This window comes from Terrapene carolina, unplaced genomic scaffold (assembly GCF_002925995.2).
Source record: "Terrapene carolina triunguis isolate 2854851 unplaced genomic scaffold, T_m_triunguis-2.0 Scaffold38, whole genome shotgun sequence".
Classification (NCBI taxonomy): Eukaryota; Metazoa; Chordata; order Testudines; family Emydidae; genus Terrapene; species Terrapene triunguis.
Window position 1 is genome coordinate 13445016 of NW_020664389.1, and position 72089 is coordinate 13517104.

The following is a 72089-nucleotide window of genomic DNA, read 5'->3' on the forward strand; positions in this document are numbered from 1 at the left end:
AATGTCTGTATATGAACCAAACTGAATCAGAATAGTAGCATGTTATACCCTCTTTGTGCAGAGGTAAATCACTACACACAGTGCAAGGCAACAGAGAATCAGGCCTGCTACATTCTCGCGCTAAAATTGTGTATAGTGGGACTGGTTCCCCACTGCATATCAAGCAGAAGGATGGCAGGTTCTTATTTGCTAAAATTTTACACTTATTTTGTACATTAGTAAATGTCTGCTCAAAGGAGTCAGTCAGTGGAGACTTAGGCCTACCAGATTCAGGGCTAAATCCTGCTATTCTTATTTATGTAGGTAAATCCACTGAGGCCTCATGTGGCTAATGTGAACAGGATTTGAGCTCTAGCCTGTAATGATTTAAGTTTCTCAGTCTCCTCAAAGCAGCTGTTATCAGCGTCTTTCTGTTTGGTTCAACCTTCTCTGCCTTTTTGTCATTATTTTTCTTGTTTAACTCCAAAATGCAAGCTTGAAACAGAATGCAGAAAACCGCACAGCAATGGGATTCCTGATTTCCCCTGGTTCAAGCTCAGTGCAGCTCTTTTGACTTAAATGAAAAATAATACTTTTTATTAGTGGGCTATTTCTCAAATTGTTTTTAAGTTGAAGTGTTGCACAACACATTCAGTAACAATATAACACATTGTAATGCACAAACTGTTCATTGCAGGGGTCCAGATGACTTCATAACAGATAATAGTGCACAATTCATAGAATATCAGGGATGGAAGGGACCTCAGGAGATCATCTAGTCCAAACCCCAGCTATTTTAATTTTTTTTGCCCCAGATCCCTAAATGGCCCCCTCAAGGATTGAGTTCACAACCCTGGGCTTAGTAGGCCAATGCTCAAACCACTGAGCTATTCATGAGTACTAGAGTCTGCCCATTTTCTTTGATAGATGAGTTCAAGCACACCATGCTCTCACTATGAAGAGTCAAATGGATTAGCAAGAAAAACACAAAATGAATAGCAATAAACTTGATAACAATGGTGCTGGCAGACTAAAAGGATCTTTCTGACCACTTACACAACACAGTTTGTAATGTTTTCTTGGGATTATCAGTTCAGAGACTCATGAGCAGAAGGACAAAAACTTTAGTGCCAACTCTAACAAGCATCATGAGCAGCAGAAACTTAACCCTGAAGTTGTTAAAAATATTAAAATAAAAAATAAAAAAGAGAAGTGCTACATACCAGGAAAAAGAAGAGATGTCATTACAAGAATGCCCACATTGCAATTGAAAGAGAACATTAGAGATTTCTGTTTCCAAACGGAAAGGGGCTGACAACCTGCTACCAACAGCTAGACTAATATGCCTCAGGTCATATGTTATAACTATACCTGAGTATCAGTCTGACCTGAGAAACTGAGGATAATAGAGGAGGAGAAGACCCCCAAGACCAATTGGGATGCTGGCTCTGTGTTTCTCGAAGCTATCCAGAATGCTGCAGGCAGAAGTAAATACACCCAGCCAGGCACTGATAACAAAAACTACCGGAAACAGCCAATACAGGCTCCAGGTGGTAGATCTGCCCCTCCAACCAAATAAGTTTCTGCAGAAAGGACTGTTGAGAGCACATGAAGTGGTGGCATGATCAGGGAGAGAGATAGTTGTAATTGACGGAGGCAGAATAATCCTTATTTTGATCCATTAATGCTTATAGTGATTCAAACGGATGCATGCAATCAGGGTCTGGACTCAGTTGTACTCCAAGAGGGACACCTGGTTATATTTGCATCCTGTATACTCACCCCAATGGAAGCAAAGTTCTCCCAAGTTGCTCTAGAGTTCTTGAAGATGATTTTTGCTATTGTATGCTTCCAGAGATACATAGTGGGAAGACGTAGCGCCTTAGAGTCTAATCATTTGCCTATTCTAGGCCTCTCTATCATAAGGCTACTGTGTGAGGCTGCAACTGTGGATTAGTCAGTGGCAGCAGTATGACTTTGATTTGGTATATATCACAGGCAGATTTACTTGCTGATACTCTTTCAAGAAATTCTGGGTTGGCACCCTTATATGCAGAAATGGCAGCATCCGCAATATGCTTTTCACTGAAAGATATGGTAGTTGACACCACACCGTAAGATGCTGAACTGTGCCAAGTACTATGTCTTGTATAAGCGGGTTGGATGGCCACAGTCCTTAAGAAAATTTTGTCTACATTTCACAAAATTAGTTCTGAGCTCACACTGAAGATAGGTGCTACTCGACGTATCTTATGCAGAGAAGCCCAGGTGATTGTTCCAGCAGCATTGAGACAAGCACACTTCATGTGGGTCATGAATGACATTTTGGCGTTATGAAGCAGATTTAACTTCTGTGTAGCTATGCTTGGTGGCCAGAGCTGTGCTCAAACATTGAGTGTCATGTGAAGGCACGTTCCGTCTGCACAACGTCTAGAACTGCTGTTCCGCTGGCCCCTTTTGAAACAGGCAGTCGTAGACAGACCAGGCAGAAAATTGCAGTAGATATTATTGGGCCCTCAAATGCACTGCATGGTTACACACTGTTGACTGTTATAGACTATTACCCTCTTTGCATTCATAATTTCACAAAGCTCCTCAAAGGAGCTCATTTCTTGCCTAACCATTTTATTTGCTATGTTTGGCCTATTAGAAAGCCTTGTTTCAGATATTGGAACACCTTTTGTATCGAGAGAGTTGAAGGCTTTCTGACAAATATTGGCACAGTATTTTATAAATCTGTTGTTAACCATTCCCAAGGACATGGGATAGTGGAGAGACTGCATGGGGCTCTGAAGAAGTGTGTAGCTCTCACACTGGAGGAACAACAGATACACCTTTCCCTATTGCATTGTCATGCTTTATATGATATTGAGAGTACATTGCAAGAAAGTATTGGAGAAACCCTGTTCCATGGACTCTTCAACCAATTGATAGAGCAAGTTATCTATATTGACTGAAAAAGTTCATCCCATCCCTTTACTATCCTCGAAGCTGACTGATGTGACTAGGAAATATGCACATTTCAACAAACGTAGCCATACAAGATTCCAGGCATTCTAACCTGAACAAGCAGTGTATTTTAGGGGAAGGTCTGGAAGTGTTTTTGATACTTGTGACATGATTTTGTAGGCTGCAAGGTACGGAGCGTGGTGAGTGTGTTTACCACAGAGGGAACGTGTTGTTAGCCAATGCAATATACTGCCTACTGGAAGAGGAACAGATAGAGAAGAGGACAATTTTTCTGCATATGATGATGTCATCTGGCCAGTTGAGGAAGTTGTGAATGAGAGATATATCCTAAGGCCTCAGGATCACCTGCTGCCTCCAGCCAGATACTGCTAAACTTTTGGGGTGAAGGAAAGGAATTTGCCTTCTTGCTTCCTGCGCCCTGTTCCTGTTTTGTTTCATGGGTCCTGCTCCCTACACTCAGTGTTCCGCTTCCTATTTAAGGCTCTGTGTGTGTATGTGCACACACGCATGTGCATAGCATTGAGTGTGTGCAGCTACTCATGATCTGCTGCTACATATCTTCTGTTCAGACTGTTCTCATGTTTTGTTTAGACTGTTGCTGACCTAACCGGTTCATGGTCATTACAAGTTTTAATTGATAACCTACCTACATGTCTTGTTTTGTGGGTTATTTTTTGGTGGCTTGGGAGTGCAGTACTGGGGTGCATGAGAGTGTAAAATGGAATCAATGATTGGTGGCCCCTGCCCACCATGTGGTGTGAAACATACAAAACAATGCACTTCTTTTTCACCTCAGGCACTTAGAAAGGCTCCCACACTGACAGGGGTCTCATGTAGGCCCAGCAAAAGCAGAACAGATCTGTGAAGAATCCCCATTGGAAAGCCTCTGAGAATTACTCAGTAATAATTTTGTTCACCTCATTTAGCCCCAAATTTTCCAAGTAAGAGCTGGCTATAAGGAGTTCTGCTCCTGTTACACCCAGCCGGGACAGTGTGTCCTGTCTTTGTTTTCAGCCATCAGGCCTGTCTCAAACACACCCTGACAGCTGCAAAAGTTTTCAGTGAAAACAATAATTCTACTTTTCCTTTCCATCTGCCTGCAGATGGTTTAAATCTGACCCATCAAAAGGGGAGGGGGTGGGTGAAAAAAGATATTCCAGCTGAGAGGAAATTATAGTGATTGCTGATTTCATATAAAGAAAATGACAGGTTTGTGATTTGCAGAAGAGGACTTGTAATTATGGATTAAGTTGAGCATGGGGGAACTGGAGGTTTTGACACTGCATTGGGCTGGGCTGCCAATATTGCCTTTCAACCATCTTCAAACTGTCAGTCAGCTATCTACAAAGTAATCAGAAGTGTTTGGCTTGAACTGCTGTAGGAATGTCATGGATTATGGCTACTAACCTTCTTCTCCTTTCTCCTTTGCTAACAGTCACTGAAATACAGCCCGAACCGTAAGAATGGAGTAATTTATCAGCCATAAGGAAGGGTTTAGTTATTAGCTATATGGTACAACTACAGTATTCCTTTCAACTTTCCCACATTTTAGACATATTTATAGCTTCATCCTTCACAAACCTAGTGCTGTTTCCTGTTTATCATCAGTCATTTATGTTACAAATGCTAGTTTGCAAGGGGACACTTAGGGCTTATCAGGGCTGCCCAGAGGATTCAGGGGGCCTGGGGCAAAGCAATTTCATGGGGCCCCTTCCATAAAAAAAAGTTGCAATACTATAGTAACATGTATTTGGAAATGAAAAAATAACTAGTGAAATACATTCAAAAATTAATTTGTAATAATTTGAAAATACACTAAATACATTATTTAAAAACATTAAATGCTTTAATGGCATGTATACATTTGCAATTACATAATGGGCTGTTGCTGGGTGATGGTGATGGTTGGTGCCATGGGCTGTCGCTGCCTGGGGGTGGTGCTGCCGTTGCCCAGGACTGGGTGGTGAGCTGGGCTCTGGGTTGTGGGGTGCCCGGCTCACAGGGGCTGGGCTTGGAGCTGGGAGTCAGGGCTGTGGGGGAGATGGGGTCGGGGGGTGTCCGGCTCAGAGGGGCTGGGCTTGGAGCTGGGGGTCAGGGCTGTGGGGGGATGGGGTTGGGGGGTGCCCGGCTCAGACGGGCTGGGCTCGGAGCTGGGGGTCAGGGCTGTGGGGGGGATGGGGTGGGGGGGGTCCGGCTCAGAGGGGCTGGGCTTGGAGCTGGGGGTCAGGGCTCCCCCTGCCTCCGTCTTCCCCCATCCCCTGGCATCTCAGCTGGTAAGGGGGCGGGGCTGCGAGCTGCGGCCGATCGACGGGAGCTCAGGCCCCGCTGGAAACACCATACCGCTGCAGCGCTGGATGCAGCGCGCTGAGGCTCCGGGAGAGGGGGTAAGCGGCATGGTAAGGGGCTGGGCACCCCCCCCCCCGCCCCCACCCCCCCACAGCCCTGACCCCCAGCTCCGAGCCCAGCCCCTCTGAGCCGGACACTCCCCTGACCCCATCTCCCCACAGCCCTGAGTCCAGCCCCTGTGAGCCGGGCACCCCCCAACCCAGAGCCCAGCGCCCCACCCAGCCCTGGGCAACAGCAGCACCACCCCCAGGCAGCGACAGCCCATTGGTACCAACCATCACCATCACCATCACCCAGCAACAGCCCATTATGTAATTGCAAATGTATACATACCATTAAAGCATTTGTCTTTAAATAATGTATTTAGTGTATTTTCAAATTATTACAAATTAATTTTTGAATGTATTGCACTAGTTATTTTTTACATTTCCAAATACATGTTACTATAGTATTGCAACTTTTTATATGGAAGGAGCCCCACGAAATTGCTTTGCCCCAGCCCCCCTGAATCCTCTGGGCGGCCCTGATCTGGACCTAAGGTAAATGGCACCTTTGCTGCCAGTCTGTGATGAGAGGCCAAAGGTCAAATAGGAGTGAAGATGGAAGTACCCTCTCACCTCTAGATCTTGTCCCTCGAGCTCAGGGTGAAAGCACTTGCAGAGCAGTGTAGAGAAGCTTGGTCACCTAGGACTCATCCTCAAAGGTATTTAGGCACCTAACTTCCATTGACCCTAATACCAATGCCTAAATATCATTGAGGCCTGGGCCCTCCTGCCTGTGCCATATCTGTCCAATACACCTTTCATGCCCTCTTGAGGGCCCTCTGTCTCTAAAGGGCCCTCAAATAGGCTAGCATCTTTTGTAAGCACTAAATTCACACACAAAAAGAAACTATTTCCCTGGCACAGGTAAAGTAAAAAGTTCACCAAGCTGTGTGGGGGCATAACAGTGTCCAAATTCTTCCATAGACTTGGCAGTGGTGTGAAACACCCTTCTGAGATATCCAGCCTGGTTGTGGGTGGGGTATTTGTGACATGGGGGGGGGGGGCAAGGCCAGGGGGTGTTGTACCTACTTTTTCTTTTTAATTTTCAGAATATGGTTTTACACAATACTTAGATGTTAAGGCCCAGATCCTCAAAGGTATTTAGATGCCTAATTTCAATGTGATTTAGGTGTCTAAATTCCTGAGGATCTGGGCCTAAGGATCACAGAGTACCTTATTCCCATGGTGCAGCTATGTACATTAGGTCATGTGTAAGGACTTCAGACTGCCATAAGCCCTAGACATGGGAATCTCATATTTATTTATTTACTTATTTCAGATGTTGCTGATTGCAGCAGCTTCATGAGACGAACATGGTTTTCTTTTCTTTTCTTTTCTTTTCAGGAAGGACCCAAGGAGATAACAACCTTCAACAGACTTACACCAGCATCCTGCAGTGCCATACAAACAATGTGATGCAAGCCCCTCAGTCTAAGACAGCAGCCAATTAAACTCAGCTATCATCAATTCAGGGATCTGCCCTGCACTCACTGTGCTGGCTCTTGGGAGGCAAAATGGCCATACATCTCCTATAGCATGGCCAAGACTTTTCCTGACATGTAGATGGTGGAAGTGGGGTAATTTTACCTGCTCCATGAAATGGAGATGTAGAGCTGCTCTGGAAGTGGGGAAACGCCCTTCTCCCCAGCCCACCAGGAAGTGGGTAGAGAAGGAGGTGGAAGGGGACTGGGAGCAAGAAGAACCATGCCTCTACCCTCCCTAGCCCCATGTAGTGGCCTATGGAACTGACTGGGGTGGGGGGCAGCTGCACATTTTTTCAGGACAGCAGTAATTTACTTCCCGCACCAGAGCAAGAGTCAACTCTGTGAGTGAGTCATTTTGTCTCCCAGGGCCACCTCCTGGCTGGTGCACATTGCCACTTACTTAGGGCTTCTAATGCCCTTACTGCTTCTGAGCAGTACCAGATGGAGCGAATAGGGCCACTAAAAAATAACGTGCGTAAGGGTGGCTGACAGCCTGTGCTTGGTCTGCTCTCCTTAGCCCAGTGGTTACGGGGTGAAATCCTGATCTTATGGAAATCAATGGCAAAACTCCCATATCATTCATTGTCATCAGTGGGACTATTGAGTGTGGATAAATAAAGAGCTGCAGGCTGCAAGGGCATCAATCCATCCCCTTTCATTAACAGTGAATTCACTTTAGGAAATTAATTGCATACCAGTGGTTAATGCTTTGGTGTCACTTGTTAGTAGGAAACTGAAAACTGCTACAGAAAACATGTGATGTTCTGCCTTCTGTTACTGCTCTTGAAAGGCCAGATTCAATTAAAACCACACTCCTGCTACTTCCGGGGAAAAGTTTGTATTGAACATGGAATTCAAAGTGTCTGCGTGTTACGTGGAAAGGAAGTTTCACTACGACTTACAAGGCTCTTCACTGAAGCTAAGGCAGTCTGTAGAGCGTCACACACCATTGGACGAGCCCATCCGGCTGCCTCCCGCCTTTTCCATTGGGAATGGCAGCAAAGTGATTCTCTTGGAAAAAACACAGAGGCTCAAAAAAAAAAAAAAAAAATAGAGGCAATGGAAAAAACCCACCATTACACAAATCCTCCTCACGTGGCCAGAGAGTACACCCCACAGCTGTTAGCTTTGTTTTGCATATTTTACATATTTACAGATACAAAATATTTCCAAACATCCCTGTGTTTATTTTAAAATCCATCACTGAAATGTCTGGCAAAAGAGACCCAGTGGAAATATAGTCACTGGGCGACTTTTGCTCCAACTGTTTTTAATATACTCCCATTGCTCCCACTGAAATCAATAACAAAACTCCCACTGGCTTCTAGAGGAGATGGATCAGGCCCCCTATTATAGTGCCAACCTTCAGCCAACCAGCCTTAAAACAGATGAGGCCTGGATTTCACAAATAAGGACAGTCTCTGCATTTAAGGGAGGTATCTTTGTTTTCCTATAGCAAAATGCTAATACAAGAAATGGGGTGTATGTGTGGGTGGGGTGGAAGCAAATTGTCCAAAACAACCCCGCCAGAAATTGAATAGCCTTTCCCAGCTGATGCACCACCCAAATGGAGCAGAGATGGGCAGCCGTCTTAAGATCCAGGAGAGCGAAGGGCTTGGGATTTGCTTCCCATCTTAAAAGAACTTCATACTCAAACTAATCCGCCCCTCCCTGCCCATCATCCAGTCTGACCTCCTGTATAGCACAGGCTATACATTTCACCTAATACCTCTCTACTGAACCTGCTAACTTCAGTTAGGCTAAAGTATTTTAATACTAGCACTCAGAGACTCCTGTGTCCCAATCTAGTGCTTAGACCCTTTAACTAGGCCTCTGTTTCCACAGCCTTTACTCGCCCATTCGGGGAAAGCAAGATGCATGCTTACTCCTCTGCTTGGCACAGCTCAGGTTGTAATCCTGTCCATGGGAGGGAGAACTGGAGGAGCATGAGCAAGTGGCCAAGGGCGGGGGAGGGGAAGAAAGGGGCAGGGGCTGGAGGAACCCTGCTCCATACCCCCCAACCTACTAGAGTAACCGACCAGACCATGAAGAGGTAGGCAGGGAGTAAGCTGCTTAACAGAAAATTGTACAGTAACTTCCCCCAGCACAAGGTTGGGGTGCAGAGAAAACAAACGCAGCATCATGACTCTTTGTGTCTCCAGACAGAGACAGGTTTCTTCCTGGGGGTGGTGCAAGGTTGCTGTCAAAACGTCTGTAAGCTGATAACACGGCACTTTGTCCTCACTGAGCCAGCCAGACATGGAAGAGTTATTTGGCCTGGAAGCTTAGGGATACTTTGGGGGTGGAGAATCCATATGCAAGTCTTCAAATGTGTTTTTTACAGGAACAACAAGAAAATCAATACATTCAGGACCTGCCCATTTGAAAGAGATTAGGGAGCTTCCAATGGAAGGAGCTGGGTAGCATAAGACTGAATGTTTCTCTTTTCTTTCCAGCCACATGAAAAGAGCAGCATGTCATGCTTAAAGGGGAACAGCTTTTAAGTATTTGGCTAGATACAGAAACCTTTGTTGCTACATTTGGCTTCCAATGCAATGCTCTCTGCTGCCTGGTTGGCGGTGGGAAACTAGAGCTGGTGTTCTTCATTCTGTCTAAACTAAGTGGGCATGGAAAAAAACAAAACCCTGCTCTCTGAACTTTGATTCTACCATGGGCATTCACAAGACAAATCATTTTCAAAGCCAGAGATACCTCTGTTACATGCTATGTCTGGCATCAAAACTTTATTGCTCAATGTCTTTCTCCCCTGAGTAATAAACCAATTGCAGATGTACAGCTATTGTCAAAGCAAAGACCCTCTGAATTAGGGTTTTTACAATAGTTATCGATTGCTTTTGATGAGGTCAAAAATGATGTTTCAAAATGTAGGAATTTACTGGATGATTGCAGGTTCCAAAAAACTAAAAAATAAAAATAATTTCAGTGGTAGTTGGTGTCCCTATAGAACACACACTTCAGCTGTGAAGAATTCTCACCAGATGGCTTGGTCTCCACCCTGTCTGTTTTAGACACATACAGACAACCCAACCTTTTGAATTCAGAGGCTTCACAAAGAAGATGATCCCAATCTCAAACATAAGGGCCAATAAAGACCAGAGGTGCAGCTCAGGACATCTTCTGTTACAGGGAATGTGCCAGCCACTGAGAACTGCAGGACGGTGCAATGGCACCTTGCCTTGGTTGCTGCTCCCCTGTGCAGAACATTTTCTTTGGAATGTGTGGCATGTGTTGCCAGCCCAAATGCTGTGTGTAACATCAACAGATCCCCGGTTGTCAGCGAGTGGGATCAAATCTGGGACCTCTGGAGATAAATGCATGAGCCTCTACTGCGTGAGCTAAAAGCCACGTGGCTCTTAGCTAAGGCTGTAGAGCAGACTCATTAATCTCTCTCTAAGTGGTCTTGGTGCCACTAGAGAGGACAGAGTACCACACCCAGGAGGCATGTGGATTACATATGCACGATGGAAGTAATCTGGCTTGCACTTTGTATGGGGAGAAGCACCTCCCTATGTCCTTAAGCACCAGAATTCAGCCTTAAACTGGTACACATTTAAAATAAACATTTGGAGATTACACCAAGCTTCTCAAGTGGTGTAAAGTAACACTGAGCTCAGTGGAACTATACTGATTGATATCAGCTGAGGATCTGACCCAGTATGATTAAAATCAACCTATACACTGCTGTTTCTGTAACCCATGCCTGCTTGGTGTGTGCTCTGTGCTCCTCTAGTGGCACCTAGACCACTTACAGATTAGTGAGTCTGCTACAGCCTTACCTAAGAGCCACCTTACCTAAGAGCCATGCGTTTAGCTCCACAGGTCCCGGATTTGATCCCGCCTGCTGACGAACGGGATCTCTCAACATCACATTTCCTGAAGTTTATTTCCCGTACTGTCCTTTCTTGATAGTTACAATGGCACATCTATGGCAAGGTGAGATACCTGGGGTATGGGTCCTTGAAAGTTATCCCAGGCTGAGGCCTGGGATAACATAACTGAAGCCTTATTATGGAGAGAATAATAGAAATCAGAGGGAGAAGAAGTAGGAGATCAGTTTGATCCCTTTGATATTCCATGGCTGTCTCAGAGCAATGGAGTGTCCATTTGGGACTACTATGCGGTGTAACAGATCTTTGGAGAAGTATTTTCCTGTTATTCATTCTGAATTTTTCTTGACCCTGATTACTCCTAGCTTATAATAAATCCACTGAACAAGTTCTCTCACTTTTTGGTGTTAACCATCAACAAATATATGATCGGTGTGATCATATGCCTTCTGCCCCTTTTCATGGATTAGTCAAGCTATACCTATATATTATATTTCACCAATCCTAGTCCTTCCATGCTCCCTTGCACATTGGCTCCCAGTCCCCAGCCCGCCTCCTCTCAGTTTGCCTACTGCCATTTCCAGGCGTCTTATTCAGCTCGTCTCAGTATCCTGGCTCCCACTCTCATTCTTCTCTCCTAGGCTTCTTATCCTGTATCGCCTGCCCAGCTCTTGTGCTCCCTACATTTCAGGCAGGCTACTCCCTCCTCCTCCTCCTCCTCACTGCCTGGACACCAGCAGAAGAAACACTGAGAACGCAGGAGACAGTTCAGGGAAATTCTTTCCCAGTTCTTATAGCCTTGGGCGGTAGCATGCTCAGGGTAGACAGAATCTTTAGTTCAGTGGGTTTCAACCTTTTTTTCATTTGCGGAAACTTAAAAAAATTCAAATGGAGATGCAGACCCCTTTGGAAATCTTAGACATAGTCTGCAGACCCCCAGGGTTCCACAGACCACAGGTTGAAAATCCTGCTTTAGTTTATGTTGCTGCCAAACTCTAATACATCTCTACTGCAAACTGCATTTTTTCAGAGGCTCAAAACTTGACTACAGTGCAGTTTTGTTTTGTTTTCAAGAGAACAGCAAAACACATATCCATGCCACCAGGACATCCCCTCTCCACCCCGCCAAATGTCAAGTCTCCATTCCAAAACACAGAAGCACAAGAGTTTCTCATCAAAATGGTTGTACGTAATTTTTTAACATAGGCAAAACAACATTTTTTGCTAATCCCATTCTCAGAAATGGCTGAAACATTTTTACTGAAACTTTCTAGAAAAATGCAGTCTGACGCAGACACCTAACATGGGAAATTTCAGAGTGAACGATTATAGGTTTATAAGCAATTGAAAACAGGATCATCCAACTGGAAGATCAAGCAACCTTAAAAACAGATGGTGCTACCACCGTCATCTATAACAGGCATCCCCAATCTGGTGCCCATGGGTACTATGGTGCCCGCCAGGGTGTCTAAGTGCGCCCGCTTACTGGCCGGCGGACGAGCATCCGCCAAAATGCCGCCGACAAGCAGCGTCATCCAGAGGCGTCGCCGCCGAAATGCCACCAATTTTCAGCGGCATTTTGGCGGCGACGCCTCTGGAAGACACTGCTTGTCGGCGGCATTTCAGCGGTGACACCTCTGGATGACACTGCTTGTCGGCGGCATTTCGGTGGCGATGCCTATTGATGTTGCCGCTTGTCGGCGGCATTTCGGCGAATGCTCGTCCGCCGCCACAGTCCTCCATGGCTCGTCGTCTGGCTTCTGCCAGATGAAAAAGGTTGGGGACCACTGATCTATAATATAACCTCTAGCATGTATTAAAAGACTATACAGTAAAACAACCTTTTTGTAATGCACCTCTAATTACAGTGTTGCATCCTGGAAAGGAAAAAAGAAAATTGTTGAAGGCTCAATGTGTCCCAATGAAGTCAACAAAACATAAACAATTTAAAACAAATAATCCCAGTTGAGTCAGATGATAATGTATGGAATAAAGAGCAAGTACCTTCAGGGAAGAGTCTCATTTACAATTCCCAACACTTGTTTTGTTTTCTGATGAAAAACATGTTGTACATTCCTTTGCTCTAAAAATCAACCTTGTAGGGAAAAAAAATAAAAACCACAGAATGCTGTAATTTACAAAGATTTATGAATTCTTTAGTTGCATAAGAATAAAACATGAAAGCATTAGCTAATGGTCAAGAAATACAGACAAAACCAAAAATGCTACATAAAAATATAACAATAAAAAATTCACATTAAGTTATTTATTAAACAATGAAAAAACCCAACACTTTTCTTTACATCATGTCTCCCATCAATTTTGATGTGGGACACAAAAGAGTTAAATGGAGTTTTGAGGGCAGTAAGGATTGAAAGTGGATGGGAGGGGAGAGGCACCTGATTTGATTGATGGTTTTCAACAACAGCTACAAATCTTGGAAGGGAAAGAGGATTCATTCAGCTCAGCAACGCTTTGCAACTCTGCTAATAAAGCATGTAAACGTCAGTTACTATAAAAATTGCTGTTGCATAAATACTAATGGCCTGATCCAAAGCTCACTGAAATCAATGAAAAGCCTCCCACTGACTTCAGCAGACTATGGATCAGACACCAAGTCAATATTTTGTGCCCACCAACACTGTGGGATGGAGATCAGGCATTAGAAGCTGATCCTGCTGACACAGCTGTCATTGAAGTCTTTCCATTGACATCAGTGAAAGCTGGATCAGGTCTTTCATGAGCAGGGATCCTAGTTTTCCATGATAAATATAAACCAAAATTCTCCAATAAAAAAAAATCATAAAAATCTTCATTTTCCTGTAATTAAAATGAAATACTGAACATTAGTTTTCCTACCCACAATATAGACAGATATCAGGTGAACACAATGTTTTATTGATATATTTGCAATTTTTAAGATGACAACCCAAGCTCCACCACCCAGGGCTGACGACCTGAGCCCCACCCATTCTCCTCATTATCTGAATTTTTGGTTATCAGCTCGGACAATTAAGTTAGATCGGACAATTAAGGTTCCACTGTATATGTTTTTATTTTTTTTTCACAAAATATAAAAACTAAAGATCTGTGTAAAAACACAAACTCTGAATTTTTCAATAGCAAATGGGTTTCTAGGATCCCTGCTCAAAAAAATAAAACAAGGGCCTTTATTTAGCTATTCCCTTTCTAGGGCTCGATCTTGCACAGTGGTGGACATTAGGTGGCAGAGCCTGCACAATGCTGAATGTCTGCTATGACATTCTAAGCACCCCTCCTTTCCAACTAACTGCAATGGGAACTGAGGATGCTCAGCACTTCACAGGAAGCTCTAAGAACCTTACAAGATGCAGCCCCCAGAAGAGCTACTGCAGACTGCTCGGTTCAGCGCTCTTAACAGAAGAACCACTTTTTCTAGTCAGGGGAGGCCAAGAACCTCAGCGTGTGAATTAAGGGGTCAGCAACACTGAATTTCAGGAATATCTAGTCCCCGTTGGGTCGTGTTTGCCCGTGTAGAAAGGGGATTGGGTACAGTACTATGCAGGGGCTGCCCAAGCGTCCGCATGACATGCAAGAAGTACTCTTCTCTGCTCCGAGCACATCAGGATCAAGCTTTGTAAGAAAACTACCTTGGGCACTCCTGTCACTATTAAAGGGTTTGAGCTGGCTCAGGCAAAAGGCCCATTGACTTCAATGAGAGCTTTGCCTGAGTCACAACTGCAAGACTGCACCCACAGGACTAATACTAAAAGGCAATGTTTCCTGAAAAAACAAATAAAAAACAAAAAAATCCCTTCTTGCTGGACCTGGGAGTTCAGTTTAAAAGACATATATGTCAAGTGAACTTTTTTTCCTTTAAAGCCTCTAATATTAATAGCTCAAACACACTTTAGAAATCTCAAGAGGCTGGAATATTTTTAAAAAATCTAAAATCTTTACAAAAAGTATCTGTTTAACAGAAATGTAAATGAATGCTCTATGGCTAAGAAGAAAGAATTGTGCCTGAAATGAGCAGAATGATCCATCGTCAGCAGTTATCACTTGTCCACCACATGAAAACACATTGCACCTCTGTTTATATACACCTGCTGACTGCCTGGTCACATTTGTAGGTACAGCCAACCAGGGTTTATCAAGAGCATTTGAAAGCCTTTTGTACAGACAAAAAAAATTCACACAACCCCGAGGTCATGGAGAACATAATGAAATGCAAATACCTAAATATTCAGAGTCAGATGGGATTTACCATACAATTTCAATTAATTTCGAGAGGAAGTTAGGGGAGGGGAAGGGGAGAAAAAATCTTGTATAACAACTCCAAAAAATATGGGAAAAGATAGTGTTCTTTATAAAGCATGTTTTGAGGAAGAAACTATGTTTTTTTTTAAAAAGCGGGGGGAGAAAACATCCAAGAAGATTTCCATGCTATAAAACCCTCTCTCTCTTTCTGATTACCTTGCAGAATTATGTTTCTAGTACTGAAAAATCTGAAGAATCAGAACAAAAGTAGGTCTCCTACCAGGAGAAATGTATTCAAAATCTCCAACAACTGTGTCTGCTTTGTAACTAAGGGCTATATTGTACCATCAGTTTTTAAGCTGGAAACGCCCTTATTAAAACTATTGGGGAGTTCTGCTTCAAAACTAATGGACAAAACGGAGTCTCAGGAATGGTTCAATCTGGTTGACAGGTCCTGTTCCTACTTATAATCTGTGAGAGTGGTCCAGTTTACTTCGCAGGGGATAGGATCAAACCCCAGATAACTCAGTAGGTAGAAACCTCTACAAAAAGAGTTAAGTACTTTATAATAAAAATTTGATTGTTTGTATGGACACAAAAATCATTTCAGCATCTCCTCACAGAAATAGTAATAAAGTATATTATGTTATTACAGGCCCTCACAAAATAAATCTTCCATTTTCCCGGGAGGGCAGTAGAATTTAGCATATATGCAATGAGATGATTCCTTTTGCAGTGTATTAAGACTTGTGGACTGATTGAGCCCTGTTTTTACAGACCTTTTCTCTTATGCCCCGAAAGCAGTCAGTCAGAACCTTTCCCTTTTATTTTCACTGCCATCAGTATTCTCAAACTGAAATGTTGCGAGTACAGAATCTGTTCCTTCAGGAATGGATATCAACCCAACATCTGCTTCTCATAAGCCCTTTTTCTTTTCTTTTCTTTTTTTTTTTTTTTGGTGGAGTAAATCTGCTGACTTCAACTGTAAAGGTTTGTCATGTGGAAGATTTGTTCCTGTCCTTCAAGTTTTAGAATATACGAGCAACCACATTACTACAGCTTTGGTTTCATTTTTTTTTCAGCTAATTTCTTAGCAAAGGTCAGTTTAGTTGCTAGTGAAATCAAATTTAACAGGGAGAAAAATGTAATAAACCTTTAAGTCAATTGATCGGATGCATTAACTGTTACACCAGTAGCGCGTTTTTATTGGCACTCTGTCTACCTGACCCTGCAGAGCGGCAGAAGTACTTTAGACTTATTCTCAGGTTTAGCCAGTGGGAACAGCCCTTCTGGTGGAAGCAGGAGATGATAGGATGTTCACTCATTCACATCTCGTTTACCCGCTAACCCATAAAAACAACACTAATTGAGATCTGAGCAGAAACTTTGGACCTTGCCATACTGTCTTTTTAGTCATTGGGAGTTCAATGGGAACAGGAGCAGGTCCTTCCATGCTCTGTTGTTGCAAAGCAGAGAGCAATCAATTGGCCACTATTACTAGAAACAGGTGAGCCAATTCAGATACAATAAGAACCGACCAAAATTCAAAAAGGAACTTTTTTTTTGGTTTGTTTTTAGTTCAAAAGGTTTGGTTAGAACCTTTCCCTTGCAGGCCTAGCCAAATCTACGAAAAACTGTTTTTCACCATTTCCAGCAAAGCCAAACCCAGGACTTTCTGGCACTGTCACAAAGGAGTCTGATCTTGCAGTATTCCTTGAACTACAATTTTCCTATAAGTAGCCAAACTTTTAGAAGCTTATGCTAGCTTCCTATCCTTGAGGTTTTCCTGTTGCTAACTAACCCATTGAGCAACAAAGAAACCAGCTCCCCCAGGAGAGCAGCACTGCTATGAGAATATAGTGGGAGTGAAGTTCAGTATCAGGAAAAAAATGTTAATGATTAAGGGAGATAGGAGGAAGGAGTTAAGGATGTTGTAATTGGGGCTCAGATCTTTAGGCATTGCAATGCCTAACTACCATTAAAAAACTGGGCCTAATGCCCCAAATCAGCAAAACATGTGCTTTAGCATTAGGGCTTAATTCTGAGATTCTGAATGCCTCCATTTCCAGCTAGCTTCCATGGGAGTGGAAAATGCTCAGCACCAGGTCCTAAGAGCGTAGAGGAAGGTTATCTCATCAAGATATAGAACTGAACTTCAGGAGGTTGAGCACATACAGCTCCCATTCACTTCACTTGGAGTTGTGGGTCCTCTGCACTTGTAAACCCCACATTTAAGATGTTCACTGCCCTAAAGACAAGTCAGCCTCTATCTCAGTACTGATCACACATAGATTATTTTTGTTCATCTTTTGAATGTTTTGGCTGGGAAGGGTGGTAGCAAAAATAGAATACATGATAGGAATATTTTGAAAAATGAGAGAAAGCTTAAATATATATGGTAAAAACTGAATGGAGCAAAGAGGCAACATTTCCAAACAATTACTACATTACCAACTTCAGCCCTCATCCTGCAGTTAGCACTACACAGGCAGACTCCTGACCATATAAAAACTCCACTGAAGTCAAGGGAGTCCTGTGCATAGCTCCACCTACACCAAGCTAATTGCAGGATTGTTTTTTTTTTTTTTTTTAATATGCAATGCTACAGCCCTTATTCATGGAATTAGTCCTTACTCACACTGGCTTCCAAAGGACTCCTCGTGTGTGTGTGTGGGGGGGGGGGCCTTCTGGGTCAGGCCCAATCCAGCAATCCTCTTGCAAACTTCTGTGGCTAAAATTATCAAAAAGTTATCTCAGAGTGGATTCTTAAATGGATAGCCCAAGGCTAAAAATTCACAACTGCCCATGAAGTCCATAGGAGCTGCAGGTGATCAGATTCAGTACTTAACATGTCTCAGGTTGGGCAACCAAACAATGAGGGACCAGAGATTGGAGGCCAACTTTTGAAAACTTCAGCCCAAGTTGAATTCAATAGGAGCTGAAGGCCCTCAAGCAACTCATACAAGCTATTCAGCAAATTGCAAGATCTGGCCTTATGAAAACACTTTGTTTCCACGAGTTGTAGCTTTTTGCAAAACCTGTATTTTATCCTTGAATGTTCACGTGAAAAAAAATCACTCTTCAAATGGCCTAAACTAAAACTCCTGCCTCCCAAAGTTATTAGAAATGAAAATACCAATTTGTGGATGGTTATCACAGAAAGAGGGCCTGATCCAGAGTCCATGGATGTCAATGAGAGGCTTTCCATTCACTTCGATGGACACTGGGTCAGGCCCAGGCTCATTTTCTCCTTTAAATCCATATAAATATTTGGTCCATTTTGAAAGAATGAATGGGTTGAGAATATAGATCCTATAATAAAGGCAGACTTTGCCCCATACTAAAGGTTTCACACATTTCTTCTCATAGTCAGCACAGCACAAAGCCATTTTCAGAAGCAAGAAAAAGAAAATATAGACACCATTTCTACAATTAGGCAGGAAAAATATTTAGTAGAAATGTTAAGAGTAAACTATAGCTGTTTAAGCTAGAATAAAGGACAAAAAAATGCAAAATCTTGCAAAACGGAAACAATGAAGGATTGGACTAGCAAAGGGTTTGCTCTTTAAAAAAAGACAATTGAGGTAACAAAACAAACACACAAATACAAACATCTAAAAATAAGCATTTTATACATTTTTTGCCAGTGCTTCTCTGAGAGCAAGTTCTTTAAACAGAACTTAACAATTTAACAATTTTTTTAAAAAAAATATGGCATCCTAAAATAGTTCACCAATTCTTACCCAAACTTTCTGTATTTCTACAAAAATAGACACACAAAGAGCTACAAAAACTCTATTCCTGCAAGGATGAGCACTGTAGTCAAGGCACAGTCTTTTCCCTACAATCAAGGCTGTGCATAAAAAACCCCACCAGAATGAACAAAACAAAACACTGTTAAAGGAGCAAAACGGAGTTAGGTTGCACAGCTGCAGCAGGCTCAGATGAGGAAAGAAAGAAAAACAAGTTTTTTTTCTTCTATGTTCTGGGACCCAGAAGTGGCCTGCCAAAGAAAAGGCTCAATAGCAAAACCAGAATGACTGGCTCTTCATCTTCTCCTTAGCGGTGTGTCCTCTGCCCCCATGCAGAAACAGTCAACAGTTTCAATAGCATCATCCCAGCTGTGGGGACACTAGCTGGTGCTAAGATGCATCTGATCGTCAGAACCAAGAAGATTCCTTGCTCTTGTCCTGATGCTGTAGACCTAGTTTTAGGGAAGCAAAAAAAAAAAAAAAAAAAAAAACGAATTAAAATTTGATAAAACATTCCCTTCACCCCAAGAAAGTGAGCTGGGGTAAATATATTTATCAAAATCCTGTATTAATAGTCCATCTACACTACAACTGTCTTGGGGGGACCTGTTTACAACACTGCTGTCCCCCCAGGATAAGTATCCCTAAACTGCACTAAAGCCTTAGACATGCTTGCATACTTCAGTAATGCTGATAGTTTACACTGAGCAAAACTGTATCATGTTTTAACTTCATTGGGAGTTGTAATCGGTGTAATCTGACAGTGTTGTATTTGTAGTATAGATGGGCCTTCATGGAGCAGAACCAGTTTTCTCACAGAATTAGATCATGGTTCTACTAGAACTTTACCTCTTTTCTAGAAAGCCTGATACATTTTAACATTTTAGGATCTCAGAGCCATCTGCAGTTTTTCACCTTGAATAGGGGGTGGCAGGGATGGGGGGAATTCCCACAGCAGGTGAAAATATCAAGCAATTTCACCTAGAGCACATCAGATTTTTAGCCAAGAATTGCTTGTGCTTTCACACAGGGAAAATAAATGACTTTCAGCTTGAGTTTGGTATGAGTTTCTCTGATATTTTCCTTTATAAACGTCAAGGACCAGCCAATAAATGTGCTGTGCAGGGGCTTTCATGTTATAGCAGTGGAATCTGTGCTGTAATTTGGAATTTATCTAGTCCAGAGGGATTTACTCCTTGCTAGAGTTACATCAGGAGAGAGCTAGCACTTAGAAACAGACAATACAAAGTGTAGAAAAAATACATACAAAAAAACGTACTTGCTAGTTTAGTTATAGCAAAAAATACAAGCTAAGCACTTTGATGTCCTATTACTTTAAGCAAAGTGAGAGAGACAAGTTGGGGGAGGTAATATCTTTTACTGGACCAACTTCTGTTGGTGAAAGAGAAAAGCTTTTGAGCTCCACAGAGCTCTTCTTCAGGTCTGGGAAAGGCATTCAGAGTGTCACAGATAAATACAAGGTAATACAAATACAAGATATTAAAAGATCTTTCCCACTATAGCCATAAGATGACAGTTATCACCATGAGAAATATTCAGCAGCATTTCTGCTCTATATTGAGCTATAAATAGTATTGTCTTCCTATTTAGTACATGAATAGTGCCACTAACTCATCTGTTGTAAATTCACCACTGGCCTAAGCAGGTGCAAATTCCCATTTGGCTCCAATGGCACTGCACTCTCCTAAGCTCGGGATTTCTTTGGCCGTTAGTCTGTAAAAATTAAACATGGGCCAAAAATGGAACCTCCCATCTGAACATCTTCACATTTCAGGGCTGGGGCTGGTTCCCTAGGCTTGTACCCTCCTGTACAGTTTTTTTGGTTTAGCTGTGCCCAAGAACGTCCACATGAGTTTCAGAATTTTAAAGTCACAATGGCAAAAATGTCAGGAGAACAGCTTATTTTTAGCATCATCATATTTAAAATCTCGTCCTGATTTGCCCAAACCTAAATGTAACGTGTATTGGATCAGACCACCACCTCTTTTCCCCATGAATGTATATAGCTAAATCGCTGATGATCAATAGCACTTCAGAAGCCAGCTACAAAGTTACTAGTTATCGCTAGTGGAAGAGAAGAACAATATATTACACCATCCATCAGATGATTTCAACGGAGTTTGCATATATTTGTGAGGGCTGCAATTGATAGGTGGGGAAACTGAAGCACAGAGAGGTTTCGTGACTGTGATTATGCCAAGAGTAGAACCCAGACTGTCCAACTGTCAGTCCTCCACTTTAATCACCAACCAAGCACTGAACTTCAACTTAACATAGGGATGACAGAAGTGTGATCCAGGAACAAATGCAGCTTACAGACGAGCCAAATGAAGCATATGCCTACACTAACCTTTAATAAGGAGACTACTGGTCCCAGGGTGCCAGGTCCAGCTGCCCAGATCTGGATCGAACACAGCATGCTGGGACCTGTGGACCCTGCTGGCCACAATTCCATATTAAAGAGGAGGGAGGTTATTGTTTGCTCCATTTTACATCTCCTACCAAATTCTCATTGTTCCCTTCAGTTAGGCAAAGTTTGGGCATCCCTGATTTAAAGCATCTGTCTTTAAACCTGACCCAAAGACTGAGGGACTTGGTTATGTGATGACAGTCTCATTCTGTTTAGGAATCAAATTTTGATTCCCTGGGAGTGACACACACACACACACACACACACACACACACACAATACAGGGTTTTTTTTAAAGTTACTTCAAAACCAGCTGTTATGATTATGTGTTATTTTCCCCTTCTATCTGCAAAAAATATTTTATAAAACAAGAGGGAGTCATTAGTCAGGCAGACACAATTAGAGGGTAAGAAAGTCATTAAGGTGCCCCAGCAAGTAATAAGGGCTATTAAGAGGCAGTAAAAGAGGGTGTGGGGAAAGGAGTTAATATGGTTCTAACAGCCTTAAAAACAAAGACATATGTTTAAGAGGATGTAGGTTTGTCGACAGAATGCAATAGCAAGGGACTAACTCACTGATCAGCTCCACCCTTTCCATTAGGTGTCTTTGCAGTAAACAGATAGGAATTTTAACGTAGATGAGGGAAAGTAATTAAGCCCATGCATCTATAATTCATAACTACTGAAAACAAACAAAAAACTAAAGTTTGACTTATAAATCTTGGGCATGGAACAGTTTATATGCCTTTTCTTCATTATTTCCCCACCTCTTTTACTGGAAGACAATCTGCAGTTCTACCAGCATGCTGTCCCAGTCTAGCCAAGTTTCTGAACAACAGTGCTTTATCTGACAATAGGCTGATTGAGCAAACATTTTTCCTTTTTATAAAAATGTCTTTGCTTCTCTTGCATGACACAGTATTTCCACATTTGCAGAGAAGTATCTATCTGCGAAACGCTGGCACTGTGACTAATTACTGCTTGTATTAAAAAATCAGGTCATTTAGAAGAAGTCTAACCCAGCTAGCGAAATTCAAAGACAAAGGGTCAAATTTCTGGCAGGTGTAAATGGAGTCAACTCTCCTGAAGACCATAGGCCGTGCTCACTTAAGCATGCATTGAATTTGCCACAGTGGCTCCTATATATTTCCAAAAGGAGGGCTGCACAGGCAGCTGGACAAGGAGACGGAAGACTACATTTGATTTGCTTAAATTGTATCTTATTCATGTGATCCTCACCTTTAATATTGAAATATAGACCTCAAATACTCTAAAATCCTCTGTTACGTAGGTGCAGTAAATCTCTTCTTCTACTCCCAGAACATCTGTACAGCAGCAGCGCTTCCAGCACATTCTTAAGGGCTAAATAATCCTGTTCCCATCCCCCCTGGGACTACCAATGGTTCTGGAGGCAGCAGAATGAGTATGGGTCCATTGTACAGGTGGGTGGATGGACAGGATGAAGGATGCCTACACTCCCTGCGTGCTGTACAGCGTTGTTCTGCCACAGGCATGCTATATCCCAGTGCATGGGTGGAGGTGAGGAGTGGATTCTGAGGGTGGGGTTGGTTGGACCACAAGTTCCAGCAGCCATTCCCCAGGACTGGGAAGCAAGGCAGTCACAGCTTACTGCAAAGTTGTGACAGCTGTGGAGCAGCTTTGTAGTCTGAGGGGTAGGGTGAGGATTCCCCCTTATCCTGGGACCATGCCTAAGTGCACAGCCAAGTTGCTGGACCTGCACGTAGACAAAGGGATTTAATCCAAGCAAAAGTCTCAAAGGTGCCCGCTAGGGGTCATGGCCTAGTCAATGGCCTCTCTTTACATAGGCAGTGATCTGCAGCAAGTGCTGGCAGGCTATTCTGTTACAGCCTGATCTAAAGCTTATTGAAGTCAATGGAGCAGAGACTCAGGACCAGTTGCACATAACGCACCGTAACAGTTGCGAGTCAGTTTCCTCCAAATTCTATGTCTTGGGCTCTCGAAACTTCGGTAGGGCACTATTCACCAAAGGCCAGCAGTTTATAATGTATTAAGAGATTTTGATTAAAAAAATTGTTTAAGAAAAAACCCACAGTGCTAAAGTGGAAGTTTATAGGCATGTTAATTTTCAGCACAACATGTGGGGATTAAACTACATTTAATGGGAGTGAGGTACCTAATACCCCCCCATCCCCCGCATCACACTAAAACTGAATCCATGAAAGTGTAAGAAGATGTGCAAAACAGAGATCAGTACTTTACTGAATCATTGTTCATGGAGCTAACAATGTTCTGAATCACAAATTCCCTGGGTGTTGATAATATACAAAGGAATCCCCTCTTCATGACGTTAGTCACTGAAGTTTTTTGGCATCATCTACTCATGAGACCACAGATCTGACTCAGAACAGCAGAATTGCGGCAGTGTTGCTGGTATTGGTAAGACTACAGGCTGGTTTCCTCTGGTGATCGGAACACCCTCATTCAACATAATTCAGCATGAAGAATTTTGCAAAATATTTTTTTATAATCACATGTGACAGCAGCAAAAGAAGTGTGGCCCACAGTAATTATTAGGAATTATTATTTTGCATGCCTGTAAAATGTATGCAAATGATTTTTATATTAATAATTTAAAGCTCATGGGATGTGATACTTGACCACTATAGAGGTAGATGTCCTTCTTTTCACCAAAGAGGTACAAGCAATGACAGCTAGAGTTGGTTTTTACCCACGAAAGCTTATGCCCAAATAAATCTGTTAGTCTTTAAGGTGCCACCAGACTCCTTGTTGTTTTTGTAGATACAGACTAACACGGCTACCCCCTGATACTTGACACCAAGCTAGAGTTCAAGTTTTCCTGCCAATATGCCTCTATCCTGTTCTGGATGGACCATCTCTCTGAAAGAGGTTAGTTCATTCTCCACGGCCATTGAGTTCTTCGCCTCTCTGCTGATACTGCCAGCATGTTTGCCAATTAATGCCAAATGTCATTATTCTTACCCTTATCCACTTAGAATCAATTTTCAGGTAGGCCCCTGAACAGTCGCCAATTGATATAAACTTTGTTGCTGCCAGCCTGAGCTAGATATGAACCACTGATTTAGAAATGAAAGGCTCCATATGCCATTACTATTCTCCTGGGCAGCCCACTCCCCTTCCCATGCAGGATAAAAAGTAAGGTAGTTATAGTCAACCCACGGCCTTAGAATGACATAGCCTTGGGGCTGTGTATGAGGCTCTGGGGGACTGCATGCACGTGATTAAAGCTCCTTTGCTCTGCTTGATCTCATGCAGAATGCCAGTCACAAGAGCACTCCCCCATTCCACCCAACTCAGGCAAAGCTGGAGGAATCAGTTCCAAGCCATGCCCTTTCCAACAACCAGAAAGGGGATAGAAGAGAAGAAAAGAGAGCGAGGGAGAGAGACAAGGTATTGAATAGAGTCAGAGAGAAAAGATAACCATGATGCAACATCCTACCATTGCCTTTCAATGTCTTCATTGTGTCAATACACAACTATGTTGAGTCATGATGATGCAAATATTGCAATACAATGTTAGACTGAGCCATGAGCCATTACTCTGTGTTGCCCAGCCCTCCCCCCCGACTCCCCGTTTATAAAGGGTTATACACAGTGCTTAATTTGTGCCAGGGCTTGCCAGCGCTCAGCCCTGGAACCTGTAGGCTTGGCAATTCATAGCCCCGGCACCTCTGGGCTTTCTGCATCAGTTATGAAAATAATTAAATAATTGCTTGAGCCCCGGAACCTCTTTCATTACAAATTAAGCACTGGCTATACACCAAACTGGGGACATTCCAGTGAGTTTGCATGATTGTGTTTACAGCACATGGCATTCTGAATAGTAAGAGGTAAGTAAAACATCTGTCAGTTTGAATCCTGATGTTTCTGGCCCGATTAAACCAGTAAGGAGATGCCAAGCTCTGTGACCTACGTTGAACAGTTAGCACTCTGTTCTCAAAGAAAAGAGTGAAAGCAATTGGTAGGTTAAAACTACAAGTTTAAATGAAAATAAATAAATAAATAAATAAAAACCAAGTAGTTGGTAAATCAGCTTCCCACTAGTTTGCACTGAACACAAACAAGTCCGGACCTATGGAGTAATCCACACCATGATAAAAAAAATGGTTTTCCTGATCTATGCTTCTTTAAATAACTCCCTATATCATCCTCAGAACGTTGAGTCAACTGCCTGACTTCATGACTGTTGGAATTGCTATCATGCTGAATCAGCCCACTAGTCTATCATTGGCAATGGCAATTTGCTGATGCTTCAGAAGGAGGTAAAACCCCCTCATTAATGTAACTTGCCTAAAACCACATCATATTAGGAGGAAAACATTTGTTCCCAATCCTGGCAGATTATCAGTTTACAATGTGAAACATAATTACCTTTGTATCATCTGCACTGCTGCAGATGTTACTAATGTCCATAAAATTGTCCAGTACTTTAAAGAATCCTGTTATGCTATTTTTCTTAATTTCTTGATGTAACAAGTACATAAGAACGGCCTTACTGGATCAGACCAAAGGTCCATCTAGCCCAGTATCCTGTCTTCCGACTGTGACCAATGCCAGTGCTTCAGAGGGAATGAACAGAACACATAATCAAGTGATCCATCTTCTGTTGCCCATTCCCAGCTTCTGGCAAACAGGGGTTAGGGACACCATCCCTGCCCATCCTGGCTAATAGCCATTGATGGACCTATCCTCCATGAACTTATCTAGTTCTTTTTTTAACCCTGTTATAGTCGTGATGAAGAACAGTTTGACTATATGTTGCATAAAGGAGGGTTCTGGCTGGGGTCTGCTGAGTTGCAACAGTTAATATAGGAGACAGAGAGAAAGAAATGTTAAAGAGATTTTTAGCAGTTGACTTTAGCTTAATTATAATTGGGTTTTGGTTTCATGTTATTTTGACTGAAAAAGATCCGACAGTGTGTTCATCTGGCACAAGTCTTCCCCACCTGTTCTTTTTCCCCCGACACACATTAGACAAAGTAAGAGAGTGGATCATACTCTAGCAAATAGATCAATCAACCAGAGGTATGAAAAACCCTCCCTCAGCTGAAATCCAAACAAACATCTCAAGGAAAGGGGAGCTGGAGGAACCTAATATTTCTTCAGTGACATTATTGCATGGAAGGGATTCCAAAAGTAACATATGGTCTGTATTGCTGCTGACAGATAACAGATCAGATAAACACCCATCAAAGAAGGAAGAGCATGACAGTATAAATGAGCTCTGTGATAGTTATCGGTCATTAGTGTCCTGCACACATGCTCTCATACAGATGCTAACAGTGGTGCTAGACTGCTACTGAAACTAAAGTTCTGCTACAAGAAGGTGTAGCTACACTACAGCCTGTGGGTCAAATGTGACCTATAGTACAGTAACTCCTCGCTTAACGTTGTAGTTATGTTCCTGAAAAATGCTACTTTAAGCGAAACGATATTAAGCGAATCCAATTTCCCCATAAGAATTAATGTAAATGGGGGGGTTAGGCTCCAGGGAAATTTTTTTCACCAGACAAAAGACATCATATATATACACAGTATAAGTTTTAAACAAACAATTTAATACTGTACACAGCAATGATGATTGTGAAGCTTGGTTGAGGTGGTGAAGTGAGAGGCTGGAGGAGGGTAGGATATGTCCCAGGGAATTCCTTACTGCTAAATGATGAACTAGCACTCAGCTGAGACCTCAAGAGTTAACACATTGTTGTTAATGTAGCCTCACACTCTACAAGGCAGCATGAATGGAGGAAGGGGAGACAGCATGGCAGAGAGAGACAGAGACACACACTGTATGTGAGAGAGAGAGAGAGAGAGAGAGACGTGCACTGCCCCTTTAAGTACACTGACCCCACTATAAGTACACTACCTTTTTAAGAGGGGTAGCCCTGTTAGTCTATATCAGCAAAAACAAGGAGGAATCCTTGTGACACCTTCTAAGGTGCCACAAGGATCCCTCCTTGTTTTTGCCTTTTTAAGTAGATCAGCAAGTTGAGACAGCAGCTGCTGCCAGCAAGTTCCCTCCATCCTGAGTGCTGTCATGTCCCCCCCTACTCTGTGGATGGGGTAAAGAAGCAGGGGGCAGGAGCAGGGGGAGGGGGATACCCTGACATTAGCACCCCTCTTCCCCCCCCGATGGAGGCTGCAAACTGTTCCATTTTACAGAAGGTAGGTGTGGTAATCAGGCACCCCATGTACAATGAATAAATAAACTTCCTGGGCACTTCTTTATGAATTCATTCATTATTTCCTGCAAGATTTTTTTTTAAAAACAAAATGCTTCTTGTAAATCATTTGGCTGGGTTGGGCCAAATGCTATGGGCTCAGTTCCTACTGAAAGTCAGTGAGAGCATCAGTAAGAAGAAGTCACAACCAGAAAGTATTTGAAAGATTTGATTGGAGGCTCTGATTTAAGTGCAGGGAATCTATTTAGTCACTGCAAATAACTCCAGTTAGTCAAGCCACAGAAATGAGCAAATCACCTCACCTGTGTCAAACCCGAAGCTTGGCACGATGTCCACTGTTCCGTGAAAGGCTCCAGCCCATGCTGAGGTAGCACTGGTGACAGTAGTAGGATCTGTCTTTGTCATGTCACACTGTGGAGCAGGAATCCTGGCTGCACGTACTGAAGGCATCAATAGGGATCCATACCGTGGGTCAAGGTGAGAGCTGGGATGGTGATGATGCATGTGTGGATGGGGGTGATGGTGATGCATGTACACATCATGCATGTGTGCATATGAAGGGCTAACCTGAGATGCTAAAGGATAATGCCAGGATTCTGATGCAGTAGAGGGAGGAGGTGGGGCAGTCTGATGAAGGCTGTGTCCTGGCCAGCTGCTAGGATCTGCTGTTGGGAAGGTGCCTGGTGCAGTGACTGGGAAGTCAGGATGGACTCCACTCAAGCATGGCGGAGGTGGAGGTTGATAAGAGCTGGTCCAAAATGAAGCTGGGAAACTGCTCCGTTGGCTTGAAATTGTTGAGCTCTCTGGAAAAAAAAAAGTATAAATACTGAAAGCAATTGACAGATTAGAACTACCAGTTAAAAACAAAAACACGGCACAAGTAGTGGGTGAAGTAGCTTGCCACCAGTTTGCATTGCCCAGGAACAAGTCAGGACCTGTGGAGTAGTCCACAAGATGCTCATCAAATGGTCTTTCTGATCTATCCTTCCTTAAGTAACAGGTTAGATTAATATATCTCAAGGACAGCAGGAACCCTTATTATCATCTAGTTTGATCTCCTGTACATGACATGCCATGGAATCTCACCCAATGATTCTTGCTTCAAGCTCATAATTTCTGTCTGAACTAGAGCAAATAATTTAGACAGAATCCAGTCTTCATTTAGAGACTTTGAGTGATTGAGAATCCACCACTACTGTTACAGTATAAAGCAGGGGTGGCCAACCTGAGCCTGAGAAGGAGCCAGAATTTACCAATGTACATTGCCAAAGAGCCACAGTAATACATCAGCAGCCCCCGCATGAGCTCCCCCGCCCCACCGCTCCCTGTGCCTCCCGCCCACTGGCAGTCCCGCCGATCAGCGCCTCCCCCTCCTTCCCCGCACCTCCTGATCAGCTGTTTCATGGCGTGCAAGAGGCTCGAGGGGGCGAGGAGTGAGGGCACGGCAGGCTCGGGAGGGGTGGGAAGGGGTAGAGTGGGGGCAGGGCCTGTGGCAGAGCCAGGGGTTGAGCAGTGAGCACCCCCCAGCACATTGTAAAGTTGGCACCTGTAGCTCCAGCCCCGGAGTCGGTGCCTATACAAGGAGCCACATATTACACTTCTGAAGAGCCACATGTGGCTCTGGAGCCACAGGTTGGACACCCCGGTATAAAGCTTTTCCTAGGCCGGTGAATAGAGATGTCTGAAATAGACATTTGCTACTGGTTCCGTATATGGATAATGGTAGGATAAAAGATCTTGTTAAATTGATTACCTTGTTAAACTGGTGGGGTAGGTCATGAATAATACATCTTAAGTTACTTCCTTATAGAATTGCAATTTGGCTCTAAGTCTAGTGTACGATTACTGTTATCCTGCAACTTTACTAAAAACAAGGTATACACCTCAAAAGCTGCATGCAAAATAAATCTGTGTTTTCATATTCTAGTCCTCTCTCTGTAAAGTTACCAACAAGAACTTTAGTTTGTTACACACCTTTGGGTGAACTCCAGCTATAAAGTACTTTAATAGGACAAGCCATTTAATTGGAAGTGGATTGAAAAATCTGAAATAAAAGACCTATATACATTCACAAGTGGGGTTCAATTTATGCTTAATGAGAATTCCAATACCATTGTATCATAAAATCACATTTAAAAATTTCCTCTTTGTAAGCAGTGGTTAGTGTTTTTGATGCAGTGACTAATACCTCCAATCTCATGGCTTTCTTGTCAAAAACTCATGTTTTTAAATATCACTTAAAAGAATAGCTCCATTTTGAATAGAGGGGGTTTGGGGCCAAAGATTGAAATAGATTAAAATATAGGACTCCACCATGTTATGAAAGAACACAGTCATAAAAATATCCCATGGATGAAAAAAAGTTGGTGAAGTTTTATGTTTGACTGATCAGGGAATTCTCTGTGCTCCATATAAAGTTTATAACAATACTTATATTAATTGAGAACTATTCATTTTTTACAAGGATCCCCAAAGAGACTTGGGTGAAGACTTCATTAAAAATGAATAGATGCTTCAAAAACCATTAAACTGCACTCTGCTTACTTTAAACAAAAAACGCCTTAAAAATAAAAACTGTAAAATTGCTTTGTCTGTCTGTCTGCACCATTAAGACATATTTATGGACTGTTTCAAGGTCCGTTAGAATCCTTCTGTTGACTTCAGTGGCTTTGAATCTAGCCACTATTAATAACTTTAGCTTATTGTGTATGAAATAATTTCTACAATTGTTTTTTTTTTTTTGGCAAACACTATATGCACAAAAGCAAAAGTTACCTTCATGCCAAACTGCTTTGAATGTCACAGGGCTATTTAGTAAAATACTCCATGTGTCTTTATTTAATAGGGCTGCATTCCATTTTTTTTGTAATCTTCTTCTAAAGCACCTGATATTAGAAGATCATAAAGTGCATCAGAAATATGACTGATGTAAGCCTCACTACACTCCTGAGACATAGGTATTGTCTCCATTTTACAAATGGGCATACTGAGGTAGAGAGTTTGAATAACTTGCCTGGAGAGTTGGCAACAGAGTTTAACATTTTCTCCCACCCATATATTCTCCCCTGTGACTGTATTCCTCATTCCCAGTGCTTCATTCTCATTACTAGATAATACACCCTTATTTTATTCAGTTCATTGCCAGTATTTTGAGGAATCCATCTCTGGTTTTGGGTGTGTGTTGGAAATACTGTGGCTCTCATCAATGCTGACAGGCTCCAAATCTGAACAACCCCATAAAAGAAATAAACAAGACAAACACACACACACACACAAACAAATAAATTAATGTTCAACTGCTAGGCATCCATTGGATAATTCAGGTTACTAACAATGGGGCAAAAACCTTCAACCACTACAGTTTTAATATAATTGATCTACAACAGGTATAGAGTAGATCAAATATCTGGTTGTTGCAATCCAGTTCCCACTGAACAAGTCCACCAATGGCAGTAGTTGGCTCCTGTTGTCAGACTCAGTTGAGAGTCCCAGGGACTGAATGGTCCAGGGAAGTCTCTGGTGGACAAGGTGGTCCCTACCACTCAAGGTGGAAGTGTATCAGTGGAGAAGTTTGCACTTCTGCTGCCCATGCTGTCACTGCTATGTGGATAAACAGGAGAACTATCAAGCCAGCATTTTTATGAGCACTATGTAAGCAAATGACACTACCAAGAAAAATGTCTATTATACATTCTATGAGCCTTTCAGTTGAGCCACATCCCAAAATAGCACACATGGGAATGTGTTTCCACTGTAGTTGAAAGTTGTTCTTTCCCCTCACTTTTCAGAATGAGTGAGCATAACCAATAGTCTTTACAGACACTACAAAGTCAGATACCTATGAAAGAACCTACATCCTAAGGTGGCATTTTAATGGTGAGGCAATCATTTGGGCAGGGGAGGTGTCAATTTGGCCATCTGGTTGATGTCAACCTGACACTGTCCCTATGAAAGAAAACAAAAATACCAATCATCTTACATTGGCCTCCATAAAAAACAAAACAAAACACAAACCATTTGCCAACAGATATACCACAGTTACCACAGTCATTTCCTTTTCTAAATATGAGGGGAGAGAGGTGCCAAGAGGACTGCAATATCTGAGATACCAGAGTGGTAAACTAATGGAAATTGTTAACTTTTTAATGGTGGTCAGCACGCAGTGCATTGCACTGAAAACATACCAGGCTTGCATGCTAAGAAAGGAGACAATTCTTTTTAGAATTCTCACCAGTACAATATTACTCTTTAGTTACTGCTACCTGAGAAAAACTTTCAGTTATAAAGAATAATAGGAAAAAATACCATTAATCTTAAAAACTTCTTCCAATGTAGTCTATGCCCAAGATTTCAGGGAATTTTGAAGAACCTGTGTTATTCAGATTTCTTAAGGACAAAAATGTCTGACACTGGTGCTAAATTAATTTTGGTTCAAACTAATAAATGATTTTCTTATAGATTCATTTGACATTCAAAAGGATAAGGGTTGTCACTTTGGAGAGGATGCCTTGTATTTTGCACCCTTATCCTTTTGAGTGCAAAACTCAATTCACAACTAGCGCCTCACCCCCATCTTGAAAGCAGGAGCTCTTTAAATATTTCCTGGATCCAATTGTTATGCCTCATTCAGGATTCAGAAGAGATAATGCAGGAAGAATAATGTACAAAACACTTCTACCCACTCCCAAATTTTTCTATGTATCTTTCAACAAGGCAATTATAAATGCACTGCTTATTTCTTTTGCTGACCTTTCAAGGAGTTTGTTGACTAAGTAATTGAATGAAACTCCAGACTACCCTTGATTATTATTAATAATGTTAACATCTCCAACCTAACAAAGCATCAACTTCCTCCATACAAACTAATATACATTAGCTAACTAGAGCACATTAACCTTAATGAATGAACTGGAAGATTGAAATATCAGAGTGACTATCTTTTTTCCTTCTATCAAACTAGTATGCTGAGACATTAGTTTGGGCATGACAAAAATACATTTCATCCTAATTTACTTTGAAAAACAAGTATGCGACTTATTTCTCTGACTATAAACTGCAGAATCAAAGAGCTTTTTTCAGCATTCCACTGGGGCACCTTTACTCTAGCTGGGCTGGTTCAAAGGGGCCAGAAGGGATGCATACCCTCCTTTTCCTCCCCCATCCATGGAATACTTTCAGAGCAGAAGGATCTTTGCAACAGCACTGATTACATGGGGTATTCTGTGTCACAAGGCAATATTGGATGAGGCATTTTTATGCTGGGCTATTCTGTACCCCTGCAAAGCTCCATAGATACAGCTGATCAAGAATTAGTTTTGAGATTTGAAAAAAAATTCCTATTCTGCACTGGGACAAACTAAGACCTTTCAAAATTTTTATGAACTTCCCCTCCACAGAAAAACCAGACCAAAACACCACAGAATATCCTAGAGCCCAGTAATCAGGGCTTTCACCTGTCAGGTGGGAGGCCCAGAGTCCAGTCCCTGCTCCGTCTGATTTGGAGCATGGACTTGAACCCACAGTCTTCCACATTTCAGATGAGTGCCCTGACCACCAGGATTTTGGCTATTCTGGGGCACATATGTCTGTCTGTTTCCCTCTCTCATCCTGGACTTGAGAAATCTTCCCAATTAAAGTTTTGTCAAAACTGACCCTTTACCGCAAAAAGGTTCGGTGAATTGGCATTTTTCGACACAAGAAGTTGGAAAATTCCCAACCAGCTCTAGTCCTGGAACCACATAGAGGTGCTGGAGAAGGAGTGAAGGGCATATGATGCCATTGATGTGACAGGCTCTTTCCATCCAGCACAGAATGTGTGAGGTCTGCATGCAGACAGTCCCCTCTGTGCTCTGATCTTTGGGAAGTAGTGTGATCACATACTTAAAAGTTTATAGTTGGCTGGGAGGACAAGATGGCTGTTTACAAGTATTTAACTCTTCATCTTTCTTTGTAACTATGGGCTTCACCCTATTCCCATGCAAATCAATGGAAAAACTCCCATTAACTTTAATGGTGTAGGATGAAGTCCTACTTTCTTCCAGCTCCTCAATCATTTTGGCTGTCCTCTGCTGAACTCCCACCCATTTGTTGATGTCTTTCTGGCAAGATTGTCCTTGCGCATCATTTTCCTTTTGCCAGTGGTGTTCAAAAATCCTCTCTTTTATCAACCGTGAATTTCATTTCAGCAATTCCTTCTTCCAGATCATTAATTAAGATATCAAACACGATCAGGCCCAACACAGATCCCCATGGCATCTCACTCACCCAACTTGATATGTCGCCATTTCTCACCACCCGTGGCTTACAGCCCTTCTGCCAATTTCAATACACATCACAAGATGATTTCAATTATTTTTGTCTTTAATTATATTTGTCTTCATCCACTAATTTTGTAATCCTGTCAAAACAAGCAATCTAGTTTGTCTGGCAAGATCTGCTCTTTATAAAACTCACAATGCTTGTTTGTTCATCCTTCGACAGACACATACTTTATGTACTTATTTAGCCCACGTTACTATCATATACAAACACCTCACAATCTCCATTGCATTTGTAACCCTTCTGCCAGGTGGAGCCGGCAGCAACCAGGGCTGGGTTCAATATCTAGGGGTTCCTTTTCAACAGCACAACACAGAACTGGCTCGAGCCCCCACCCAGTAACCTGGGAAAATTACACACCACCCCTGATCACCTCTGAGAGGCAATATTTTCCCACTCGGAAGCACAGAGTCTGAGTGTCAAAAAGAAACTTTTAATGAAAGGAGGGAAGTCACCAGAAAATTAGGGAAAGTACCACAAGCAGGATTCATAATCATAAAACGGTGAGCAGGATACCCACCCCAGCATGCGTGGGGCAGTGCCTTCTGTTCTTGAGTTCTGCAACCAACAGTTCCTTTTCTGTGCCCCTCTCTGCTCCCTCACCATACCTCACTCCCAGTGATTGTCCTTGGTCAGTGAGGACCCAGGGTTCAGAGGTGCATCTGTGTGAGTTCACCTCCCACTCAGGGAAGAAGTCACCTTGCTTGCTCCACCATGTGAGCACTTGTTCTGGCTGGCTGCCCTGCCAGCCGCTCATTCCACTTTCATAGGACTACTGCTTGCTGCTCCGGCCGGCTGACTGTCAGTTACCTTCTGCTGCCACCTGCCTCTCTGCTGTGACCTCTGCAGGTCAGTCTCTTAGTGATTGTCAGCTCTTAGTGATGTTCAGCTTTTAGCAGGCTGGGCATAAATGCTGTTCCACCACAAGTGATATCAGCTCTCATTTAAGCACTTAAAATAACAAAGGCTCCTAATGGAGCCTATTTAGCTCTATCTTTGAACAGTGGGGAGAAACAGGTTAAACCAGACCAGGGAGCCTTAGGAAGAGTCCACACCTCCTGGCTGGGACACCTGTCCCCACCCCTCTTACTTTCACAGGGGTCTGGCATTCAAGCCCTTGGCTTAACAAGGTCCTTTCAGCTGAGGATGACCCCCTCATTTGGGACAGGTTAAGCACAGTTCTGCTCCCATTTATTCATATAATAAAGACAACAACATTGATAACAGCATTTCACTATCCCTGCATTCAGTACTAAAGTGATTTGTAACCAAACACCACCAAAGTTGATCACTTTGAACAACACTGGATATCTGCTGGATATCTAAGCAGAGTAGGTGTGCTCATGTAAATACAGTTTGCTCCTGAAGTCTCTCCTCCTCGCAGCTAGCTATCAGGGGAGAGTTCATTCACACCCTGCTTACATATTTATGATCACAACACAGCAGCATGGAAGCACTGTACTATTATCTCCAATTTACAGATGGGGAACTGAGACACAGAGAAACCCAATGACCCTGCCCAGGGTCACATAGGAAGTCTGTGGCAGAGCAGGGAATTGAACCTGGGTCTCCTGAGTCCCTGGCTAGTGCCCTTTATCCTCTATGACCACATTTTTCAAACTTTGGGGCTTAAAGTTATGCCTTAGATCTCACAGCAGTTCCTTGTGAAGCCACATTAACTCCTTCCTGTTCCTCAAAGCCTTCAATTGCCCCACTGAATGCCCGGAGGAATTTGAAAAGCCTATATCCTGTATATCTTTTATTCTTGCTCCCTGCCCATCAATTCCAGCCATTCACCCCCAAGAAATTCCTTGCTGCTTCCACATACTCTGGAGCAAGGGCGTATTTCCACCGCGACTAAATCAGCAAGATTCCAGCCATAATGCAGCATGTGTTGTCATAAAGCGGATCGATTGCGTAAGCTAGACAGCATGTAGTCAAACTATTGCTTCTCTTACCTCTCCACAGAGGGCTTAGCCCTGGCTTGCTTTTTGAAAGGGCAGTTTCTGGGTTGAAGCTGCTGGCTTGGCTCAAAGCTCTTGAGAAGTGTTCATCCACTACTGACCCAATGTCTCCCTGGAAGTAAGTGAAAAGGACACAGCGAGAGTTAAGGTATTCCATCTCAGTGGGCTGGTCTTTCTCATCCTCCTCCTGTTTGCTGGGAAGGGTCACCTCCAGGGACTCTTGCATCTTGTTGTAAACAGTTAACTTCTTCTGGGATTAAAAACAAAACAAAACAAAACAAAACAAAACAAGAAGACGCATCACTAGTGGCAGTTTATGGAATCACAACACCCAGTTTCCTTAAAGGAAATTACATATATTTAATATACACATTGCATAATGTCTTAAGGGTAAAGCTGGTAGAAAAAATAGGAACATTTTAACGAACATGTTCATTAAAAAACTGTCAGTGTTTTTCATAGAAAGTTCTCAAAATTTTTCAACCAGCCCCACTTCAGAGTTTCCCGTTGCTCAAGCACTCATTAAAGTCCCAGTTCTCACAGGCACTGAGTAGCCACCACTCCATTACCTCAGCCCCTCTGAAAAAAACAAACATAACACAGATGATAACAGGTCAATCCTGAAGTCTTTATTCAGCTTCACTGCTATGAATAGGCCGCAGAGGCTGTAGGTATGGACCCCAACTTTACAGAAGAGTGGGCCACACACTGTATAATTTAAAACATTCACTTTAAATAGGTCACTTTAGAACAGATTTTGTCATCCCCATTCTCTATTAACACCACCTCACTCGACACATACTAGCACCATGGGATGCAATGGAACCTGTTGTAATAATTGGGCCGACAACCTAATTGCAAGCTCAACTGTAAAAAGTATGTAAATGTTCATGATATGTCACAATAACCTATAATAACAAATGTTGATGGGAAAAGGTACGAAAGGAAGACAGATCAACTAAATTGGTCTAAACAAAAAGGCCTACTGATATAACTCAATGACTGTGTTAAGATCATCTTTGATAAACAGGAAAATGTTGGTCCAAAAAATCAGTGAACCAAAACTAGGCCTAACGGGTGGACAAAATAATAAGGGGATGGTCTTGTCCACCTGACACTCCCTTTTTGGGTCCCTAAAGAAAAAAAACTCAGGGGAGGAGGAGAAGAGGAAAGAACAGACAGAGGCTGCTGGAAAGGGCATCAGCATCATGGCTGCCACCCCATCATTTCCTGGGATCCCGGAACTTTGTCATCCTGATCCGGAGAAATGTCCTAAGCAAACCAGGCTGGAGCGAGGGATTCAGATGACATCGCCACCCTTACAAGCTCCAGCTGAACTCCAAATACCATCTGAGATGAAATAGGATTGGACTTTACAACAGCACCTCCAGCCCATCTCAACTAATTTTTTCTCTTTTCCCAAGAAAGGACAGTTATTATCATCTTTGATATCATCTAAGAAACTGTCAAACAAGGGTTTTTTTCTTCTAAAACTCTCATCTAAAGCAAAAAGAAACAAAAAATGTTGTTAAATGAAAAGTCTTACTTAAAATTTTACATTTCAAATGTTTTAACTGTTTTTCCTTCTTTCCTGCATCTTTAATAAAATGTTAAAATGGTGAGTTTGCCATGGTAGTAAGCAGGCTGAGGTCTCTGTCTCCCAAACCCCAGAACTTGTTTAACACTCTTTAATGTAAGACAGCGACTGGATTATGCTAACAATTTTGGCCCATTTATTACATCTAAATTAATACACCATTTTTGGTGCCCAATGTGGGTCTTAAAGGGTTTACATACTCAGAAGCTGGCACCTTGGCAAACAAGCAATTTTATTCAAAGTTTAAAACCAAAGTTTGTTTTAAAATTCTTAAATGTGTTGGGCTTCTTTGAAATAAGCATGAAAGCAAACCATTAATGTTTTTGCTTTAAAAAAAAAAGAAAGAAAAAAGCATTGACAATGGTTTTAAAGTTATTAATTTTTTAAAAAATATATCTTTAAAGAAATGCTTTGTTTCTTTTTTGTTTTGTTTTAAAGTTCATGGTTTCTGTAATTAGTATTCATTTTAAAGGTTTAATGAAAAAGTACATTTTTAAAAGAAGCAAAAAGTGGCAAAAATAAAGTGTTTTAAACTGTTGAAGTTGCTAATGCAGACTTTTACTGAAATAATACTTTCAGTAACCCTCTTGTTAACAAAATGCCAGCTTAGTTCAGGTCTGCTACTGCACTAGTTGTGAATTACATCTCAAACCACCCTTCAACCAATAACTTAATAAGATGTCAAAACATTTTGGGTGTTCTACACCCTGGCTTTAAGGTTTTGGTTTTCCATTTTAGGCAACCCTAGAGGTAAAAATGTCTGAAACACAATAGTGTTTGATTTTTAAAATATGACAAATGAGTTTAACATAATAGTGCATGTTAAACTATACCATCCTAATGTATGTAAGACCAAGGTTCCTACCTTTAGCTGAAGGTATGCAGTATATCAGTATCTGATTTATTCTGATTTCACTACAGAAATGTAAATAGTTATGCCAATAAGATTTTTTCCATATTTGATAAAATAGTGCCAAGCCAATTTAAGTTCATGTAATGTTAAGAAAATTTAAAGTTTCATTTTGTTTTGTTTATAACTGTGAGTTTATGAGCAAACTTCTGATTATGGGAAGAAATGGTTCATAAAAGAGATGGATTATATTGTTTTAACTGGGCCCACAAAGTCACTTTAATATTGTGAGTTCAACTATGAAAAGTAAGTGAAAGTTCATAAGATGTCAAAATAACCTATAACTTTGGGAATTAACTATGGAAAATAAGAACATAAGAACGGCCATACTGGGTAAAACCAGAGGTCCATCTTGCCCAGTGGCCAATGCCAACTGCTTCAGAGGGAATGAACAGAACACATAATCAAGTGATCCATCCCCTGTCGCCCATTCCCAGCTTCTGGCAAACAGAGGCTAGGGACACCATCCCTGTCCATCCTGACTAATGGCCATTGATGGACCACGAATCCTCCATGAATTTATCTAGCTCTTTTTTGAATTCTTTTATAGTCTTAGCCTTCACAACATCCTCTGGCAAAGAGTTCCAGAGGTTGACTGTGAATTATGCGAAGAAATACTTCCTTTTGTTTGTTTTAAACCTGCTGCTTATTAATTTCATCTGGTGACCCCTAGTTCTTGTGTTATGAGAAAGAGTAAATAACACTTCCTTATTTACTTTCTTCACACCAGTCATGATTTTACAGATCTCTATCATATCCTCCCTTTCCAAGCTGAAAAGTCGCAGTTTTTTTAATCTCTCCTTATATGGAAGCTGTTCCATACCCCTAATCATATTTGTTGCTTGTTGTTAAAATAGGCCAAGTTGTTTTCAATAATGAATGTTATGAACAAGTGCAAGAAAACTAGACAGGGAAACTAAATTAGTCCAAACAAAAAAAGGCCTAATGATAGGATTCAAGAATTCTGTTGAGGTTGGACTTAATACACAAGATGATACGGGTCCAGAAATTAATGGACCAATATTGTTGTGGCAGATATCAGCTCTAATTGGTGGACAAAAAATGAGGGGATGAATTATACCACCCACTTTTCCCCTTTATGGGTTTCTTAAGAGAGACTTTGGAAAAAAAAAAATCTACCTCATCCCATCCCAGCTCACCTTGACCCAACTTGGCTTCCCAACATGTCTCATAGAATCATAGAATATCAGGGTTGGAAGGGACCTCAGGAGGTCATCTAGTCCAACCCCCTGGTCAAAGCAGGACCAATTCGCAACTAAATAATCCCAGCCAGGGCTTTGTCAAGCCTGACCTTTAAAACCTCTAAGGAAGGAGATTCCACCACCTCCCTAGGTAACCCATTCCAGTGCTTCACCACCCTCCTAGTGAAAAAGTTTTCCCAAATATCCAACTTAAACCTCCCCCACTGCAACTTGGGACCATTACTCCTTGTTCTGTCATCTGCTACCACTGAGAACAGTCTAGATCCATCCTCTTTGGAACCCCCTTTCAGGTAGTTGAAAGCAGCTATCAAATCCCCCCTTATTCTTCTCTTCTGCAGACTAAATAATCCCAGTTCCCTCAGCCTCTCCTCGTAAGTCATGTGCTCCAGCCCCCTAATCATTTTCGTTGCCCTCCGCTGGACTCTTTCCTTTTTTTGCACATCCTTCTTGTAGTGTGGGGCCCAAAACTGGACACAGTACTCCAGATGAGGCCTCACCAATGTCGAATAGAGGGGAATGATCACGTCCCTTGATCTGCTGGCAATGCCCCTACTTATACAGGCCAAAATGCCATTAGCCTTCTTGGCAACATGGGCACACTGTTGACTCATATCCAGCTTCTCATCCACTGTAACCCCTAGGTCCTTTTCTGCAGAATCATCCCAACTCATCTCAACTAACCTTCCTCCACCCCAAGACAGAGGGAGCAGACCAGATGGAAGGATTTCCTTCCCAAGAAGTAGGCCATCAGGCCTTGCTCTTGTTCAAGGAACTTTGTTTTTCACCTCTGAGTCCTGGGAGTCATCATATCATAATGACATCCAGTTCTCAGTCCATCAGTGAGGATACTCAATTGTCAGCACTGCAAAGGTACATGAAATCCTGTTCTCTCTCCCTTCCTTTTTGTGGTACTTTCTGCCCCACTGTTTTTTTCCCTCCTACCCTATCTCTCAATCGCTCAGCTTTTCACTGCATCCTGAAATCAACTATTCTGCATGCATTACCACAGCAAGATGAGACGGCCCAGCCCTGTCTTATCTGAGGAGAAAGGACCCAGCCAGATGATATCCCTGACTGGCATGTGAGCCTGAGTCCAAGCTACAGGTGTCCTGGCTAATAGGAAAGACTAAAGCATCCATTCCGAACTGACCAGCCTCCCAGTGTTTCTGAAACATCAACAAAAAGCATATTTCCCCTATCCATCTCTCTTCCACCTTTGACTGTTAAAAACGGAAGTGAATATCCTTTCACACATCAGAATTGAGAGTAAAATTAACCCTTCCTTTTCATCAAAGAAAGTTGTTAATGAAAATGAGAGATGCTTACATTTTGCCTCCAAAAGCAGAGATTTTAATAGATTTTGATTAAGTTTGTTTTGCGTAATCATGCAATTTCAGTTTCAATATAAATGTTTATTTTAATTTTTTTGGGGGGGGAGTTGTTTGATCAATAAACTCTCAACTTTAGAATGAATGCTTCTGGGTGTTTGCCAAGAAACCGAGTAAACCAGGACCTCTATAGAAAAACCCTGAACCCTATGTATCACTGTTTTAATGTTCCACAGTGACAGAGTTCATAACTCTTTTGGCCCCTGAGATCAATTCATAGACCACTTACGGAGTGACATACTACTACACATAAATAAAAGTGGCAGAATCTGACCCTTTTTGAGAAGTTTCATAGCACAAAGTAATGCCACTGATAGTAGAAAAAAACTGTTTTCCTCCCTCACTTAAGCCTGTGTTGCATTTTTCCTTTTACATAACAATTTGTAAAAAAAAAAAAAAAAAAGACGGGGGGGGAGAAAAGTGGTTTTTTTAAACTATAAGAGAAAAAAAATTAAAAAATAAATTTGAAAAAAAAAAAAAACATTAAAAAACCCCAAAAAAAAATAAAAAAAAAATTAAAAAAAAAAAAAAAAAAAAAGTCAGAAGCCTGTGAACAACTATTCCCAACTCTTTGCTCCCTCAAATCAAACCAAAATGTCAAAATAAATGTGTGTGAAAATCAATTTTGCATGGAACATATTTTTCAGATGTTCCACTTTACAACAGTTTTCACAGAAAGCAAGCTCACCCCAACCAATAGGCTGCAGCAGCAACAGCTCACAGCCAGCCAGCCATTTAAACAACCAACTCTACACACAGACAAGATTCAGCAACACAGACATGACTGAAGTACACATGCATCAGTACTCAGTAGCTTCTTTTAAAAAGTAGAGCTTGACCCATCTATTATGATTTGCTTGGCAACATTTTAGCGCCATCAATATCTCCTCATGGTTATGGCTCTTACCTTTTCCTACAAATGTATTATTTATATAGCAAATTTTGGTTCCTAGATAGTTTATGAACTTCCTTCTACAGAAGCGTATACTAAATTGATTTTAATATTTTATATAATCGGAAGCTCTATTGCAATCTGGCAAATTACAGAATCAGTTACAGTTGGGATATTTAAAAAGACAGCGTTTAATTACTGTGAAATGAAGTAGAAACACAAGTATTACTTATAAGTGATTACTAGAAAATGCATGTTATTTAAATCAATTCACTACAATCATCATAATCCAAATACTGCAAATGGACCTAACAAGCCTATAACCTTGACGTCCACGATTTTAGTAGAGAGTCAACATACTGCAGAACCTAGTCTTGGATTGTACTATTAAGGTAATAGTTTAGTTGACTGAACACTGCAACAATGAAGTAATCATTCAAATTCTGATGATGTTACACGAAATTCTGTGATGGATATAATAACCATAGGTCACTTTATTTTATTTTTGATTCAGACGATCCTAAATGACTTTTGGAAATTCAATTCAAGCTAATAGAGGGCAAGTCTCTCTGAGCAATTGCTTTGTGGAATATTGTTTATTTAGACATACGGTTAGAGGAGCTCACATTTTATACCAAGCCCCTTCCACATACACACAAACTGGGGGAGGAAAGACAAATGTGCAGAGGAGAATAGCAAAACTCTGAATGGTTTCACTTTAAAAGTGAACAGCTTTACTTTAGAAGTGAAAACATAGCTAGCTAGCTGTGTATTAAATTATGTCAGGCAATTTTTTTTGAATGGAGGAGTTTGGGGTGATGAGAACATATGTTTTTAAAAATTGTATTAACATGAAATTTCATAAAATGATGTTCTCCTAATGTCCGATCTTGCAATTATTACTCAGGCAAGACTTTCAATGAAGTTATATTTTTGTCTAAGCAAGCACTGAAGGATCAGGCCTTAATACACTATATGGGGTTATAGAATTTACAATATATAATATATATCTTGTACTTCATATATGTGAGAGTGCCATAACATTACACATAATCTAGATGTGCAGACAAACCCCAGTTCTCATTAAAAACCAGGCCAGAAGTGTGAGAGTTTTTATTGTTGTTTCTGTTTTAAACCAAAAGAGAAAGTTTTATAGATGTCTAACAGGTATTGATATATTAGGGTCTATATCAGACCCTAGGCCAGGAGTAGTCAAGAGGGAGACTGCAGGCCAAATCCAGACCACCAGATACTTTTGAACGGACCCTGAAATCTTTTTATTTACTTATTATTATCACTATTGAGGTTTTTTTATTATTATTATTTTCTCTGGAGTCTGGACTTTGACTATACCTTCACCACGACATCTGGACTTTGACAAAAAAAATTGACTACCCCTGCCCCAGGCCAAATGCCAGACCTTATGTATAGAGCAATGTAGAAGTTGATATATATCATGGATATACCACATATATTTACACTGCAAATGTATGAATACATATGCATGCACACAATTATTTAGACACACACTGTTTAATATAGCCCCTGGATTGACTTAGGTATCCGGAAGGAAGTCTTTCAATGTTCCCATAAAGAGACTGGAGTTCAGGAAATTAAAACTTATCTCTAGAGTTGCTTCTTTGTGCAGGAATGTTCTGCTTACCACAGTCTATGAATCTGATTTATTTTCCATTTCAATCTTCCACTCTCCCCAACCTCCTCTAGTCCACGAGAGGAACTATTACAAGTTATTCTAAGCAGTTGTTTGATTGGTTTTAGAAAACACTGAATCTTTGGTATTTTTCCTCTCTTTTTAAGTCAGTAGTGCTGATTATTGACAAGTGTAAGCTTTTGGGCACAGAATAATGTGAAATGATTGACAGTCACAATTGATGACTCTTGCAAAGATAAGAATAAGAGCTCTATGTTAACATAAAATTTTCAGGATCTATGAATGATTCTGTTTACTATTATGGAAAGACTATTGAACAGGTTGTTGTTTTTTAAAAGACATATGCAATTTTATACCACAAGTGGAAAGCTCTGGCAACCAAAATGCCAGTTACAGTCAATCCTCTCTTCACTAAATACAGCATTCTATTGAATAAGAATCTCTAATGAGATCACTTAATGGTGACATAATATCTCCCTTCTCAGAGGATATTTCCTTTAACAGAAATCAAATTGTTCTCTTCCCCTTTAAACTTCTCTACCTACCTGCTAACTGGTGAGCTGCTTCTTTGGATGTGAGTAGAGATCTCTTTGTGAGCATTTATGTTTGCATCCGTGCTATCTGAAATATATACAAGATTCTTGACCACTGGCTGAATATGTCTACCCATATTTTTGCTTGTGTTGGTTCAGCTGCTGATAACCACAATCTGTGCTAACCCAGTTTCACTTGCACATTTGTCATACCATCAGTTCTGCCGTGTATTTAAGCAGCTGCAGATTGCACAATATCATCAGTGAAGTCTAATACTGCTAGTCTTCTCTTTTAGATAGAGCCAAAAATATGGCATTGTATGTGGAGTAATATGTATCAGATCCCATCCCACACAACACACTTCCCAATTATGTCCAGGTCTCTGATATGCTCATGTACTAGTCATGACATCCTCCTTTCCATTTCCCTACCACCTCTAGCTTGTAAGCCTTCCTATCTGTTTTGAAGCTTTATAGTCTCTGGAAACCTATGTCTCTACATGGGCCAGAAGGTAGAATTAAAGCTCAGTTTAGCACACAAGGAACAAGGGTGTCCAATAAGGGAATTCAGTCTCTGCAGCAGCCTGCTATTAAGATTAGGTCATAGACAAGGAATCCAGCATGGCATTTAAGGTAGTGGGTCAAATCATGTTCATGTGCCATTGGATCTCTGGACAAGTACAGCCTTACAAAGTAGGCTGAATAAACCAAAAGCCACCATTATTTTTGACATCTATTCACAAGCAGGCCCATCCTACAGGGGGGAAAAATAGGGTTCTTTATTTTTAGATCCTATTATGCCTAGTTAAAAAAAAAAGTCTATAGCAAATCATTAGGGACAACTGAGCCTTAAAAGTATGAAGGTTCAGGTTGGATAAGCATTCAGAGTTTTGGATAAATATATACACTGATCAAGAAATCAAACTGAAATGGCTAAACTTTCTATTGGTGTAAACGGATAGAAAATCTTGTGCAACAAGGCTGAGAAAACAGCACATGACCCCCTCGAAAGAAAAAGCCTGTCACTCTAGTAAAAGCCACCAAAAAGGAATTTTAGTAGCAAACTGTGGCACGACTCTGTGTAAAAGAGGCTCCTCTACATAAATTAGAAAGCATTTAACAAAAAGGGAAAAAGAGGACATTCTTAAATAATCAGATGCTAGCTAGCTAGCTAAATTCCTTAATGCAGCTCCAGGCTACAAGTTAGTATTTGCAGGGTACTTTGAAAATATAAAGTGCTAATTGTTATAATTACAAATGAATAAGTAAGGAGATGAGCATATGCAAAATAGTTCTGCACAGCAAAGTTAGTTTAATTTTTTCACCTGAACCTTTGGATTATCAGTTACAGTGCAGAGGAAAGGGAACTGAGGATGGCACAGTTAAAATGACTCTTTGTTAAACAGTGTGTTGGGCTGGTGGCCATATAGTTTAATAAACTATTTCCATGGAAAGATGTAGCTACCTGAATTAAACAATATATACTTGGGGTTAATAAAGTTTCCACAGGGACACTGGGTGGGTCAGCAGATTGGTAATGGGATACTGAGCCTCTCTTCTTTAGGTCACTATCTTAAATCTGGTTTGAGATGGAATGAATGGAAGTAGGTATCATCTGACCGTATGTTGATGGCCCATGTGAAATGGAGAGGCTACAAATTTAGATCTCACTCCTGTTCCAATATAAACCAGTCACGGCCCACTCAACTATTGTCCCCCTGGTTGGCAATCTCAGGAAAGCGAGTGGAAGAGAAACAAACCACCAAGTCAGAGGATAAGAATAAGAGGGGGCATATATTTGTTAAGTATAATTATTTATACTGAGTAGACTTGGCAAGAAATTCATACTAGCAAGAATAGCAGGAATACAGCATGCCAGCCCATATATACTGATGTTAATGGGATTGCATGGGGTGTAAATTATGGCAGGATTTGGCCAACTATATCTATAATATGAACTTGAAGGATGCTTTTAAAGATGAGCCTTAAGGGTTGATCAAAAGTTCAATGAAGTTAATGGAAAGGCTCCCATTGGACTTGAATCAGATCCTGAGGAAGCATTTTGATAAAAATTAGAAGACAGATTTTAATATCTTGAATATTGTGGAATTCTATAAGCATGGGTCCTGACTGCACATCAATAGGAGCAGTATATCCCTAGTATAACACTATCACACATATACAGGTACAGTGTACTTTTCAACTCTTTAGTACTTTGGCAGGAGGAAAAAAGGAAAACTCAATACGCAGGCGGATGCTTAATCCAGGGTTGCGCCTCATTTTCACTTGTCCAACCTGGCACTTTGTGTGTGCTTGTGTGCACACATGCATATCCCATCTATTTTCTTGGACAGATGCCCTGGACTTCAGCATTCCTATAGATCTAGGTGATATAAAAATATAAAACCCAAGAGTGTTAAGACCCAACTCCCACTGAATGTTAACGGGTGTTGGGTCCTAATCCCCTTAAACTCTTTTTAAAATCCCATGCTAAATTAGTTTGCCATTAAGGGATTTTTTTTGGCTACAGAATTGTGAAAAGCCAAGGCTCCAGAAATTCTGCATTGATTTTAGGGTGCGCAGAATTACAGATATAGAAATAAAGGGGCAGACGGGTTACTCTTAAAGGAGTGATGAATCATTTATTTAAAAAAAAAATCTACCCAAGACTTCACTTCTGCATGCAACAAGTATTTGATATTCCATAATTTTAAATCATGTGATTACTTTAAAAGAAGATGCCATTGCATTCTTATCCCATTTTTAAAAAATTATCTTCAAAATCCTTTCATAGGGCTGATGTGACAACAGTTAGTTGCATGCCAAAAGCACACTTGCCAACACACCTATATAGAACCAATAAAAATAAGTGAGGTTATCTTTCCAAATAGTTATTATGGGCTAAATCTTCAGCTTGTATAAAACAGATTAGGTCCTCTAGCTGAGGAACTAGCTAGGTCTATTAAAAGATGCAACCCAGATAGCAAAAGCAAGCATAGAAACGTTTGTATCCAATACAAAAAATCCTTCAAGATGCCTAAACTTCAGCGAAAGGAACACACCACCAAATCCCTGTAAAGAATCTGAAACTCCAAGGCCAAAAGGAATCCACTACAGATTAGTCTTCTTTATCATTAAATTTATTTTTTTCCAATTGAGTACCAAAACACAACACCAGTTGTGTAATGACATTGGAAAAGGTAAGGTCGAGTTCTTGGAAATGTCAAGGATGAGCTCCAGCTCATTAGCTCTGATACAGAGATTTGTTTTTAAGACGTTCCATTAATGCACTTTTTGAAAAAAAGACTCTTAATTCTAGTAAAGAAGAAATTCTTTAAAATAGTTCATATCTTTACCAAGCACTTAGAAGAGCATTACATGGTGAACACAAAAAGAGGAATAAAAACCCAGTGATAGTTACATTTATAAAGCATTAAGGAGTGTCAGGCAATCAAATTGCTTGATTGGGTGAATATCCCTGGCAATCTAATTTTGAAGAAACCCGTCTGTTTTGTGCAGTGTGGAATACTGTCTGAACAACAATTTATTCCATTGTGATTGTACAGATGGAAAAGGAACCTATTATTTAGTTTTTGTGTTTTATTTTTAAGTGTTGGATTTCAGGGCACTACAACATAAATTTATAAACTGCTCCAAACTTCACTGCTGTTAGAATGTCCAAAATTCCCGGTTCTGTGAGCTATAGAACTGCTCTACTTTCTAGTCTTACAGCCTGAATTTCAACAGTTCATAAGGAACCCGCTTATTCCAACAGAAGCAGTGTGAACTATTTAAGGATAGCTGGTGCAAATGGGATGAACTGATTAAAAACAAATTATTGATGTGACTTTTGTAATAACAGCATTTTTTTTATTTGCAGTAACCCATACATTGTATTGGTTCAACTCTATGTTCTCTCATCTTGTATATTTAACACAATCCCTTTTATTGTTAAAGCAGTAAAATAACTTGACCCAACAACAATTCTCTTTATTAATAAAATAAGTTTACTAGCAACTAAGCTTTCACTGTGGTGCTTCTGGGACATTTTATACTTGGTGGAACTTATAGTGGATGAGCAAACATCATACTCATGTTTAAAACCTCTGATATCTGTAAATGCAGAATGCAAGCTCATTTTTCTCTCTATCATGTGAAGACAATCACAATCTAAAGTGTGAAGCAGCAGGAATAGCCACATCAAACTGTAGTTTAGTTAAAGCTAATGACTGTTTAATGTATTTCCTTACAAAAAGTACTGTGTACATTATACCAAAAGCCTAAGAACAATGTAACCAAATCAGACAAAACCTAAAACTTCATTTTCAACCCTAATTTTATGCTTTTAGGTTTTCCAGTCAAATGGAGCACTTTTATTTTCACTATATATTTTTAAAGTTAACAAGTATGCTTATGGACACCAAGAAAAAATTTAAAAACTAAAATTCCCAGACAAATTAGAGCCTTCCATTCTGCAAGCTCTGACCTAGATTTGAAAAATCAATTTGAAAGCATGTTGCAATGGATAAAAACACCAAATTTTCCTATTGCCTGTGAACAACGCGAGCAACCTGGAAAAGTCAGCTTTCGAATCATTTATGCAAAAACTCTCTCTCACGCACACAACAATGAATAAAAAGGAAACAATAACATTCAGTAGGAATTTTAATGTTTTTGTCCATATTTGTGTCTCCCAGGCAAGTTGATATTAGGGGTCACTTCCCATGTACGGAGAAAACAATCTTCATGGATAATAATGATAAAACCTTATGGAATGCAGCAACAACCAAAAAATGTATTCTCAGATGACTACATTAGGGCCAAGTCAATATTAGTCCCACTTCACCCACGCACTGCATAGTCTAAAAATGCTGTCAGCCCGATAAGAATTTCCTGATTCAGATCACCAAGTTCAAGTGTAAAATTGTTTTAGCTGATATTCCAAAAGAGCAAGGTTTTGTTCAAAAATTCCCCTTCCCCTCCCCACTAACATTTTATAGACTTTAACATCTACACCAGTTGAAAGTTGCTCTGCAAAGTAAAACTAGGTGGGCATACAATTACATGCCTTTTTGTAAGCAAAATACATATTTAAAAAACAGGATGCTTCATATGACATAGTCTGTCCTATCCCTAAGACATCTTCAGCTATGTACCTGCATAAGGTGGCTGAGTGTATATAGTATATGTGGTTGTTGTGATAACAGTGTAGATTTGACAACTATCAAATGCAAGTAGCCATTAACATTAATACACAAAATACTTTATTTAAAGCAGCAGACTTTATGTGGGATGGGGGTTACTAGGGTGTGCCTGGAAACGAGAACAGGGGGTAAAGATTGGCTTCCTCCCCTCTTTAAAATGAAACATAACTTTTCAGGCTTAAAAAACCGCCTCACTAGCTCCTAAGAGAGGTCTCTTTGAAACACACCTGCCCAGTGCTTAATTTGTGTCAGGATTTGCCAGGGCTGAGCCCAGACACCTCTGGGCTTGCCCCCTCAGTTATGAAAGTAAAAAGAAAAATTGTTTTGCTTGAGCCCAGGCACCTCTTTCATTACAAATTAAGCGCTGCACCTACTTCGCCCCCCCCCCCAAATGTTACACCCGAGATATTGCTTGCTTGTTATGTATATTTCACACGTTGATATCTATGAGTGCCAAGTGCATTCCCCGGGACTGGTGAAAAACTGCCAGCTAACTCACTCCTGCCCTCAAAGCCCGGGCCGCCTGCTGAGATTCTCTCACCAACCCGGAGCGATTCCCTTTCCTTTCCAGATTTCCCAGATGTGTCCACTATCAGCACAAGGTCTCAGTTCGAAAGGTCTCCGTCCGCAACCCGGCCTGCGTCCCCCCGGACTCAGCCCAAGCCCAAGCCCCGGGATCAGAGGGAAACTCACCCCAGGAGCCTGGTCCCTGCCGCTTCCTCTCTCCTGGTTGTCATCGCAGGTTGGCAACTTCCCCTCAGTGAACTGACAGCAGGATGTGGGGAAGCGCCCCCCACTCCCACCCCCCGGGGCTTGGAGAGCTGCCCGCTGCGGGGATGGCAGACCCGGCTCGCTCATCTCTCAGCGCCCATCCCAGAGTCAGCCCAGCCCAGCCGCGCACACAGCCGCGCTCCCTGGCCGGCTGAGGGGCTGGTCCTTTGCTAGGTGCCCCGCGCTAGGGAAACTAACTCCAGAGGAATAACACAGGGAGTGGGGGCGCACGGGACCGCAGAGACCAGCCTGGCAGCTACGCGGTGCCACTCACGATCTGACCAGCCAGGGCCAGGACACAGGCACACGCGGGGCAGGGAGAACCCCTCCATACACCAATACCTCGTGCAGGGACACAGCCCCCTGCATGATCTCTACACACAGCTGTAGGCGCGCTGCTTTGCCTCGGCCCCTTCAGGCAGGTGGGGCTATGCAAGGACGTCCCGAGTGAGGTGCACTGACAGTGCCCGAGCAGAGAGTGCCCCTCTCAACCCGCCTTTGGTTTAGGGTGACCGGACAGCAAGTGTGAAAAATCGGGAAGGGTGTGGGGGTAATATGCGTCTATATAAGACAAAGCCCCAAATTCAGGACTGTCCCTGTAAAATCAGGACATCTGGCCACCCTACTTTGGTTGCAATCCCCCAGCGCTGTTGCTCCGACAGAGAGAACCGCAGCACCCCAGCTCCTGCTCCTCTGGCCCGAGGGAGTCCCACCCGCACCTCGCCTGCGCTTCCCGCCCCACGCCCGGGTGAACGCTCCCCTCCCTTCGCTCGGCCCGAGCCCCCGTGGAGACCGGCGGCTCACCTGCTGGCTGGGCGCAGGAAGGGGGCAATACGCGGCTGCCGCCACCGGGCTTGGCAGATACTGGGGCGCCCCACACGCCGCCTGGGAATGGTGCATCACCACGTCCGAGCAACTCATGGCAGCGGCCGCGGGGGCAGGGGAGCCGCCAGTGCTATGCAGCTACTCCCTGCGCGGCCCCCTGCCGCTGCTGCGGGGCGCTGGGCTGTGCTCTCCCCTGGCAGGCGGCCGGCCAGAAGCGCTGAGCTCTGCAGAGAGGACGGAGGCGGCGCAGCCCTCATCTTCAGGAGCCCCCTGGGTCCCGCTCCGACACTTATATAGGAGCCCGGCGGCGGGGCAGCTGGGGCAGCGGCGGAGCTGGGCGCATAGCGTCGATGGCAGCAGCGGCGCAGCCCCGGGGAGGCGGAGTGGGGCACAGCGCCGCAGCCGCTTATTACCATACACACAATGAGCAGCCCCAGGCTCTGCCAATGGCCAGCGCCCAGAGCAGGAGGGGGAGAAGGAACCAAAGTCCCGAAACTCCGCCCGGCTGCCTCCGGATTGGATCCAAGTTTGCTTCTGGACAGCTGGGCTGGAAGCTGAGTGGACCAGAAAGGGGGCGTGTCGCCGGAGAGTGTGACCGGCCCCCTCTTCAGTTTGTGGTCCTGTTAGATGCTGGGTACTTTTGCAGCCGCGGAAGCCTAAGGGACACCACCAGAGGATGGCAGTGGCATCTGGAGGAGGATTGGAGCTAGCTGAAAGGAGTCCTGCCCACTATCTGCAGAGGGAAGCTAGCAGTGGGGCTGCACCTTGGTAGTCAGGTGCTGGGTGTTGTCTGCCTTTTGCATGAAGGTGTTTTCTTAAAGGGAGGTCCAAGGATGTAATATCTTAGCAAAGTACTTTTACCGTGACTCCCCTGAAAAGTTTGGGCCCCATCCTGCAATGAGCTCATTTCCCTCTGTTCCCACTGGCAACCAGTTCAGATGAGAGCATTGCTTCTCTCTCTCTCTCTGCAAAAGTGAAGAGAAACCTCATAATTCACCACCTTGGTGGTCCATCAAAAATTGGTTGCCTAGTAGAAGCGGGACAAGCATCTTTAAATAAGTGAAGCTAAATTGCACTGGAAGCCTTTAGAATACTTCAAAGTAGTGTGAGGCATAAGGTAGCCAGATGAATGTGTCCCTTAGTCTAGGTTTCATTGTAGATTATTTGCTTTACTGCATTTTTTTTACATTAACCTTTGTTCTAATTGCACTTGTTATTCTTTGGGGGGGTTTGGGGGAGAGCAGAAGAGGGGCAACTTTGAAGGGTTTCTTTTAGTTTCATAGTCATGTGTACCAAGGCTCCTCCAGAAGTGTTGGAATAATTTGTAGTGAGTCATGTTGGGGAGCAGGGGTGGGATTTTTTTAAATGTCTCAGTATAACACACTCTAAAATCCTTTGGGACTAGAGGAGAAACTTTTAAAACTGCCTGAAAATGAATCCAGAATGAGTGAGACTCCCTCCAACTGAACAGGAGTTGTCAGGCCACACATGTATCTGCCAGACAGAGAACAAGGTAAGGAGTAACTGAGATGCACTGAGTTATTGTTCTTTGCTGTGCTCACAAATGATAATGTCCCAGATGCTGGAAACACTTACATATGTGCTTACATTTATGCATGAGTAGTCCCATTCAGTTCTTATCACTTGTCTGCAATGGGACTATTCACATGGACAAAAGTTAGCATGTGCATAAAAGTGTTTTCAGGACTGGGGTCACCATACTTAGATCCTGGTTCATAGGTATCATGGACATTTTTTCAAATGAGATTTGACTTTTATTTTGGACATCAGTGACCTACAGGCTTGAGGGAGTTATATATATGTTTAAAATACTTAAGAATAGTTCATTTGTTTGTCATAGAACACTTAATTCCCCTCTGCTCCCCTCCCCCCCACAGTAGTTTTCACACTTTCTACATTCCATGAAAGGGGTTCTACTGGGTGCTAACCTTGAAGACCAATCAGAAGTTTCAGCTAGGGCAGAATGCAGCTCCTCACCTTTCAGATAAGATGAGAGAGAATAATACCTACCCTCTGTACTCTGCTTAGGCTACCAGTTCATGACTGGGTGAAATTTAAGGTGCTGATTACTATTTACAAATCCCTAAATAATCTAGGCCCCATTTATCTGGAAAAAAAATCTCATGGCCCCTCTATGACAACTGTACTAAGAATGAATGTCTTGGCTATCTGTCCCAACAATGAAGTTCATGGGATCTAAATGCAATGGATTCTCATTAAGGAGTACCAGCTTCCGAAGTTCAGTGCTGCTGGATATATGCCTGACCCCAGCCTGGACATTTTTACAGTGAAGTGTAAGATATCTTTGTTCAGGCATTCCACTAACTGCTTAATCTACTGGCACTAAGTCTCCTATCACTTGGGCTACTAGCTGTTATCTACCCTTGCAGATCCTCACAGGGAGGCTGTGTTGGTTACTGCAAAGGGTTATGAAATATTCCCTGCTTTAGGCAAGATGTTGTTTAGTACCATTCTATCCTATGTAAAGTGCACTCAGATGCCCTGGTAATGAGGACCTTATATAAAAGCTTATAAAAATAGTAGTTATCTACATTCAGTCTTAAGTAGGATCACAGTCTTTATACAGTGTCTATAGATTGCTAGGTTTGTGAAGAACATATTCTGGTTCTCAAAGCAGAACTGAACCAAAATAAAAAATATTATATAATTTACTATACCAAAGGAAGATATATTTTAGCATAGTAATTTAGTGATTTCTATGTCGAGCATGCAGGAGGCTTACAGAAGAAAGTAAAACACATGTACTATTTTGCAAGATGCCAAAATGCTCAAATAGTCAGTTATTGCATATTCAACATTGGTTTTTGACAGAATCATTTCCGTTCCATTAAATGGTTCTTAGCATTTGCTTTGAAGTGCAAAACAGTGACATGATGCCTCATGTCAAATAGCAGAATGGAACCATTAGCAGTCAGATGTTTGACATGATGAATCATGTCAATCAGTAGCATTAAAACATTAATGAAAATAATTTTGCCATGATACAGTGTATCAAATCTGTGGCATGGGGATATGCACTGGGTTTAGACCAGTATTAACTTCTTTAATGTAGAAAAGGATTTAAATGACAGCCCATCTGTGATGTTGATTGATCTTTGTTTTACCTTCTAGTTTTCTAAATTCAACAGGCCAGATTCATTCCCAGTGTAACTTCATTAAAGTCAACTAAGGGCAACACTAGGAGACACAAACCTGAAAGCCCTGCTGCAGTACCAGATAAACTGGTTGAAACAACATTTAAACATTATAAGACATTATGTGATAAGACAAATCAGCACAGCTTCCATAAAGGAAAATCAGGTCTTTCATCTACTGGAATTCTTTGACTGCTACAAGAAAATAGCAGAAAAATGAGAACCAGTTGGCATGGTTTGTTTGGACTTTCCAAAAGTCTTTGACAAAGTCCCTCACAAGAAGCTTTGAAAAGAGTCTCTTCCATTGGGAGGTGTGGGTGCTTAGCATTTCTAAGGACAAGACCACTTATTTAGGTGTCTAAATAACTGTTTGAAGGCAGTTACTAATATTTCATAGGCATATAATTAAATAAATAGTGTTTGTCTCATTGCAACTATGTTCCTGGGGAGATATAGCACAGTACCATAACAATTCCACAGAAATGAAAAATAACAACAATCACCACCACCACAAAAACAACAACCAAGCATCTCCCCCGCCCCCTTCCTTGGGTTCAGCTTTCCTCTGGCATTCTATAAATACTTAATCATTGGAGATTACACCAACAGTGTTATACTCTGAGTCAAAAATGTAAACAAACAGTTATTTTAAAGCATTCTTCATTTTCACTAAATGAGGAGAGCAGATCAGAAGAAATGCAGTGTCAGAAGAAAATTAAAACAAGGAAAGGATAACTGTCCTTACATAAAAGAGGAGGAGGGAAATAGAGGGTCAAATTAATTCACAAAGCCTCCACTTTTCATTTACATAGTGCCTTTTATCCCAAAGGAACTCAAAGCACTTTGCCAGCCAGGTAAATACATCGAGTTCATGTACCGATCACTGAAGTACTGTCACCTCTGGAATAGAATGCAGCAGTCATTCTGTGGCAACTGCCTCTCATAAGAGCTTTCAGGAGGGAATGAGAAGTTTAACATCTCTGGTTGATGCCCAAAGGAAAATATTTAACTAGCCACAGTTGGAGCTGGTTGAAGTTTTTTTAACAAAACATTTTTTCATTGAAAAATGCCCTTTTTTTGCCATTTTTTCTTTGCCTAAAGATGCAACTAAGCACCTAGTGGGATTTTCAAGGGTGCCTAACCTAACATCAATTGAATTCCATTATAGAGTGAGGAAGGATGATTTTGTGATCAAGGCACTGCACCGGGACCCAGATAGATCCAGGTTCAAATCCTATCTCCACTATAAACGTTCCCTGTGCCAATATGCAAGCCATAGGTTAATTTCTCAGTTCTCCATTTTAGGAATGTTTCTCTACCTCACAGGATTGATGAAAAAAAATGAATTCATTAACATTTGTGAGGCACTCCGCTACTATTACAAAGGAGGAAGAAGGGATATAAGTACCTATGCAAACATTCATTGAATTTAATGCTTGGGAGTTTAATGCTTGGGATTGATGAATGATCAAAGTCTTCTGTTAATCCACAAAACAGATACATCATAGGCATTGGTGATGGAAGCTTCCCTATGCTGCTCACTACAGTCTGTCAACCCTCACCTTAAGGGACTATGGAAATGATCCAATACAGTGAAATCAACAGGAGCCTTTCCATTGAATTCCATGGGCACTGGATCAAACCCTGTAAGTAGGTGTAAGAGGGTAGCTCATTTCTGTCTCCATTCAATCATTTGTCTCTCTGCTGAGATTACCAATAAGGAGGCCAGTTAGTTCCTGTTGTGATGTAAACAGGAGTCCATTGCAAAACGGCCGGAGACCAAACAGCTAATTCTGCATAGGCCAAACAGCCATCAGATGGTAACAATTTATGATTAGTGCTAACTGAAATTACTTTCATGTGCATTGTGTATTCTGGTATTATACAATTTAGTTCAGTTAAAAGGTCCTTCATGTAAAGGCAAGTAATTTTATTTATTCTTTTTTAAATTAGAAATGACAAAAACCTGCAGACCGGAAGGAATTTAGCACCTTTAATAGTGAAGCATATGACATACAGAGAAGCTAATGAAATATTATTTACACTTAATTCCAAAGACAACAAAACATCCAAACTACAGACAGACTGTGGGCTCGATGTATTGTGGCTCCTATGTTGATACATACCATCTGATGATCTTGCCCACATATGAATCCCCTTTATAGGGTGATTGCTTTTTGTGGTACAAGCAAGGCTGCAGTGCTACTTGCAGTAAATAGCTCTGTTTCTTCAAGCCCCAAGAAAGTGTCACTTTTGCCAACCTTCAGCAGACTGAGCAGGGACTGTTATTCATTTTAGTGCCCAACTGCATTATATTTACCCTGGCTATAATATTCTCTATTACCACTGAAAATGTTTGGCTCCCAAAGAAAAAAAGAAGGAATTGTGTCAAAGGTCCAAATTCCTCCCTGAGATGTGAATAATTTTCAGTGACTTTAATGGGAGCTGTGCACATGAATTTCTAGGTGGAATCTGACTCCAAAGCCCACCCATCTATACTGGATTTTTTCAGCGGTCTTTTTCATATTAGTTTATTAAACATACTTTAATCTCAATGGGCTGAATCTTTGGGCCCTCTTGCATCTGCTTTGGATGGTGGTGACATGCAAAGGAACTGAAGAACTGCACTAAAGGGGAGGCTGAGAATTTCTTCTGACAGGGGAATCCTCAAGTGGCGCAAACCTGGTGTAGCTGGTTCTATATCTTCTGCTCTCCCCCGCCACATGGGAGCCTGTTGGAGTAGTGTATGGTGTTCCATTAGATCTGCAGCTATCCTAACTCAGAACATCTTCAGGCTGTTCCAAGAAACACTAAGGGCTGTTTTGGTCCCTGACTAGAGTGACCAGATGTCCCATTTTTATAGGGACAGTCCTGTTTTTTGGGACTTTTTCTTATATACCCCCCGCCTCCTGTCCCGTTTTTTCACAGTTGCTATCTGGTCACCCTATCCCTGACTTATAGCCACCTCTCTTCCAACTCCATGGCTACAGTGAGTGCATGGACATAGACAAAACTCTAGTCCCCTTTTCCACCCCTCTCCCCACCCCCCAAAAATAAAAAAGTTGTCTATGGCTATGGAGTGTGAACTCGGAGCATCTGAGGCATGGATCCAACTGCTGCTACATTGGTTGCTAACATTATTTGATAGTTCAGTTGTGTTGAAAACATGATTGAAAAGCCTGGGAAGATATGGTCTTAAATGTTCTCTGGACTACATTCTGATGCCCTTATAATATTGAGTAACACTTTACCCTGCAATTAGTCCCATTGATTACTATGAAGCTGCTCAGAGAGTAAGATACTACTCAATGTAAATAAGGTATCAGATTCTGGCCCTTTCTGTTTTTGAATATAAGTGGTTCCTGCGTTTCCTTAATTGATGACTAGTGGCTTCACTGACGCTTGCTGCCATCTAGCATTTGCATCTCCCAGTGTGCAGAAAAATAGCAACATTTTTGTGTTCCTACTTCATCTCTAAATCAGTACCACAATCATACAATATCATAGCCAAATGTGGCAGATGTGGCCTTTCCCAATTAGGTTGCTTTAGAGAATTATTTGTGCAAAAAAGCACTTGCCTGGTTAACATTTAAACAAACATTCATTTTCTTTGTTCTCTTTCTCCACTTGTTGCAAGTTGTTTCTGTATAAATTTAGCTAGAAGTGCTTATTGTATTCTAGGGGTGTCAATAATGAACATGACAGAACTTTTGCTGAATGGATCAGCTTATATAGATGGGAAGATGGGAAAGTTTCTAGTGGCCTAAGGAAAATATTTACTGTTGGTAGCACTGCAGTATTTTGAATATCAAGTACCACTCTCCATTTATGGGTATACATGCTGCAGGTAAAAGAAAGTTGTTTTGCTTCTGGAAAGTGCAGTTTCATAAATGCACTTAACTACCCATAACAAATGTCCTGTTATTTGTGCTTTCAGCAAAAATATACAGTAGAGTAGTTGGATAATAAATAGCATCATTTACTGCCACTCTAGATTTCATCACAATAGTCATGATTGTTACCTTTCTTTCAGTTTCTGTGAATACTGTTTGTTGTAATCTCATGAGTTCGGTTTTCTGTTTAACTATTACTTGTTTACTCGTCTTCAGGAGAAGAATTATTCTAACAATCCTTCTTAAGTATTTACCAGCATCTATCTCCTACTATTATTAAGTAAGTTATTAATAAGTAAGAGGAGCTGCACATTATCTACAATACCCTTCCACTGTTAGCCCACACAGAATAGGAGTTGTGTAAAAAGAGATGAACAATACTTAGAACTTAGAGTAATGTATATCTTCAAAATACTATTATGTAAATAACCAACAACACTATGAAATACATACTTTTATGCCCATTTTAGAGATGGAGAAAGGCAGGCTGAAGGCGTTAAGAGACTTCCATAGAATATCAGGTTGGAAGTCATCTAGTCCAACCCCCTGCTCAAAGCAGGACCAATCCCCAACTAAATCGGAGGTGTCTTGGTTCCAGGCCTGGGCTTAAATCATGCAGGTTGTTTAGCCTCTCATAGGGAGTGAGATCCTTCAATAAGAATTTATCCCACCCCAAACACCTTGACTCTCAATTATGCTAAGCCTGTGTATGCCTCTCTGGCAGGAGGCCAGAAACAGATCCCTGAAAATAACCCCTGCACAGAGGGCCTCCCAGCTGGTGTAAAACTGGCACCCAGGCTCCAGCACTGCTTCCAGACCCCAGTGGATGAGATTGGAGTGCACTGCACTATGGCTACTATCTGCTTCCCAAGGGGTCAAAAGAAGCAGGCCTTGAATGAGAGCAGCTCTAAAGCGTCTCTAACTTAGCACCAGGGCTGAACAGGCTCCAGGATGGGAAAGCATATGCTTCTGTCCCTGTCCCAAGTACAGGAACAGAGTAACTGAAAATCAGGCTTGTATCTCCAGCTATGGAATGGATTCTCCAGTGAATGCATATTACTCACACCTACTCCTTATGCACACACACACTCTATTTACTTTGCTTCTTAAGGAAATATAGCCCTCCTCTTCTTCCTTAAACAAATTATACCTCTACCAAAAGCCTCTTGTAGCAGTCTGATTGTTTGAGGATATGAATCCAAACTAGAATTGCCAGGTGTTCGGTTTTTGGTCGAAAAGGGAACCTGGCAGTGTCTGGTCCGCACTGCTGACTGGACACTAAAAGTCTGGTTACCTGCAGTAACCAGCCTCCGCCACCGGAAGGTGGGAAGAGCAGCAGTTGCTGCTGGAGCCTGGAGGAGCAGTGAAGCACTCAGGGACAGCGCTGGTGGAGAGAGGTACTGGCAGCTCCCCATCCTGCCTGAGAGCGTCTCTCCCTCCGCCATCCTGCCTCAGTCACCCCACCCCCAGAGTGCAGCTCTCCCTGTCCCGTCCTGCCCCGTCCTGCCCCAGTCACCCCCTCTTCCCTTGAAGCACGGCTCTCCCTCCCCTACCCCAGTCACACCTCCAACCCTAGAGCCCTGCTCTGCTGGCAGGGGGAGGGTGGTGGAAAGAACAGTGAGCAACAGTGGGGGGGAGAGGAATGGGGGGCAGGGCCTTGAGGGAAAGAGGTGGAGCCAGGGGCGGGGCCTCAGGGGAAGAGGCAAAGCAGGGGGCCAGGGAGGTTCCCAATTTTCACACAGTTTTCCAGTGAGGCATAGAGAGAGACTCAGATGGGTCCCACGGGAAGCCAGTGTCAGAGCAGTGAATTGAACACAGCCTAGGACTAGGCACTCTATCACCCTAAGCACTGGACCATCCTTCCTCTCAATTTTCTCTCTCGTGAGACTGAGTAAAGTGAGGCAGAATCTGGGCCAAACCAAGAGGATCTTCTGCCACCTAAAGTATACACAGACATGAAATTAAATGAGGGGAAACAAACGAGGGTATATATATGAAGCACTACAAATTACAAACATGAGATCCTCAAGTGACTTTTGCAGTCTCTGAATGTGCCAGGTGTTCTTAATTAAGGACCATATTTTGATCCCTTTAATCATGTTAAATAATACTTTATTCTACCTCTGAAATCAGTGGAACTACTTGTGACATGAGGTGCTACTGTGTGACCAGAATCTGGCCGTAAATGTGGATAATAATTTTCATTTTATTGCCCAGTATGAAAAATCTGTACTACACATACATGCTCTCCAAAGAAGTGTACACATTCACATTCCAACCAAATGTTAGTCTCCTAAAATTAGCTCTTATTTAGAAGTCATAGAAACAAAAATAAAATACATCTGTTGACAAGCCCAAAAACTAGGAGCAGTGTGTGTAAAAATCCTTTCCCTTGTTTTTCCTTTTACACTGTAAAATACATGAAGAAAGACAAAAATTCCTTTTAAAATAAATGTTTTTGTAAGGCAGTTGTAATGTTCATTTTAAAATGTACACATGAAAGAGTCATGAGAAAATTAGTCAAGAGTTCTGACAATTTATGTTGATAATAACTTGCTCATTTATCATCTCATATCCCAAAAGGACATTCATAGCTCTTTACAGATTACAATAATTAGAGTATGGTGGAACCAAGTGATCATTTGGGCTTTTGTTTTAACATGCATCTGTATGAAAACTAAGGCCTAACAGGCAAAGATTTGCTCTCATCAACCTGAGCATGGAGCCTGAATTAACATCTCATCTCTGCCCTGGAGATCTGAAGCAGATTGATAGGGTGGAGTAAAGAAGCTTGCATAGCCACAACTCATGCTCCAACTCTTACCTGTATAAAGAAAGCACTTAATTCTCCAGGATTGTCAATGCCACAATTTTCATGAGCATTAGATTTCACTATCTTCTTTTTCTTTTCTTTTTTAAACACCAATCTTGATTAGCACCCTACTTAGTGCTCAAGTCACAACCCAGCTGGTAGAAGTAGAAAATAAAGGTTGCTCACCTGTGACAGGAGCAGACATGCCAAACCCGTGAAAAAAATGCAGAAATTGGGCTTGTTTTTGGCTTAATTGGCTTGTGAGTTGCTTGTTGGTTAGTTTTTGGCTTGTAGCTTGTAGGGCTTGTAGCTTGTTGTAGCTCGTTACTTTTTTTTTTTTATCCGCTCCCATCAAGCAGGGGCAAGGCGGGGAGAGAGTCGGGGTGCACAGCCAGCCCACCACAGTCCCAGACTGCAGGCCAAGGGGATCTAGTCAATGAATAGAATCTCTCTAAATCTGTCAGTCCTATGGCCTATGTTGCCAGGTACAGTGATGAGGGTCTGGGTGATAAATCTGGCTGTTTTGCTGAAACAACAGGGCTGTGGTCACAGGAAGAGATTGATATACTGCCCTGGAAAGATGAAGGCAGTCTAGAAACCATTCTGTCTCACTCGTGCTGGGGCAATCACAGTTATTTTGGCTTCATCTTGCTTTATCTTACGTATTACTCTTTGTATGAGAGGAAATGGGGTAAGGTGAAGAGGAGACCTATTCATCAGTTAAGTAGGAAAGCATCCAAAATGGACTGACTGTCTGCTCCTTCTGTCAAGCAGAACTTTGGCCATCTGGCATCGTGCCTTGTTGCAAACAGATCTATTTCTGGATTACACCACAAGCAAAGATCTCATGCATCCCAGAAGTATATAGAGACCATTCATGTAGTTCTCTCCTATCCTGTTGAGTTGATCTGTTAGGGTGTATCTGTAAACGTTGTAATAGATACACCAGTCCCTTAGGGCCACAGCTTCTTTGCACAGCTGAATTGAATGAACTCCTCTTTGCTTGTTCCCATAGTACATTTTTGTCATGTTGTCTGTAATAAGTTTGACTATCTTGCCTTGCAAATGAGGAAGAAAAGACTTGAGCAACCAGAAAATTGTCCTCAATTCTAGTATGTTGATATGTATCGTCTTCACCAAGAGCTTCCAATGACTGTGAACTGCGAGCTTGTTGAAGTGGGCTCTTCATACCATGCTGGAAGCGTTGGAGATCACAGTTACTGATGGAGTTGGAGGATTGAATGCTACCCTTTTCAGAACAGTGTGATGTGTGTCCAGCATGAGACGGATACAAGCACTTCCCCAGGGAGAGTCAAATTGCAAGAAGATGTTGTCTGAGCTTGGCAGATAATATTTTGCTGGCTAGTGCTGCAGAACTCTCATCTTGAGTTAAGCATAAGGGATTCTGTATTAGCTGAGGCCATGAGGCCCATTAGTCTGAGGAAGATCATTATTGTCTGGTTGGCATTCTCTGGAAGTTAGAGTATAGCTGACTAAATTCTCAGGAGTCTTTCCTCTGGAATGAAGGCTCTTCCTATTTGAGAATCCAAAAGTGCCCCAATGAATGGGATTCTTTACATAGGATGTAAGTGTGACTTTTTCCAATTTATTCTGAGTCCCAGTTTCTCAAAAAGGGAGCATGTGCATGTCCTTGGACAGGCTTTCTTGTGATGTCTTTAGGAGCCAATCATCTAAATGTATATACATTCATCTTAGCTGTGTGTCACCACAAATAGGCACTTTCTAAATATGCAATGGGTGGCAGAAAGGCCAAAGGGAAGGCTCTTTACTGATAATGATCTTCCCCCCTCAAGGAAGCAATGGTATTTGCGATGTGAAGGCCTGACAGTGATGTGGAAATATGCCTCCCATAAATGAAGAGCTCTGAACTACTCTTTCGTGGATACAGGGGGTCTTAAAGATGCTAGGCTCAACGTGCAGAATTTGTACTTCCTGATGGAGGAGTTGGCCTTCCTCAGATCTAAGATGGGTCGGAGACCTCTATCCTTCTTCAGAATCAGAAAAAATTTGAAATAAATTCCCTTTCCTGGGAATTCCGTTGGAACTTCCTGTATGTGTCCTTCTTCCAAGAGCAAGTCTCTCTTCTTGACAGGTTGTTGTGAGTGGGGCCCCGGAATACGGAGGGAAGTGCTGGGTAAGTGGAAAGGATGGTGTTGAATTGTATGAAATAATCCCTTTGTACTATTTCACTTGTCTGTGGTGATGTACTTCAGTAATTAAAGGCTTAACAGTCATGGGAGAATGACCAATTAAGACTGGTCTGCAGCTCTCTAGCCTCACATCAAGCCTGGAGTCTAAGGCCTGGCACAGAAGACAAAAGGTGTGTTTTGCTTGCTATATGGGTGGAGCTTGAATGTCTTTCTCCCCTGCTGCTGTGAGCAGGAAGCTGTTGGTGCTAATAGTGGCATCTGTGTGAAATACAAAGATGAGGGTGAAGAAGGGTATTCCTGTCTATGACATCCAAAGACAGGAGCTTCAAACCTTCTCCTTGAGGGTTGATAAACCCCTAGCAACATAGCTGTTGATCATCTTCTCTAGTACTTCATCCATCCTTGCACTGAACAAATCATCACCTTCAAATGGAAGATTTTCCACATGTACTCTGGTTTCAGGTGGAAGACCAGAAGATCTAAGCCATGTATGTCTTCTCAGTGTGATGATTCAAGTCAAAGCCCTTGCTGTAGCATCTGATGAATCACGAGAGGATCTCAATCTGTGATTAGTTAATAGTTGTCCTTCTGCTATAAAGACTTTTAGCCAATTTCCTTGCTCTTCAGACAGATCCTTAGCAAATAAGGCCATTTTTCCTCAGAGATTGTACTGATACTTAGACATTATGGTTTGGTCATTAGCAACCCTAATGCCTACTAAGGCTGAGGAGAAAACTTTCCTGCCCAGAGTCTCCACATTTTTGACCTCTCTGTCACATGATGTAGAATGCACTTGGTCTCCTTTTGTTCTCTGATCTTCTGCAGTGACCAGCAGTGAACTGGGAACTGAGCGTGTGTGGAAAAAAGAAAATCCTTTGTACCATAACTGATAGAACTTGTCACAGCCTTCTTTGACATGGCCTGATTGGAGGCAGGGTTTGCCCAAATAGATTTGGATGGTTGTAACAATCTTTCTAAAACTGGGAGTGTGATCTTGCTGTTAGAAGGGGACCCCAAACATCATATGAGAGGTCTCTTCTACTTACACAGATGATATCTTTAAAGATAAAGCCATTCTGAGCACCAGTTCATGGAACTGAATGGCATCTTCTGATGGGGAGAATGCTGAAGCAACCCCTACATTGTCATCAGGAGACGTCAGATCATCAGACTCCAGAGCGGTGTCCTGGTATTCAATTCAGCTCTTCCTTTGAGAGTGTATCTAGGGTTATCATTGGGAGCACTCGCTATAGTCAGGTGACATAGTTGGATCTGGAAGCACTGGATCTGATGTACAAGATTTCCTCTGACTTCGAGCAGGGGATGGATCCATGGAAGGACAAGTGTGCTCACTGTCCCCTTTCTTGGGCCAGATGGCCTTACTGGCCCTCACCTACAAAGGAATTGCCAATCCTGTCATTATTCAGTGTCAGGTTCCCTATCACAATACCAACTGGAGTAATGGTATGGTGTGGCACATCTATATAGCACCTGTGTGGCACATTTATATAGCACTTGCTTTGCTACCCTTTTCTTTTCAAGTGATGGGAACTGGAGTGAAATGTTAAACTATCTCTCATGATCTGATTCATGGTCAGATTGTCTGATTCATTGTCCGAGATAAGTAAAAGTGAAAAACTAGTGGCCTTGGCATCCTTAAAGCTGAAATTTGGGTGAGAAACCTCCCTGGCGAAGCTGTAGGTGCTCTAGGGGATGGGAGTGTAAGGTCGGAAAATTTGAATCTGCTCTGTGATCTTTTGTCTCTTCCCCAATGAGGAAGTGAGAACAGGAAATTGATGCTTTTATTTTATTCCTTTTATCACTCTGCCCCAGGGATGCAGGGATCTAAGTACCTTCACATCCAATTCTAACCGTGGATCTGATTTCTGTACCTGGGCAACTACCATTGTAGTGGATGCTGATGGCACCAAAGAGTCAGAACTAACATTTGGAGCAACTACACTTACTACATTTGGGATAGAAGGAAGATATTATGGATAGTGAGCATCAGCTGTTGTGACCTGCACAGGATGTGCCATGTTTGTCTTTCTCCCAAAGGATAGAAGTGACTTCGTCTGTACGAAATGCAAGCTGGTCTCCATATTGTAGGAGAAGGTTAAAGGACTAGAGACTCAAGTATCAACCCTGCATTGCATCAGAGAAAATGAAGACTTTCTGGATAGAAGTCAGCATTTGGTACTGCAGGCACAGCATGCTGAAGAATCAGAGAGGGCAGTGCAGAACGGAGAAGAAAATTGGCAGCATGTGACCTCCAGAAGAAGAAAGAGGAGAACCCATGTATCCCCTGTGACGGGTTGGATCACAGAAACCCCCTTGGGAGCTGCCACCTGATGTGCCAAGACTACCCCTACTTCTGTTTTCCCTGCCAGCTCAGGACTCCAGCCCCCTGTCTTCCTGAGCGAGACACTCCAGTCTGGCTCCAACACAGACCCAGGGTCTGAATCACTTGTCCCAAAGCTGCAAGTTTACCTAAAAACAGCTCACAGGAGTGTGCTTGTCTTTAGCACTCAGATGCCCAACTCCCAATGGGGTCTAAACCCAGATAAATCTGTTTTACCCTGCATAAAGCTTATGCAGGGCAAACTCATAAATTGTTCGCCCTCTATAACACTGATAGAGAGATATGCACAGTTGTTTGCTCCCCCAGGTATCAATACATACTCTGAGTAAATTACTAAATAAAAAGTGATTTTATTAAATACAGACAGTAGGATTTAAGTGGTTCAAAGTAGTAACAGACAGAACAAAGTAAGTCACCAAGCAAAATATAATAAAATGCGCAAATCTATGCCTAATCAAACTAAATACAGATAATCTCACCCTCAGAGATGCTTTAGTAAGTTTTTCTCAGACTGGACACCTTCCAGGCCTGGGCACCATTCTTTCCCCTGGTACAGCTCTTGTTCCAGCTTAGGTGTTAGCTAGGGGATTCTCCATGATGGCTCCTCTCCCTCTCTCTCCTGTTCCACCCCTTTATATATCTTTTGCATAAGGCGGGAACCCTTTGTCCCTCTGGGTTTCCACCCCCCCTCACTGGAAAAGCACCAGGTTAAAGATGGATTCCAGTTCAGGTGACATGATCACATGTCACTGCAAGACTTCATTACTCACTTGCCAGCACACACATATACGGGGAGACTCACAGGTAAACAGCCATCTGCAGACAATGGGAGTCATCAAGATTCCAAACCATCATTAATGGCCCACACTTTACATAATTACAATAGGCCCTCAGAGTTATGTTTTATATTTCTAGTTTTAGATACAAGAGTAGTACATTTCTACAAATAGGATGATCACACTCAGTAGATTATGAGCTTTGTAATGATACCTTACAAGAGACCTTTTGCATGAAGCATATCCCAGTTACATTATATTCACTTATATTTTTATAAAACCATATAGACTGCACAACGTCACATCCCCAATGCAGATAGAGGTAATAAACTGTTTTCAGGCTCTCTGCACAGGTACTACAGCAGAGAATGGTTTGGAAGAGTCATCCAAGGGAAGGGATCAGAAGGAGACTCCATCGACTGGAAGGCATGAGATGCATTGTCCTAGGGATGGGGATTCCACGACCAGCACTCCCAAAAGGAGGAGACGAATGGTGGTGGTCGGGAATTCCTGCCTAAGGGGGATGGAATCATCCATCTACCATCCAGACTGGAGACTCGAGAAGCATGCTGCTTGCCTGGAGCTAGAATTCAGGATGTGACAGAGTGTCTGCCGAGACTGATCAAGCCGTCAGACCACTACCCCTTCCTATTTCTCCACGTGGGCACCAATGACACTGCCAAGAATGACCTTGAGCGGGTCACTTCAGACTACGTGGCTCTGGGCAGAAGGATAAAGCAGTTTGAGGTGCAAGATGTGTTCTCATCCATTCTCCCTGTCGAAGGAAAAGGCCCAGGTAGGGACCACTGAATTGTGGAGGTAACTGCGTGGTTATGCAGGTGGTGTCGGAGAGAGGGCTTTCGATTCTTAGACCATGGGATATTGTTCTAGGAAGAAGGATTGCTAGGAAGAGATGGGATCCACCTAACTAAGAAAGGGAAGAGCATCTTCGCAGGCAGGCTTGCTAACCTAGTGAGGAGGGCTTTAAACTAGTTTCGCTGGGGAATGGTGACCTAAGCCCAGAGGTAAGTGGGGAAGTGGGATACCGTGAGGAAACACAAGGAGGAGGGTGCAATAGGGAAGGCTTCCTGATTCATACTGAGAAAGTAGGGCAATCGGCTAGTTATCTTAGGTGCCTGTACACGAACGCAAGAAGCCTGAGAAACAAGCAGGAAGAACGGGAAGTCCTGGCACAGTCAAGGAACTATGATGTGATTGGAATAACAGAGACTTGGTGGGGTAACTCACATGACTGGAACACTGTCATGGATGGGTATAAACTGTTCAGGAATGACAGGCAAGGGAGAAAAGGTGGCGGAGTTGCACTGTATGTAAGAGAGCAGTATGATTGCTCAGAGCTCCAGTATGAAACTGGAGAAAAGCCTGTTGAGAGTCTTTAGGTTAAGTTTAGAGGTGACAGCAACAGTTTAGACGTGATGTTGTGGTGAGCATCTGCTATAGACCACCAGACCAGGAGGATGAGGTAGATGAGGCTTTCTTCGGACAACTAACAGAAGTTTCCAGATCACAGGCTCTGGTTCTCATGGGGGACTTCAGTCACCCTGACATCTGCTGGGAGAGCAATATAGCTGTACACAGAAAATCCAGGAAGTTTTTGTAAAGTGTTGGGGACAACTTACTGGTGCAAGTGCTGGAGAAACCAACTAGGGGCCATGCTCCTCTTGACCTGCTGCTCACAAAAAGGGAAGAATTGGTAGGGGAAGTAGAAGTGGGTGGCAACCTGGGCAGCAGTGACCATGAGATGGTTGAGTTCAGGATGCTGACAAAAGGAAGAAAGGAGAGCAGCAGAATATGGACCCTGAACTTCAGAAAAGCAGATTTTGACTCCCTCAGGGAACTGATGGGCAGGATCCCCTGGGAGACTAATATGAGGGCGAAAGGAGGCCAGGAGAGCTGGTTGTATTTTAAAGAAGGCTTATTGAGGGCACAGGAACAAACCATCCCGATGTGCAGAAAGAATAGTAAATATTTCAGGCAACCAGCTTAGCTTAACAGAGAAATCTTCAGTGAGCTTAAACACAAAAAGGAAGCTTATAAGGAGTGGAAACTTGGACAGATGACGAGGGAGGAGTATAAAAATATTGCTCGAGCATGCAGGGGTGTAATCAGGAACGCCAAAGCACAATTGGAGTTGCAGCTAGCAATGGATGTGAAGGGTAACAAGAAGGGTTTTTACAGGTATGTTAGCAACAAGAAGAAGATCAGGGAAAATGTGGGACCCTTATGAATGGAGGAGATGACAGATGGTGTGGAAGAAGCTGAAGTACTCAATGCAGGGCCGGCTCCAGGCACCAGCTTCTCAAGCAGGTGCTTGGGGCGGCCGTTCCGGAGAGGGGCGGCAGTTCCAGGTATTCGGCGGCAATTCGGCGGACGGTCCCTCACTCCGCCTGGGAGTGAAGGACCTCCCGCCGAATTGCCGCCGCAGATCGCGATCGCGTCTTTTTTTAGATCGCGATCGCGGGTTTTTTTTTTTTTTTTTTTTGGTTTTGGCTGCTTGGGGCGGCCAAAACCCTGGAGCCGGCCCTGACTCAATGCCTTTTTTGCCACGGTCTTCACAGACAAGGTCAGCTCCCAGACTGCTGCACTGGTCAGCACAGTACGGGGAAGAGATGAGCAGCCCTCAGTGGTGAAAGAACAGGTTAAGGACTATTTAGAAAAGCTGGATATGCACAAGTCCATGGGGCCAGACGCAATGCATCTGAGGCTGCTGAGGGAGTTGACTGATGTGATTGCAGAGCCATTGGCCATTATCTTTGAAAACTCATGGTGATCGGGGGAGGTCCCAGACAATGGTAAAAAGGCAAATATAGTGCCCATCTTTAAAAAAGGGAAGAAGGAGAATCCAGGGAACTACAGACTAGTCAGCCTTACGTCAGTCCCTGGAAAAATCATTGAGCTGGTCCTCAAGGAATCCATTTTGAAGCACTTGGAGGAGAGGAAGGTGATCAGGAACAGTCAACATGGATTCACCAAGGGCAAGTCATGCCTGACCAACTTGATTGCCTTCTATGATGAGATAACTGGCTCTGTGGATATGAGGAAAGCGGTGGACGTGATATATCCTGACTTTAGCAAAGCTTTTGATACGGTCTCCCACAGTATTCTTGCCAGCAAGTTAAAAAAGTATGGATTGGATTACTGGACTATAAAGTGGACAGAAAGCTGGCTAGATCATTGGGCTCAACGGGAAGTGATCAATGGCTCAATGTCTAGTTGGCAGCTGGTATCAAGCGGAGTGCCCCAGGGATCAGTCCTGGGGCCAGTTTTGTTCTACATCTTCATTAATTATCTGGATGATGGGATGGATTGCACCCTCAGCAAGTTCACAGATGACACTAAACTGGTGGGAGAGGTGGATACGCTGGAGGGTTGGGATAGGGTCCAGAGTGACCTAGACAAATTGGAGGATTGGGCCAAAAGAAATGTGATGAGATTCAATAAGGACAAGTGCAGAGTCCTGCACTTAGGAAGGAAGAATCCCATGCACTGCTACAGGCTGAGGACCGACTGGCAGAAAAGGACTTTGGCATAACAGTGGACAAGAAGCTGGATATGAGTCAACAGTGTGCCCTTGTTGCCAAGAAGGCTAACTGCATATTGGGCTGCATTAGTAGGAGCATTGCCAGCAGATCAAGGGAAGTGATTGTTCCCCTCTATTCGGCACTGGTGAGGCCACATCTGTAGTATTGCATCCAGTTTTGGGCCTCCCCACTACGGAAAAGATGTGGCAAATTGGACAGAGTTCAGCGGAGGGCAACAAAAATGATTAGGGGGCTGGGGCACATGACTTACAAGGAGAGGCTGAGAGAACTGGGCTTATTTAGTCTGCAGAAGAGAAGAGTGTGTGTGTAAGGGGGGATTTGATAGCCTTCAACTACCTGAAGTGGGGTTCCAAAGAGGATGGAGCTAGGCTGTTCTCAGTGGTGGCAGATGACAGAACAAGGAGCAATGGTCTCAAGTTGCAGTGGGGGAGGTCTAGGTTGGATATTAGGAAACACTATTTCACTAGGAGGATGGTGAAGCACTGGAATAGGTTACCTAGGGAGGTGGTGAAATCTCCATCCTTAGAGGTTTTTAAGGTCAGGCTTGACAGAGCCCTGGCTGGGATGATTTAGTTGGGGATTGGTCCTGCTTTGAGAAGGGGGTTGGACTAGATGATCTCCTGAGGTCCCTTCCAACCCTGATATTCTATGATTCTATTATATGACCATTTTTATGACATTTGCCCTTTGCTGTGCCCTTAACCTTTGGCCTAGCTACTGTGGTTGTTTTCAGAACTGACTCTGAGCGATCCTTGAGGGACCCAAAATGGTCATTGCCAGCATTAAAGGCTGCATGCTGTACACATATTCCAGTTAGCATTGGATCCCAGGAGATTGCCCAGCAGACCCCTGGCAGGATATCATGCATTGTACTTTTATCTGGAACTGGAGGCTTCCGGTCCAAAGGGGAGCTCCCAGTAAGACTGGCTCTGCTAACAGAGGCGGACACCTGATGTGTCTAGAACTAGGCTCTGATCACTTAGGATCCATCAATAAGAAGGTTTTGCTCTCAGTTTAGGAACAAAGGACATTACCCTCACTGGTATCTTGGGCTCTTTTTTATTCCCTGACAGGGTAGGGACTGACATGGGCCTATCAGCACTATTGGAACCAGCAGTTACACAACTGGACAGTTTGGCTGTTAGCACCTCCTGCTTTGAAATGCTTCTCATGTGCCTTGCAAGAACTCAGGGTTAAGGTACTGCAGAAGGTGCATCTTGAAGGAGAGTATCCTTCCCCCAAGCAAGCCAGACACCTTGTATAGATATCCAAAATGTGGAATACAGGAGTCCTTGCCTCTTTCCCTTCTGATCTGTGAGTCCACGCGAAGGTGTGAGAACTAATAAAACTTGTAACTTATTCTAAATTTAAAAAAATAATAATAAACCTAAGCTAATCTTCACTAATTAAGAAATCTAAGGCACTGAGTTGTCGAAGGAGGTTGGATCCAGAGTGGACAGCCACAGAGAAGTTACCAATCCTACTGCTGCTGTGATTGGAAGGAACAGAGGCAGCCAAACAACATGTCCCTCTGTAGTCTTGCCCTTGGGGGGGGGGAGGGAAGGGGGAAGACTCTGCAACAGGCACTGTTAAGAAACATTCTATTATCACAGCTGCACCCCTGTTGCAGCCCATGAGTGGGAATGCGTAGGGGTCATTTGAAAATTGTTGGTATTCCAAGAAAAGACATCACCTACACATGCTGAGTTGCTTTTCCACACACATACTGTATACATTTTTCAATACAATACTTAAAATAAAAGTTTTATTTCCTTTTTTCCATTAGCTTGTTGTGAATACAGGAAGTGCACCAATGGAGAGATGAAAGGGACCCTTCACTTGACAAATGGAATTGATAGAGACAGTCAGTAGTAGAGGAGCTTCTGTACATCACAGTACTACTATATTGAAAGACTGAAAAGCAGAAAGTCCAGGATTAGGATTGCTGTTCCATCATTAATTCACCCCATTGTGTCCAAGTATTGGCAGAATTTACATTCTATATCATAAATTGTGATATTCAGGATAATGTGAAAGGTGAAGTGGCAGATTTAACTCTTCCTTTCCTATCTTTTGACTCTTTAAATTGCCTGATGTGATTTTAAACACCTGGGAGATTTGATATCTATTTTCTTTGGTTGATGCTGTGTAATATATAGAGACATACATAGATATAGATACACACATACACCACTACTTAAGGCATAATACCATATTCATTATATTATCAAAACTCATAACACGTTTTATTTTTGGGTGGGGAGGTTGTTTGTTTATGGCTCATGCTTTTTGCTAATCCCTGCAACTAATAGGAGCAAGGAGTAAAAACTGAGCACTGAGGAGGTTCCCAACTATTGTCAAGAATGAAAAGCTGCTTGTGAATCAAATCAGTTCAAGATTTTACGTCTCTTTCTAAATACAATTAAAGAGGGCCACATCACTGCAGGTGACACCGATAGATGCAAACTGTACATCTCTGAGCCAGCAGGATTGCACACCAGTAAGAGGACTTATCTCCATCAGGTGGTATTTCCACGGCAGTCTCCTTGCCCAAGTTATGATTGGGAAAGACAAATTTTGATTTCTACTGGATTCTTGGTCTGCAACTGGGGGTTTAGCCCACTGTATATGAAAGTTTACATTTGTAAATTTCACCAGAAAAAAATGTCAATTTCTTTTAGGTGACAGGAAACTTCTTTAAATATTCATGTAAAATTAAACTGGAAGGCAAAATTGCTCTTTGT

At 42.3% G+C, this 72089-nt stretch overlaps 1 protein-coding gene across 3 annotated transcripts; it reads right to left on the bottom strand.

Moving 5' to 3' along the window:
* Window positions 1–17020: 17020 nt before the first annotated feature.
* Window positions 17021–50960, bottom strand: VGLL3 (vestigial like family member 3). Of its 3 annotated transcripts, none has more exons than XM_024205507.3 (4): window positions 50572–50960; window positions 35572–35689; window positions 27598–28098; window positions 17021–19114 (listed from the first exon to the last, which is right to left on the bottom strand). In XM_024205507.3, exons 1-4 carry the CDS (start codon window positions 50686–50688, stop codon window positions 19071–19073), a joined length of 780 nt encoding a protein of 259 aa, XP_024061275.1. In that variant the 5' UTR covers window positions 50689–50960; the 3' UTR covers window positions 17021–19070. The 3 variants fall into 3 exon arrangements, with proteins under 3 accessions (XP_024061275.1, XP_024061274.1, XP_024061273.1); XM_024205506.3 differs by having other exon boundaries at window positions 35572–35824; XM_024205505.3 differs by having other exon boundaries at window positions 35572–35827.
* Window positions 50961–72089: the final 21129 nt, after the last annotated feature.

Bases quoted from the DNA above. Each gene is read 5' to 3' on its own strand.
- VGLL3 (XM_024205505.3), bottom strand. From the start codon at position 50,688: ATGAGTTGCTCGGACGTGGTGATGCACCATTCCCAGGCGGCGTGTGGG. The intron at 35,828-50,571 runs GTGAGCCGCCGG...TTTTAATCCCAG, and splicing joins TTCCTGCGCCCAGCCAGCAG to AAGAAGTTAACTGTTTACAA. The intron at 28,099-35,571 runs GTAAGAGAAGCA...TTTTTTTTCCAG, and splicing joins GCTAAGCCCTCTGTGGAGAG to AGAGCTCAACAATTTCAAGC.